General features: G+C 37.0%; 2 protein-coding genes across 8 annotated transcripts in view; one reads left to right on the forward strand and one right to left on the reverse strand.

Moving 5' to 3' along the window:
• The window catches only part of CUNH10orf143 (chromosome unknown C10orf143 homolog), a 25,378-nt gene extending 17,556 nt beyond the window's left edge, over positions 1–7,822 (reverse strand). For 3 of the 7 annotated variants that reach the window (XR_015794282.1, XR_015794283.1, XM_088131747.1), the window contains exon 1: positions 7,177–7,814. Coding sequence is in view for 3 of the 7 variants with exons in the window: in XM_088131747.1 (XP_087987873.1) it covers positions 7,177–7,242 (66 nt within the window). In the remaining 4 variants the exon portion in view is untranslated. Of the gene's footprint in view, positions 1–5,374; positions 7,033–7,176 lie in introns of those variants that run through there. The other 4 variants (XR_015794284.1, XR_015794285.1, XM_088131748.1 and 1 more) reach the window with 3 other exon arrangements.
• A 12,748-nt stretch (positions 7,823–20,570) lies between these two features.
• GLRX3 (glutaredoxin 3) lies at positions 20,571–48,052 on the forward strand. Its single transcript, XM_088131969.1, has 11 exons — positions 20,571–20,728; positions 24,718–24,826; positions 31,413–31,487; positions 32,007–32,208; positions 35,222–35,394; positions 35,489–35,550; positions 37,477–37,534; positions 38,578–38,630; positions 45,099–45,138; positions 45,222–45,314; positions 47,786–48,052. Exons 1-11 carry the CDS (start codon positions 20,646–20,648, stop codon positions 47,834–47,836), a joined length of 999 nt encoding a protein of 332 aa, XP_087988095.1. The 5' UTR covers positions 20,571–20,645; the 3' UTR covers positions 47,837–48,052.
• Positions 48,053–72,089: the final 24,037 nt, after the last annotated feature.

Genomic DNA, 72,089 nt, shown 5'->3' on the forward strand with positions numbered 1-72,089 from the left:
GCAGTCAGCAGCCTACAGCTTCTTACCTGGGAATTCCAACCCTTTTTGTAATATCCAACAAGATCTTCTCTCTTTTCTTCCCTGAGAACATCTCTGCCCTTTTAAAATCTAATTTTGTTCTCCCCTTCCCTTTTCTCCATCCTTTCCTCCTTCTTTTTGACTCTGTTGGGAGGGGGAAGGAATGTGTATGTGTAAACTTGTGCATTTCTGTGTTTGAGAGTGGTCTGAGTGTGATTTGTTTTACAAACAGGCTTCCTTTGTATATACAATTAATTTTAGTCAGTAGTTATTAATTCAATGCACACACACACATTCCTAACCCTGCTTATTTTTAGAGTGTAACTTCTAGCAGGTATATATGCCCACACATATATGTATATACACATGTACAAATGTGTCATCACATCTGGCCGAGTGGTGTCCAGAATTGGTTTTAGATGCAGTTTCCAATCCTAGGTTGGCAAGATGGGGAAACTGGGGTTTGCAGAAGATTATGTTTTCACCTTTCTTTTCCTTTATTAAAGGAACTCTCTTAGATTCAAGGGTATTTTCTTTTTGGATAACAGATATTTGGAAAGGAATAGAAAATAGAAAGAAAAGCATTACATTGTATAACAGATTTTGGTATCAAAATAATGTATTCTGATTTCTGTAGTTTTCTATTTTATAATCATTGTCATAAGCATGTTGTCTTCCAAGAACAAGTAGCTTTGTCTACAACCTATGCTTCCACTCAAAGCAGCAGCATCTTTCTAACAGTAAATTTGGGTAACTGAGCATCTATCAGTTTGGAATGCGGGCACCTCAAAATAAGATTTTTTTAATATGTATTGCTATATGCAAAAAATTTATAGAGAAAGCATGTAAAAGAAAGGAGCTTTTCACAAAGACCTGTGCTTAATGATTCCTAGGACTTATGGCATATTGAAAGTAATCCAGTGAAATAATGATGTGAGGATCAGCGGGGAGGTGGTAAAATTGAGGGGGGATGCGGTAGGAATAGGGGTAAAGCTGACCATGAGGTCCATAAAATCCTATCTACACTAACACCTGAACTGAACCTTTTTAGACCTTTATAATGGAATAAATTGTTTGAGTAGGATGCAAGAGAAAAAAGTCCCCCCCCCTCTATTCTCTTGAAGTCTTCCTGTATCTTTCTCTTTAACCTCTGAAAATGGCTTCAGGGCTCCTGTCTCAGGTTGACTGGACACTAGAATAGCAACACTTCATTTTGTGAAGGATACACCTTCATAGAAATCAAGTTCAAAAATCTGAATATAAACAAAAATGAAATGAAATGAAATAGAATCCTGTTAGGTTAAAACAAAGTGGATGAATACAAGAAGAATATCCAAGGGAAAAAGGCTGAAGCATGACTACTGTTGAAAATGAATCAAGATACATCTAGAGGAAGTGAATCAGAAACAAAATATGTATTATAGTAGGAGTGTACAAAATGTAATAATAAAAATCTGAGAAGACCCTCTGAAGACAGGCTGCTTTCCATCGGGAAAACATCCATCTCCTTTGTTCCTGGAGAATTTGTCCTTTATTAAAAGCTATAGCAGGCAAGTACAAGCAGCATAACTAGCAAGATGCATGAAAGGACAGATAAAAGAGAAAACTGATTTACTGCTATGCATTAGAAGAAATTTTCTCTTATCAAAAATAAAACCAGGCTATTGCTTTGGGTCTAAGGCACTTATGATCAGAGACAGGAATTTAGCATACAGAGTAGCTGGTTATGAATGCTACACTAATGCAAGCAGAACCTGTAGAGGTTTCTATAGAGACTCCCAAATTATTCTGATATTTGAAGGCATCAGAAACATCTCAAGGAACCGCAAAAACAGACCTGTATAGAATTCTGATTGTGGAGACTGCATTAATAACTCATACCTAGCATGTCCATAGCAAGGCCCAATGGGTCAGATAGCTTTAGAGACCTTCACATTGAATTTCATAAAAATGGTGCATAAATGTGCCAAACTCATTCTTCTGCAGTCTAAAAGTCCAAATATATTAGGAAGAATGTCTGCTATTGAGCAAAGTTTAAGTTAATTACGATAGCATCTCATATATTTATGGTGTGTGTGTATATACACATATATGCACATACATATATATACATATATACATATACACACACACACACACACACACACATATATATTTTGAACAGGCAATGCATTTTTGCTTTATTGTATGTAATGAGCAGATGAATAAAACCTGGATATTCCATGAGGATTCTGCATGAAGCTTCATGAAATGTATAGCATGAACACACAGAGTAACAATTTAACATTTTGAAACATACGCTTTAGGTAATATTCTGCAGCTTTAAATTATTACATATAAGCACATTTAGTATTATTATCCCTCTTGCTTTAATATTCAGCCTACAGCCTCACATGCTGTTTTGTCCAATGTTTCAATGTGAACAGAATTTAGGATAACTATTGTGGTTTTCCTGCTGAGCAAGGTTAAATAGCCTGTGATTCTTCTATATGTTGTTCGACTTGAACTTCTATCACCATCAGCTACAGCAAGCATGGCCACTAATTTCAGACAGGTGCTATTATCTAACAATGAGTGGTCTTTTCAGAGTCCTCCTCTACGAAAGTATGCAATTTTCATTTTAAATGCAGCACCAGCCATTTTCCCATATATAATACAAGGAAGTATGATGCAGCATGAAGTTTCAGGATAAGATACCCACCAAGGACAAACCACAGGCCAAAGAATGAGTGAGTGTAGCAAGAATGAAGATTGTTGGACTAAGTTGATTTTCACTAGGTAAAACAAGTATCTGTAAACTTCCAATTTCTCATTTTGGGTCACTTCAACCATAATCAATAGAAATTTGGGACTAAGTGCACAATTGAGTTAAATCCAAGAATATATAATAAAGGAAATTTAACTCTATTTGCTTCAAAAGAATGGCAATCGTTTTATCCCAGATAGTTTGCCTTAACTGGAATGTGTAGCATGATTTTTCTAACGAGTCAGTCCTGTAGTATTTACTGAAGCTGTATTATGGATTTCACACACCAAAGTATTATTTCAAACAATAACAATGATGCAACTATGACATTACAGTTTTCTATAATTAATTTTAATTGTATATAAAAATACAGTTTTATTGTAACTTACTGCAAAAATAAACACGGAAAAGATTATTTGGTATTGTTTACTCTTCTTATGTCTCACTTAAATTTCACCTCTGCAAGGGCACTGAGATTCAATAATAGGTAGCTTAGAACATCTCAGTCATGTATCCTTCTTTAAACTCCAGGCAATGCCTTATATAGCTGCATACAATGGAGCACATGCTGAAGTTCAATACTCAGTTATTGATAACTGCTGACGGATACTCTGTAGTCTTGTGTTATTTGTGGAAACCTTCAAAAATACCTATTTTCTTTGACCGCTTGATCCTTTTGGAATATGGTTTGATTCAAGGGGTAGGCTAGGCTAGGTAACTTACGCTTGTCGACTGGCATGGCTGCATGATCATTTGGCTGGGAGCACTTTCTTAGCTAAGTATATCAGTGGGATAAAAATTAAAGGAGACGCCAATTACCATCTCTGATCTCAAAAGCTGCAGATAAGACCAATCACCCCTTAAGGGTGATATTAAAACTCACTCCACTGAATATAAAGCATTAAAGTAGATGGCCTTTAGACAGACAAGGAAAATGAGGATGGCATTAGCTTACATTATTCTGATCAACCCCGCCAACAAATCCAATCCTCTGTAGAAATGCTATTAGTGTCAGCCCTCCCCCCCAAAAAAGGGGAGAGGAGGGAAAAGGCTTTGTGTAAAGTCCCTGAAGGAAAAGAAGCAACTAATGTCATTAATGTGTTAACAGCCTCTGGTCACTTAACAGAGTAGTTTTAATAGGCTCTAGAGGGGAAACGTGTCCAGCCCTTTTCAGCCAAAGGGTAGGTTAGAGCTGTGTGTGGGTTTTGAAGATAGTGGGTTAAATTCCTGAGGGATTTGCCTGCCTTGTTATATATTTGCAAATGTACTTTTAATAAAGCAAATGATGGCTAACTACAATTAAGTACCAAAGGTGGCTCTTTTAACAAGCACATGCCATTGCACTGATAGGTTTAATTACACTATAAAGCTCACTGGAAAACACTTCAGGAAAAAGATATAGGGGCATCACAGTTTGCAACATTAGCATATAACAAGTCACTAGTGATTTCAGTTTCCTGTCATAAGTTTGCTGCTGCATTTGAATTCTGAATTACATTTCAAGTCTCTTAAAAATAGATTTTCCCGTAACACGCCCCCCCCATTACAAATCTCTTGACAAGAGCTTTTTTTACATACTACAAAAATACTATGAAATTGCTAAAGAACTGGGCTCAGCATTGTTTAATTATTAACACTAGAGGGCTAAAATAAAAGGTAATATGGAACAACTGAATTCATAGGAATGTGAAACCAAGTTTTATTTTAAAATATAAAATGATATTTTTAGGTAGACATATATTTGCTTACAAAACACATGATGGCCAACTGCTATTGACTTTTAAGGGGTGCCATTTAGGACAGTCCTTACTGTACTGTATTTTTCCCCCTAGCTATGAGGAAGAACACACTAGCATAAGAAAGAATGCAATGAATATTGTTACGTAGGAGTGTAGAATTCCAGTTCCTCTGTCTTCTAGATACCTTTGTAGATTCTTCTGCCTGTCTTCACCTCCTGTAATGGTTTGTGGAAATGACCCTACCTAGTTTTCCAGGGACTAAAAAAAGAGGAAGGGAGAAATACTTTCAATCTTGCAAGATTGATGTCAGCCTTGTGAGGTAGTCCAGGCAAAAAGCACACCCAGATGAGCTAATCCTACTTTATTGTAAGGTTACATTAACAGAATCTTGCAAGACAGAAAGTATTTCTCCCCTCTTCTCTTTTTAGTCCCCAGAAAACTAGAGAGGGTCCCTTCTGAAACGCTTCCCATGTTTTTCCCCCACCTGCAGATTGATCTGCCTCTTATCAGACTGTTGCCTAGGCTGCAGATTTTTTTTCCTGTCTCTCAAAGTCATTCCCACAAACCATTACATCTCCCACCACCCAGTTCTCAAAATAAGAGAGGAAGATGATTTCATAGTTTAATGCTTCAAATTCCAAGCAAAAATCTTAGGTGCCCAGCTACCTGGATATTTTTCAAGCCCCAGGCAATGTTTTTAAGTGCACACAATCCATCCTGCCTCTCCCCATCCTTTTAACTTTCTACCCAATCCTACTACCTCTGAACCAGCAGAGTTATGCCAGTAGCATCTGCCGCGTAAATTTATAACTGAGTGATGATTTCTGACATTTATGTATATACAAGCTGCTACATCTTTCTCCATTCTCACCTCCATGACAGCTCATGAAATTTCCTTGTCAGAATCTGCTATTTTCTTGCAAGAGTGGCACGGCCTGATGGATGAGAGGACCCTCTAGGAAGGGAAGGTGATGTAGAATCATTTGAAGATTTTGAAGAAGCACTAAAAGTATCTGTCAGAGATACTTTAGGTCTACAAATACTAGAACTGGTCCATGAGGCTGAAGTTTATGGCCCAGACCTGAGTTTTAAAATAATTGCTTTGGAATTTACAAGGGCCAAAAGAAAAAGCTTGGAGCAGAACTTAGGATGCACTCTTACTGATCTTTGATTTTCAGACAGCTATTATTAGCTTTCATGATTAAAGTCCAAGAAATGCCATTATTTCTTTTTAGTAGCAACTTTTACACAATGCATTCCCCCCCCCTTTTTTTTTAGCAACTCTTCTTCCCAAGCAGAGAGAAAATGAAAGATTAGGCATGTTTTCCCAATGTGGTGCTGTCCAGATGTGGTGGGCTACAATTCACAACATTCTCTGCCAGTTGGCTTGGGATTCTAGGAGCTATACCCCAATGCATCTGGAAAACATGAAGCTGGAGTGGAGAAAGCTGTACTGTATTAACAGGTTTAATTAAAGTCTGCACTTGTCCTACTTGTTGCCAAACACTCTGTGAGGCAATTCTGGTCCCCATGGCTAGTGGTCACTGTGATTTTGGCAGCCCAGATCTGGTAGCCCCACTCAAAATGCCAAATTGTACATAGTCCTCATGCTACAGCCAGGAAATTTGAGTAGCCCAAAATGACTTGCTTCCTTTTCAATCAACAAGAATCCCAAAGCTGATCTCGCAGTCCACTTCAAGTAAAATCATGTATTATTTTAATTATAATTTATTGGTTTGCATTGGACTACCAAAATTCTCAAGCCAAGCTCATCGATTTCCAGACTGAGGCTCAAATTGGGGATCAGAAGACCTCTGAGGAAACCCACTGCCACATCGTGATATGTTTTGGAGTGCAAGATCGACCTCTCCCAACACCTGCTGCTCTCCTGCCAATCTAGAGGAAAAACTCGGGGGCAAAAGGGGTAAGAAAGCAACCATAACACTCTTCCTGCTCTGCGCCCCTAAGCTTTTTCCGCTTCTTCTTAATCCTTTCACAGATCATTTGCAATCGAAGGGCGCGGACGTATTTAAAACAGAGAAAATGAAACGAAGCCTACGTAAAACCCTCCCAAGAAACAGCAGTCGGCCCCACGGGTGTCCGTTATGGACCCACGGACAAGTCGGGAGAAGAGAAAAGGCTGAAATATTCCAGCTGGCCAGATCTGCAAGCCAGGCACACTGTTATTTCCGATAAGACCAATTTAAGGTATTGCGTGATGTACTATGACTTTAAAAACGAGTGCATGGAAAGAAGAGGAGGAAGAGAAGTTAACTTGCTAAGAGCATCGCGGCACTCTTCTTAAATCCCACCCCAGCTACAAGTTTGGATTAAAGGAGGAAGCGAGGGGTCCCCCCCCATGAATTTTATTTCCTTCTTCCCATTATACTCCTCTCTCCGCGGTTCTTTCCTCTTCCTCTCCTGCTGGAACCGCTGGGCCTTCAGCAACATTTAGGAGGGCAACGTAAAGTATTGCTGGTTTGCTTTCAGCACGACCGGTCCTCCAGCCAGTTTGCAAAAGTGCGCAGGCGAGGGAAGGCAACGCGGCTGAAAGGACGGGTCGTAGCCTCGGCGGACCCGACAGCGCATGCTCGTGTCACCGCCTGCCAGGCCCGCCGGCCGGCCGGGGCCCTGGCGCGCGCAGTCCCAGGACGCCGAGCGGGGTGGACTTACGCGTTCGGGCTCAGGGGCGCAGAACTCCTCCGGCCACCTTCGCCGCCGCTCCTCCAGCAAGTTCATGGGCGCCCGGTCCAGGCGGTCGGTTCACCTCTGTCAGCGCTAAAGTCGCTGGGCCGCTTCTCAAGGGACTGCACTCCCGGCACTCCGCCCACTCCTCTCGGTGTCCAATCCTCTTAATTTAGCCGTGGAAGGCGAGGGCTCCGACGCCCGCGCCTTTTACCGAGAATGGCAAGGCCCGTTCGGCAGCCCAGAGCTCTGCCTGGTGCAGTTCCGCAACGCCCAGATGTAACGGTGTTAGAAGTCCAGGACGTAACTCGGAGCCGCTCCAAGAAGTGGCGAGGCGCGCGCCGGATACCTCTGGAGCTGTCGCCAGTTCTAAAGGAAAATTCTGGTTCATGCGTCCCGCTAAAGCATGGTTTGCCTAACCGCGGCTTTAACCCATGGCTGGCTTCACACCATGCAAAGCGTAGTGGCGTTCTTTGTTTTGGTTTTAGTGTCTGCTGTCCTCAGTTGGGATGAGCTGAAACGTTATTTTCTTCAGCCTGGGGCATTCCAGAAAGCTTCAACTATACACAGTTTTCTGTATCTCTTACTGTTTAGGGTTCATCTGGATTTTTGCATGTCAGGTCATGTAGCCCTATTAGACCATATTCCCCATACATCTTAGACAACACAACCTTTGGCTCCAGATTAGAGAATGATTGTTGTATAAGGAACGCCCATGAGAAACAAGAAAGGGCTAATGAGGGCAAAGGAGTGAGCCTTGGAAGTTCTTATCAGTTGTTACAAGTAAAGCTGTTGATAAGGGGCTCCTGAGGCATAGATGGGCTGGTTTCACCCAAGGTGTGAGGCTAACAGGTGATCAGCTTGTTTGTGGCACATTGTTTAATGCATATGCACATAATGGTTAATTCAGTAAACCATTGTTGGTTACCCATGGAATAGCATATTGTATAAACCCAACCGTACCATTTAGTACAGTAGACGACCTGTTGTTTATTGGTCACACATGGCCCATAGGTGGAAAAAGGGAAATTTGAAGAGGACCTGATGACTTTTCCTGGGGGCTAGCTGATCAACTGGCCAGTAGGGTACAGATTGTACAGATTAATAGTTTCCTTTATATACATACATACATATATATAATTTTGATTAAGATTTTTGATTATAATAGTAAAATCTAATACAAACTAAACTTAAGAGAATAGGAAGAAGAAAAAAGAAAAGTAAGAATATAATAAAGAGAAAAGAAATACATAAAGAAATAATTTCCAACCTTCATAACAAGTATAAACAAATTTAGTGACTCTTTATCCCCTCTAAGGTTACAAACATTTATCTCTTCATCCCATATCCCATCTCTTATCTCTAAAAAAATGCATAAAACATCATCTTTTCAGTTCTGGTATCAGCAGAAAGTGCATAAAGAGTTGCCAGATGTAACAACATATCTTGATCAAATAAATCAATTTATATTCCTTTTACCTCTAACAGACTTAATCTTTAGTTTGTTCAAATATTGTCATAGGACTTGATTTCTCTTCATTTCTTCTTTGTCCCATTGCACAGAGTTCTTCAAGGCCTTAACAAGCCTCTTTTGTAAATTCAATACGAAAAAATTATCCAGGTCACTCTTGGTTTGTCATTTGTATTTCCTTTTTAAATTTTAAAACCTCAGCCAGTTTCTTTTGTAGATCCAGTGAAGTGTCCTTTTCTAAGTCATTATCTTTGCCTGTCAGTTTTAAATACACTTTTGCTACCATCTCTATCTTGTCAGATAGAATTTATTCTACATCTGACATTTCTTCAATATTATCTTTTGGACAGAATCTATCCATAGAAGCAGACACCATTACTGACACTGTTGATATTGTGGCTGCTATTTTCTGATTCCATTCTTCAAAAGTCTCCTTCAATATTTTCATTGTTATGGTTTGCAACGTTTTACAGGCTTGTAAATCTTTCCTGTATCTAAAAACTTTAGTCCCCTCTAGTGTCCAGTTTTTGAAATCATGAAATTGCTTATCTTTGTTGTATCTTATAAAAACCAAAACAGAATCTATTTCCCACAAGAAGCTGTTTGTTCTTTAAAATTAATTCCAAAATATTATTGTAAAAGTTTTAATATTCCAATTTTATCTGGACCCTTAGCCCATTTATAACTTTCTAAGATCAACATCTTACTTTTTGCTATTTATTTCAGACTCTTTAAATTCTTAAGCTTATGATTAAAATATTATTTTGTTCAGGATTGAAGGCAGACTCACCCTGCATTTTCAAACTTGTTCTGAAGGTCTCTAATAGCTTAGAAGTAGTTAATGAGCAATTTCCGAAGGTGATTAGAAAGTGAGGTTTGAGAACTTAGTGTCCTTTAAAAGTCTCCACCATGGTTGCAAGCAAGATGACTTATCCCATCGTCTCCCAGCACTCAAACCCATGGAAAACCACTTTCTGGTCTCTTTACGAGGAGCAGCCATCCAGAGCGCATATGGGCAATCTCCCGTCCAATCCTTATCTGGAGAGGTTCCAAGGAACCAATCTACTCACTGGTTCCTTGGTCTTTGCCTCGATCATTGGCTCCACTTTCCCAGATCCATCTTCAATTCGCTATACCTTCCCTGGAAGTCCAGATTAATAGTTTCCAAGTGCCATTGACATTAGCAAATAAGACTGCTAACCCTAACCCTTTCCCTTCCTAATAACCCTGTTTGGAAGATTAGCTGAACCCACTTATCTTCCAGGGAATGTCCCATTTGACATCCAGAGAAAAAGGAAAATTCTTAAAATTGTTCTGTAACCCTCCTGCTAGATCAGAAGGTGGTCAATTGCTATGGTCAAAAGCTCCCAACTCAGTATCTTACAGGGCACAAGCGGGGGGGGGGGGGGGGGGAGGGGAAAAATGATTTAAGGATGCTAACAATAAAATAATTGGATGCAATCTAAAATATAATTCCTAATCTAGTACAGAGAAATAAGACTTTCTTTACTTTACTACAGCATAGTAAAACAAAGATTAAACAATACAACATTCCTAGATAAATGTTTTTACCAGTCTTTTTAGTGGTACCTGTTTCCTGAAAAAGATATTTCCTTTGTCTGAATTATTCCTGGAGTTCCTGAGATTTCAGTAAGTTAATTATAAAACTGATGAGAAGATAGACAGAATCCAGTTCTCTTCCAAGCCTTGGCCTACAGCTTATTCATTCATAATCTCCTACTCAAAATCATAAATGCAAGTAGAGGTGCTGAAAGAAGCAGAAAACCTTCTTACATCATTTTTCTTACATGAATCTCACTTGGTGACTAATGCGGCTCTCAAAGCCAAAAAGATTTTTTGGGTAATTCCTGTAGGAACTTTGAAGGATACTGCATGGTGGTACAATTCTGCAATTTTGAAATTTGGATACTATCCTAAGATAATTCTTCAATTCCTTTCCACCACAAGGAAGAAATTAATGTTCTTTTCCCCATAAATTATGAGTGTCAGAAACCTTTAAGAATCATCTCTCCTCATACAGATAAGGGTTTTCCAGAAAGCTTTAAATAGAAAAATGTTCTGGAAAATTTCCCTATGTAGGTAAGTATGATTTCATTTAGAATATTCATTTCAATATCTAGAGCTTATGCAAGAATTTGAGGTACATTATTTGATGTTGAAAAAAAAATCTAATCTATTTTATGAGGTTCCCATTATATATTCAGAGAAACTAAAAGCTTTAATGCATGGAGAAAAATAATCTTTATTGGAATGCTAGAAACAGCATTGGGCAATAAACAATAACATATTGTACAAATCTGAAACTGCCAAATTTGCCAGAAATTGAACATTTTCTGCAGAAAATGTTCAATTTCTGGCAGATTTGGCAACTGACCCTGGAACATTTACAGCGCACACTTTTGTTCTCCCCATTTCATTTTCATCTAATCTTGACTATTTCATTCCCTTTCTACACCCCAATTCCCCGCTGGATGCCTGTAAACATACTGAAGCTAGATGTCTAAAACATTGTAGCAAGCCCTAATTTTGTCATGAAAGGCAGGAATGATCTTGGGGACATGGACACTTGTTGTCTTTTAATATGAAGAAAAAAATACTCTGGAGCACAGAAAATCCATTTATGAATATTATGAATTGTTAGGTTAAACAGCAGCAAATTACATCTGAACGTCCCATTCATTTTGTAGATGTTGAATATCTTGCTACTACCTGTAGTTCCACATCTGCTTGTGCTACATGTATATACCTGCTATTGCTTCTGTGTCATGCAGCATTCTACCAATACGCAGATCAGCAGCACTGGCTGTAGGTCTCAGCTCTAATCAGCAGTAATGTTTAGATAACATCTCTTGTAGTTTTCAGCTTTTCTGCACAAACTAGAATGCAAGGTAGGATGGTTATTTCAAGGGCTGTAATTTTAAAAAAGAGATACTTGTATTATACTTATTCCTATGGTCCTGCCTTCCTTCCTTCCTTCCTGCCTGCCTGCCTGCCTGCCTTTCTTCCTGCCTTCCTTCTTATCACAATGGAGAAGAAAACTATGATTTGCAGGTAGAATAATTTAGAATTCTGATTTGTTAGGAAGAGAATCTGCTCAGTAGACATCATTTGAGTTGTTACGGTTTTCTCTACAAACATTTTCTAAGCCACATTAGTTTAGTTGTATTACACTATAGTTCCACCAGGTTCAGGACAGGGGAGACTTCATGATATTAAAAAGGATTGAGGAAGGGTATAAAAGCTTAAGGGACTGCACTGAAATAAACATTTTAAGTACTAAAGCAATCGCCATCCGTGTCTTACAGAAAAGTATCATTGCTCAAATTATTAAACACACGGCTGTATGCATAAAGTCCAGGAATATTAGATTCCAGCCTTAGCTTTTGGGCAAAAGTATTAGATTTTTTTTGTTAGATAGCATTAGGAGCCAAGAATGGAGCAGGTGTCTGCTCTAACTCAGTATAAGGCACCTGTATATGTTAATACAGAGTCGACTCTTAGCAACCATACAGATAGATTTTCTCCATGATGATCTATCCCTAACCTGATCTTTCAGGTCTTCTAGTGGTGCACTCATCACCACTGTAACTGAGTCTGTCCATCTTGCTGGTGGTCATCTTCTCTTTCCTTCCACTATTCCCAGCATTAAAGCCTTCTCCAGAGAGATAGGTCTTCACATAATATGGCTGAAATAGGATAATTTGAGCCTGGTCATTTGTGCCTCAATTGAGTACTCATGGTTTTGTTTGATGATCCATTTGTTTGTTTTCTTGGCTGGTATTCTCAGGAGTGTTCTACAACACCAAAGTTCAAAGCCATCGATACTCTTCCTATCCTGCTTCTTCAAGGTCCAACTTTCACTTCCATACAGTGTCACAGGGAATACCATGGCTTGCACAATTCTGATCTTTGTAGGTATAAACACATCACGGCATTTGAATATTTTGTCCAAGGCCTTCATGGCTGCTCTACCAAGTACTAGTCTGCAGCATATTTCTTGACTGTTGCTTCCTTTACTCTTGATGGTTGATCCTAAAAGGCAGAAGCTATTCACCACTTTGATACCTTCATTGTCAATGTTAAATAGTTGACTAAAGTAAAGGCATATTTTACAGAAGGGACTAGGAACATATGTCTCAAAAACGCATGTTAGCTTTGCTTTTCTCAATAGAAGGCTCCTGTCTCCCTGGGAAAGAGTTCCAGACGTCTCTTTATAAAGCAGAGACAAGCTATGTGCAGAGAAGCCCCAAATAATCTTTTGTGATTCATGCAAACTGAATTAAGTTGATAGCAAAGTAGATTTTGTTGTCTGTTCTTTCTGCAATTCTTATCGGTTTGTTATAAGAACATAAGAACATAAGCAGTACCCTTCTGGATTAGAGCCCTGTGTCATGTAGTCAATCATTGTCTGTTCTCAAAATGGCCAACCAACTGCACAAGAAAGCCTACTAGCCATATTTCCTAAAGAAAGGTACCACATCATCCCATTGGATCAAACCATGGCACTTAAAACAAAGACTATGGCTAAATTATGTTAGGAAATTCATTCATGCGTATCACTCACTCCCCCAGCACCTGGTTTTAAGGAATAGTGCTTCCAAATAAACAATACTCATTCAGCTATTATGTTTGACAACTGTTGAGATATCCTACCCTCCAAATTTCTTCACAGGTACATATAAACTGTGTAGATATTAGCAACATGTACCCAGGAGTTCTTTCCAGTTATGGTTGTACTTGGTCTATTTTTCTATCAGATTGGCTGTGAATCCCAAACTTAGTGAAAAATTGTGAAGTTGTGAAATTCCTCAATTCTAGAAAAACATTATTACATGAGGGTAATTTGGAAATAAGGACAGATTCTTGAGATGCATTCCTATAGTCCTATCTGCTATCAGTAGTGTAACTCAGCCTTCTCCAACTGGATTTTAGTCCTGTGTTGGAATACAGTTCCTAGAATATATTTGGAGGATACACTCACATGTACTCCAGAGTAAATCCATTGCATTTAGCTTATCTTACACTTAGGTAGGTATCTGCACAAGGATTCTTGGCCAATGTAGATAAGCAAGATGAGAATTTAATTTTAGTAAGATGCAATATCTATGGTTCTTATTTTATATTGACATAATTATTTCTAAAATGTTATTGTAATGGGGTGCTTACTTAGAAGTGCATTCTAAATTAGTTCTGTCATTCTTCTATAGTGTAACCTTATTCTGCATTAAATAATATCTACAGAATAGGTTGTCATAGAGATTTTATGTAGTTTATTTAAAAACACTTTTCTGATGAATGACCAAAGACAGTACTATAGGAATGCTCAGGGAAAACCTGTGTTTTCATAATGTAATGATATTGTTCAGTCTTAGAGATGATCTCTTATTATCATATATTTACCTTTGATTATATGTAATATCAGTGAATCAAAGTGTGACAATAGTCACCCAGGGTCAAATATTTTGGTTTGAGTGTGATTATTAAGCTCCGGACGTCAGAGGCACTGTTTCCCAGACTGGCATTTATTACAAGACTGAAGATTACTGTTTACTCCAGTACAGCCCTCTTACTTTAGCTCTTGATTCTCCAATACAATCTGGGGGGAGGGGGGCAGATTCTCCTGCACAATGTGTTTCTAGTTTAGCTCAATCTAGTAAGATTTTTTTTTTCATTTTGATAATTAAAATTTTGTTGTACAATTTACCATAATGGTGCTTAATTCCTACACTGAAAAGTTGAGATTTACTGATCATATTGGTGTAGCAACCTAATTAAGGTTGATGGGGTAATTCTTGAGTATGAAGCTAGTGAGTCAACCCATAATAACCAAGCCCAGTTCTTTGCCAATACAGAATATTACATAACACATAGATAGGAAATGGGACAATCCAACTCTTTTAGAATCATAAAATAATTGAGCTGGAAGGGACATTTAGGCCATCAAGTCCAACCTCCTGCTTAGCAAATTTCTATTATAAAAACAAAACTGATTTTGCTGAAGAAAAACACATTTAACAATACATTCTCTATTTCAAATCTGAATGATGGATTCAGTTAGCACTGAGATTCCTTACTAGATATGCTGACAATCTGACCAGTACTATGGATTTTCCAAAGCACATTTGCTTTTCCAAAAACAAACAATGTGAGAAGTTTGGCCAGACTAAGTTTGGCTAAAAATATTTAAAGCTTACTTCAACCCACCTCCTCCCCCCTGCAGCCCCTCCCCTCCCAATTGCTTATAATAAGAATGAAAGCTTTAACAGTGAGAGTTGCTCATCTTTAGAGGCTGTTAATGCCACCTACAGACAAAGAGCTATCTTTACAACTCTGACTTGTAGGAAGATTCATTTCTATGTTAAGAGCTTAATTAACTTTGTTAGTTTAAAAGAAAAAAAAATGAAATGGTTAGAATGCCTCTTTCTTAACAAGTTTAAAAAGTCCAAGGATTTAGGAATAGAAGGTATGAGCATTTTTGCTACTTGCTATCTAGATAAGCTTGTTTCTGAAGTTCATTCGTCTTCTTTTGTTCTTGATAGCTTCTTGGTGTCTAACATACATATGTGCATTTTTAATTTGGGGGGGAGGCAACTGAAGCTCTGGGAAAAGAGTCATGACGTGTATATTGTGCAGTAATTTCTTGTACTGAGCCCCTCCCCATTACACTTCATAAAACCAAGACTTTTAAGAAAAAAGGTCTTTGCAGGTCACCGAATTGCAGACATGATAACTCAGTTCCCCCCCCCCCCCCAAACTGGAAACAAAGGAGAAATGTGTTTTATCTAAAAATATGGTGATTTGCTACTAAATTTCAGTGAAAAAGAAAAGAAAAAAACCCCACCAAACCTCAGGTGGCTGCTGAAAGGGAATTGGGCTACTTCTGACTTGCAGATTGCCCAACCATCTTATGAAACCATCTTATGAAACCTTGCTTAATCTGGTCCTAGAACACCTGAAGGAAATTGCAAGAAAGCCAGAACAAAATGGAATGGAAAATGGTGCCTTCTGGCCTCTTCAACTTTCTGCAATATTATTTGACTCTTATATGTTAAAACAAAGTATGGAAGGCTAAGCGTTGAAAAGAAATAACTCTTTGTTTGGGTTCTTTTGTACTAGAGAAGAGAAATGTAGAAGTCTGAAATGAGATTCCTGGCATTTGCAGACATAATAGAAATTATTTACAGACATGCATATCTGTGCCTTGTCTTTCAAATTGTGTCTCAAACATGAGGGCTTATTTTTAAAGAATATAAAACAAAGGAACAATTAAAGGTTTCCTTAACATACCCTGAAGGTCTGGGTGATACCTTCTGTAGAGAAACTCACCTGGCACTTATACTACAGTCCTTTTTGTCCCTGTGTAATCTCCCAGGTATTTAAAAATAATTTCCAAAGCTGTTTTACAACTAGTTTTACTGTCATGTTTTGATGTGCTGCAATGTTATTGACAGCTATGATTGCACTGTTTACTGTTTTACTTTTAACAGATTTTGAACTTACTTGCCAAGAAAATAGTGTGTGGCATTGTATAGAATAGAATAATAGTACATAACAAACAAAAAAACAAATTTGAGTCTGCTTGACTCAAATATGAATTTTACGGAAGTAAGCTTGTTTTTCAGACATTCAGAATCCTGTTTTTATTAACAAATAGAAAAGTGGTATTCTGATCTTAAATACAGGCATGCCATTCACTTTATTTGAATTTCCTTCCAAATAAGTGAACTAAGGACTGCAAATGTTTCATAGTTTTGCCCAGTGTTAGATATTCATCACAGTGCAATTTCATTGTAAGAATGCAATACAAACCAAGTGTCAAGGAAATAGGTTAAACTACAACAACTTAGGTAAATAGAACATGGCATTTGTAATCCTTTCATTGCATTCCAGCATTTGCTGCCTTTCAAGGCACAGTCTCAAAAACAAATTTGAGCTAGTGGTAAAATGTGGGATCATTCATTTGCCCCTATCCAGTTATAATCTCTGTGGTGTTTGGGAAAATATTACACCCGCTTCCAATTCGTAAAAGGCTTTACATATGCATGTATGTACTCACACATAGACACACGCAAGCTCCCTAATGCAATCAATATATATTAAACAGCATTAATGGTCCCAACAGTCCTACAATTTCCCAGATCCAGAAGACAGTATGTTAGTAGAAAAAGGTGGGTGGTAAGTGGTTTTAAAGTATTTCTTGTAGACATTTGGTTAAGTGTTCATGTATTTTATTATACAGCAATAGAGAAGTAAAATTAATGTATAGAATTTAACCTCATGTCTGCAGTGTTTTAATTTTAACTCTGTTGTGTATTTTCTCTTGACCTCAAACATTTTGTATGATTTAAAAAAGATGAGTGCTTTGTCCACCGTGATGACTTTCATTTTGTATGAGGGAGGCAGTTTTAAGGCCAAAGCGCTTAAAGAAGTAAATCCTATTTTCCACCTTCAGATAAAAATTGTGGTTTCAGAGGGAATATCAAATTCTGTTTAGCAGTTAATTTTTAATGGGTGAATTTCTCCTGTGAATACAGCAAAATAAAAACCGAGTTTGTCAGAGAGATCTTTCATCCAATTCATTCTCCCCCTTCCCTGTTTCTTTAATGTGGAATCCCTATAAATAATTTGCAGTCTTACACGTCTTGTGCTATTACAGATGAGATAAATTCTGATGATGCACTCAACAACCATAAGGCTAAGAATAGTTAAAAGTGACTTATCTTAGGGACTCCACTTCCCATTATATTCTGGCTATGGAATAAGGCTGCAGATGATGGGGGCCGTGTGCTCTGCAAGGTATTGTATACTTCTTAACATGGATTCTGTAATCAGTTTTCTTTAACTTGAGGTAAGTGCACCTGCACATCTGGAAACGCTGCTTTGTGTGCTGCTGCCCCATCCGTTTCCTTGGGGCTTGTATTGGCTGAGTAGTTGGAGGATTATACTGTCTGGGAGGCTTGCCAGATTAATTTGGCCTGCTGCCTGTTGTTCAATCTGGAGCCACTGAAGCCCTCGGTTTCTCTGGGACCTTGCTGCCAGATATTCCATATGGGATGCCCAGAAATATAGCCTAACATTAGGGAGATTTAGTTCTCCCATGTCTCCATGGGCCCATACATTTTTAATGACAATTCTTGTTTTTTGCCTACCAAATGAACCTTAAAAAGGTCTTGTGGAGCTTATTAAAGTGTGAGGTTTTAAATTCTCTGAAACAGTTGTAGTTGATATAAGAGACTAAGGAGGGTATTTATTTTAGGAAGCTGTATTCTTTCCATAATTGGTGCAGAGAAATTCATCCACCTATCCAGATGATCCTTAACATTTGGTGGCATCAGGTTTGTGCTTGGTGGTTGAATGGCCTCATTAGCATCTTGAAACTAGAAGAAGGACATGTAGCCTAATAACTTAAGTGGTTTGATCAGGGATGTTGTGTACTAAAACATGAAAGCATGTCTGCAAGACACTGAAGTCCTATCTTGTTGCTTTGACATAAATCCTGCCGTTTCTTCAGGGCAAGTTAAATACAGTACAGCATAAGCAAGCCGCACAAACTTGCAGAATCACCCACACAACCAGCGGTCAGTTATAAATTCAGTAGTCGGACTTCATCATTTCTAGAACACAGGAGCTCTCATTCTTCCTGCAGTCAGATGGGCATCTCGTCTGAAGTTGCTTTGCATAAAATAAAGAATGGGGTGGGAACGATCAAGCAACTGCAGTTGGAATCTGTGTTAGAATCTCTGGTTTCCTGCTGCTAACAGCTGCTCCCTCTTGTTTTTATGCAGCAATTTCATTCCAATAATTTTTTTCATGCAAAACACGTATGAATATTAAACATTACTGGCCACAATTTGGGTTTTTTTTTGTTTGTTTAGCTTGCTGGATGAAGTCAGCTAGTGTGATTTGTAAGCCATGGTTTATAGCTTAGCATGTGTGAGCACAGCCGGTTGTGGTTTATTTAGGAAGCTATGCCTTTAGTGCAATGTGAGAATTAAGTGCAATGTGTAGCTTCAAAAACTAGTTTGATTATTTGCATGCGTGTAGAACTACGCATGCAGCATTTTTCTTGATATATTTATTGGTTTTATTTAAATGGGTCTTTTGCTAAGCTTCCATGGATTTAAGGAAAACCACTAGATACCTCCAGCCACAAAAAAGTAATATGCATAGAAACAAGTTAGATTAACTGATTTAATTGCTATATGCAAGTAACTGACCCTCTTGATCAGTTACTATTCCAGAGTTAATGATTTCTTTTTTTGTGGGCAGCAACAAAGGTGAAAGGTGTATATGTATCTGTACATGTAGAATCATAATCTGCTTACCAGAAAGCAGTGGGCTGGATCCAGACTTAATCATATTTAGACTAGACTCTCTGAAATAATACAGTTTATATTACTCATGAGTAACTTGGATATTGAGCTTTTAAATAGTTTCTTATATATTTTTATTATTGCTGTGAACTGCCCAGAGTTTTGGTAAAGATGAGTCATGTAAGTTTCTTAAATAGATAAAAATAAACATAAGTCCTATTGCTTTCAGTAAATCTATGCAAAGTATATCTGTGTCTGAATACTTCCTACGATTATGTAGCCAGAATCAGGATATTTTACACAATAACCAGAGTCAACAGCTGTGGGCAATTGGTAAATTAGTTTCTGGCCTTGTTGACAAACATCTCTGTTAAAGGAAGGGAAACAGATTCCCTTGAACCTTGTAGTTTTCATAGTGTTATGCTGCTTTACTATCAGATGGCTACTAGGAAGAAAATCCCTCTGTATTCAGCGGGATTTATTTCCATGTGTAGACAATTGTAGACTTAGTGATTTTTACATTATATTTTTTAGTTTACGTTATTTCTGAATAAACTTAAGTAGTATTAGGGTGCATTTTACATCAAATATAATAAATACAGTGTGGAAAAATACAACTTGATTACACATAGATCGTTGTATAAAATTTGCTGATTAACTATCAATAAATTAATCCAAAATTTGGTACATACACAATTCAAGGTATCCAATTATATAACAGTAATAAAACATTGGATGGTTTCATTAGAATGGTTAGGGTGCACTCCAGAAAGATTAAATAATTCTAAAGTGAACAGAAATCTTAAAGATTCTTAGGTATAATCCAGAACACATTGATTCCTTGAAAAAAACATGGAAAGTTGAATGTTTGAAATGTGGTTAATAATAATAATGTATTAAATGTATATGCCACCTGACTCCCAATGACTCTGGGTGGTGTATAAATTTAATAAATTATTATTAATTAAATTGTAATGGTTGAATGGTTAATTCCTAACACAGAATGACCAGGACTAGAAAAACGTAGGAAATGTTTGTGCAGAACGATTAGTATATTGGCATTTATGGATTTATTTATATCCATCGTTTTCTTAGGAAGCTTTAAGATGGTGCACGTGGGGATCTCGCCTCATTTTTTTCTTCACAGCAACTCGGTTTGTTAACCTGACAACTTGCTCAAAGCCACCCAGGGAACCCCCGGAGATCCACACACCCCCGTGCGGAAATACGGCACCCAGAAAAACACTTTGCTTTATTTATTTATTTTTAAACAGTTTGAAGCACTCTTTAAACTGGCTCAAAGCGCTGCTCGTGCCATCGCTCACAGCGCGGAGCTCCGGCGCCGGGCTTCCGAATTCTGCCTCCATTCATCGCACGGGATTAGAATCGCCACCTCTGAGAAACCTGTGAGCGTAACTCTCGCGCTGCCCGGAACCCACGCAAACACTCATTCCAAGGCGGTAGAACTCTCAGGCGAAGCCACCTGTCTCCCGATCCGCATGCGCGAGATTTCAGCGGCCATTCTCGAGGCCGGAACGGACTTCGGAGGGGCGGCGCATGCGTGGTGAAAGAGCGTCAAGAAGGGGATAGGCTGGGAGAGCGCACCTCCCCGCCTTCTCCGCCCTTCCGCGGCGCGGAGATCAACAGCAGCGATGGCGGCCGAGGGAGGAGCGGGAACCCTATTAGAAGCGGCATCCTCGGCCCAATTCCAGGATTTGCTGCAGCGGCCGGACAGGTGGGTACCCAGCTGCCGTTGTCGCGGTTCTGATGCTCCATTCGAGTTTGTTTGGGGCGGGGAAGGGAAAGGAGCCACCATGCCAAGCATCGGCTGCCCCCGGACCGGTCCTCCTGGTCCTTCTGCGGAGATGGAAGCCCAGCTGATGGGTGTGTGTTACTCCCGTATGGGTGTGCCTCGAATTTCAACTTTCATTGAGTCACTCGTGGGAAGGCCTGACGTTGGAGTTCAGCTCCCATTATCCCCAGCCACCCTTTGGCTAAAGATTGTACTGGCTGTGGAATAGAAGGTCTAAGGCAGGGGTCCCCAAAGGGGTCGGTATTGAAGGGTCGATCGGACTATCCAAGGGGTCAATGTTATCATCATCATCATCATTTGTAGCAGTATTAGTTAAACTAGTATTTATTATTTTCATATAATGTTTGGGAGTTGATGAACAAGCTGAAGCTTTATGAAGGGGTTGATGTGCTGAAGAGCTTGGGGACCCCTGGTCTAAGGTATTTGCAGCGGCATGAATTAGGAAAGTTTACCTGAGAGTAAGTAGGTCAGTAAGTTGAATTTATTCACAGAAAAGGCCACCCTCTGTTTTCTGGCAGAGATGGTACAAGTGGATTCATTTCTTGGCACACACACCCCTTAATTGTAGCGTGCAGTCTTATTAATTTGACACGGGAGCAGAAGATGCCCCATGCTTCTTTCCTCCTCACTGCAAATATAAATGTGGTAGTAGTCATGGGGTTGTTTTATGAAACCCAATGTCAAACTCCTCACTGTTGGTCCCATTGTAATTGCATTCAGCATCTTGTCTGTAAACAATTATGAAATAAAGGAAAAGGTTTCTGTGAATATACGGAGAATGGCTTTTGGTCTTAGAATTGCAATTGACGTGTGGGGCAGATGAAATTACAAATCAGCCATGAGACCTGGCACTCTTTAAATATCACATTCATCTCTCTTCCTCCCTCTCCCCCCAGGTTCATTTTAGAATGAATGGGTTCTTTGGGGGTGAAGATGGTGTTCAACAGAGCAACATCTTAGAAGGTTGAGAGAGAGGTAAAAGGCCTTGTAAGTGGTCCTATTGGCTGGGCCCAAAAACAGTGGAGGCCAACCCATCTGGAGAATACTCAGATGGGTGAGGCTGAACGGATGAGAGATTTGTGACAAATATGTTAGTGGCTAAGTCAAGTCCACAGATTTCAGTGAAATCAGGTCTGGATTCTACCTATTAAAAATACAGTATGTTGATAGGTTGCTTACTCTCTGTTCTCTAATTTTAGAACTTTTCTGATAAAACTCTGGTCCTTTGGCATAATGTTTGCTACATAGGTTGAAAGCAAAGAGAAAGGTATGCTAAGAACTCTCCCTAAGGATTATCCAGTAATTAAAGTGGATCTCTGATCCTTAAATTCCTGCTTTAACGCTATTTACCATTAATAAATAGGTGAATCCAGTGTTAGGGATGCATTGGGGCACATAGTTCTTTAGTTTCTTATATGTGTTCTTTAATTCTTTTTCACTGAAAGTCAAATGATTTAAGCAAAAATTTGGTTTGCTGCTCCAGTTTCATCTTGTTCCTTGTCATCTTCATGACTGAGTTAAACTAGGAAGGGAATGCATGAACTGTGTGTATTATATGTTATTCCTGTAGAGCTAGTTTTTGTGCTGAGCAAGGAGGTATTAAAATCCTGACCTTGCTGAATGTAGAGTTTGGCTCCAAGGAGTCTTGCAACCTACGAATATGTATAGAATTATATTAGGACATAGAGATCTCCTTCACATTTTAGGAGGTGGGAGTGAAAGCACAAAGGTTTATCTAGATGGGAAAGAAAGAATTTTGCCAGTGACTCAGCAGCAAAAAGCTTTAGCCAAGCTGTATTAATAATGGCTGGTGTGGGTCTTCCAGGCTGTGTGGCCGCGTTCTGGAAGTTTTGTTTCCTAACGTTTCGCCAGCACCTGTGACCAGCATCTTCAGAGTGCAGGAGCACAGACAGGAGCACAGACAGGGGCACAGAGAGAACTGCTCCTGTCTGTGCTCCTGCACTCTGAAGATGCCGGTCACAGGTGCTGGCGAAATGTTAGGAAACAAAACTTCCAGAACACGGCCACACAGCCCGGAAGACCCACACCAGCCATCGTATGCCGGCCGTGAAAGCCTTCGACAACACATTGTATTAATAGTGGTTTTTCTTACATATTGCTGCAATACAGTTTTAAGAAATAGGTACAAATCCATTTTAGTTAGGGTAATTCTAGGTGAAAGTATAAGTAATACAGTCCATTCAGTGAAGCTACAATTTGAAATGAAGTGCAAATATGTGTGGGAAAGATTTAGGAATTTTTTGTTGCATATTATCCACTGAAGTATCTCCCCAAAGTTGGAAAACATATATAAAAAAATAAAATAAACCAAATGCATTTAATCAAAAAATGAAGTGCAACTTTTTAATAGTAATTTTATTAAAAATTATAACTACAATGATAGAAAACTAATACAAACTTAAAAGAAAGAATAATAAAAAATAGAAGATACAGAAAAGAAAAAGAAATAGGAAAAATAGGAAAAAAAAAGAATATAGTAAAGACAGAGAAAATGAAGAAAGAAATGACTTCTACCTTCATCACAATAAGTATAAACAATTTTAGTAACTTGTCACCTTCTCTTAAAATACAACAAATGATCTCTTTTTCTCCTATCCTGTCTCTTATCTATAAACAAATCCTTAAAACCTCCTCGTTTCAGTCCTGATCAGCAAAAGTCCAGTAAGGGTTATCAGAGATAACACTATCTATTTTAACCTTGATCAAATAAATCAACTTTATATTTCTTCCTTGTACTTTTAACAATCTTGATCTTTAGTCCCTAAAGATCTAGAACTTGATTTGTTCTAGAACTTGATTTCTTTTCATTTTTTCTTTGTCCCTTCTCACAAAATTCTCCAAAACTTTAACAAGCATCTTTTGTAAATTCAATATAGGAAAATTTTCCAGGTCACTCTCTTGCTTTGTTATTTGTATGTCCCTCATAATTATTAGCCGGTTTCTTTTGTGTGTCTAGTGTAGCATCTTTTTCCGTATCATTCTTGTCATTTTTTTAAATACACTTTCAGATCAGTCTCAGTCTTATCCGCTAAAACTTGTTCCTCTTCCATAACATTTTTTAAACATAGTCAATCTATAGAGGCAGATACTCTTAAAATTAACTTCTGGGTCCATTGTTCAAAAATATCCTTCAATATGTGCAATGTTAAAATATTTTGCTCCATTTTGTATTAGTAAGTCAAATTTATCTTCTTTAATTGTAGTCTTTAGTTCCTTCTAGTTCCCTTTAGTGTCCAACCTTCAAAGTTCCATCCTATCATTTTTTTTTTTTAAGAATTCAAAACAAACATTTTTGGCAGCTCTTCCTTCTGCCAATGGCATGTGGAGCCATCTTTCAGTTCGCCATTTCTTCCCCAGAAGCCCAAAAAGTCAATTGCAACTTTTAAAAGAAAGTTTCTGTCATTTCCTAGCTTTCTGTACAGAATGTTTTTAACTACAACTGAGCGAGTGGGGTAGGGTACCAACAGTTATGTGGGAAGTAAACTAATACTTTCAACTTTTGTAACTTCTGTGGTTATACAGAGTATGGCTGGATTGGAAGTCTTTGATATTCAACTTCCCACTGAGGAGCAGCTGTCAGGGTCTATTCTTTAGCAGCAGTAAACTGGATGTGAAGGGAATGACAATGAATGTGAGATGAATTTGGATCAGCCTTGAGTAGAATCAGGAGGCAGGCTGTAGGGAATATAGGGACTGGTAATATATCTTGTCAAAATCTTGGTCCATTGCTACTGTCTATTTTGACTGACAGTGGTTCTCCAACAACTTAGACAAAGAGGAGTTTTTTTCAGTGACTGTTTGCCAAATTCTTACACCATGCCTCTAGTTGCTTTTTATATTTCTCTGGTCTGCACAAATATCTGACTATGTGTTTCCTTTTCTTATTGCAGGTCTTTAGTGGTGGTTCATTTTTGGGCCCCATGGGCTCCTCAGTGCATTCAGATGAATAATGTCATGGCTGAACTAGCAAAAGAGCATCCACAGGTTTTGTTTGTGAAAGTAAGTCAATATATGTGTGATTGCTGACTTTGTACACACAGGGGAAACGGGAGAACAAAACAAAATGTCCAGCTAATCCAGATTGCTTAAAAATGTGAATTGGAGCAAGTGAGTTTTGCTCAACCTTGCAATTACTGCTTCCCTATCTGCATTGGTGAGATATCAAATACTTTCTTTAGTAAAAGTGAATATCTTCTATTACCTTTAAACCAAAATAAGCTTTTTAAAATGTGGATATAAAAAATATTTTAAAAATATTTAAAATGTTTGGCCATGCAAAAAATGGTGCCGCACAGAATTTATTTATAAACATCAGTGGGGATTGGATTGTGTCAGTAGTCACAGTAAAAGAGACTCTTCCAAACATTGTTGTCATGCTTTATTTTTAATAGCTCTTATATGGCTATAGTCTTACAAGCAAGCACAACAGGCTAGAGATTACACTTGAAATAAATACAGTATCTGACTCTTTGACGTCTTGAAATTTAATTAGAATTGTAGTATTTTTCATTCTTTTTTTTACTTAAGCTAACAGTTTTTCAGAGTAACAATTCCAGTTTTCAACATAAAATCCTATTGGAAATGTAGTTAAATCCCAAGGATTTTGAAATTAAGATAGTATACAATAAGCCCTTGATTTAACAAACTAATGGGAGGAAGGGATGAATATCAGATAAAAGGCAAATGGGGTGATACACACATATAAAATGTACATAATATGCTTAAAAGTACATGATGTGTGTTAATTGTCTGAACTGAATTGCCAGAGAACAGACTTTGTCTGTTGCTTAGGGTGAAGTCTATTATTGTCTGAAATGCAGATTTTGTCTGTTATATCCAAAATCTGCTGAATTGAGGCCTGTAAAAGGCTTTATTGTAGTGTCATTTTTAAATAATAAAATAATTATTATTTGATTTATCATATGATGCTGCTGATTAAGCAGATCTCTCTTTTTAATGCAGTTCAGATGACTAACATGCCTGCCTCTTTAAATTATTTATATTAATCCACGGTATCATTATCTGCCATCCACAGTATTATGATCTCTATACTAGGTATGGGAGTATTTACAGTTCCCAGTAAGATGTTTCGAATAGTCGAGGAAACATAAGTCCACTGTAATTGTAATCATGTATATCTGACTGCTGTAATATGTATACTTGCTGGCAGTTAGTGTAGAAATGCAAAATAGATGGAAATTTTGAAGTGACAAGAAAAGAAATTTATTTAAAAGAAAAAAGTTGGTGTAAACTGAAATATACATGATACCTAATTTAAAAAAAAATACTTTATGGAAATTAACTTTCCTTAATACTTTATAAAATATGTTATTTATAACATGGTTTGTTTCGTGTATAAGATTGAAAAACCATATATTAATAGTTAAATGAATTGATTGAATTTATTTAAAATTTAATTAAAAATAAAGCTTTTCTGCATATTTGCTTCTTTAGGAAAAATGGGGAGACAAAAAATTAAAGTCAGAAACTGAAGAAATTACCAACACTATAGAGAAATAAACTTAAATGTTTCTGCTTTATTTCTCACTATATCAATAAGAAAATGCTGTGGGGAATGACTAAGGCTTAGAATACACATTTTGCCACATGACGTTTTGTCTAAATAAGTCTCAATTTTTGCATATTAAGTATCTATCAGCATCACTGTCACTATCATCTATCTATCTATCACCTATGCTATCACTATCGGCAGTTTGTTACTTTTGAATCTTTATTTTTATAACATTTTTATGGACTTCAGAAAACTTGAGTGTTTTTATATCTTAACCTTTTCATGTATCATTTAAAATAGGAATGTTCTTTTTTTCAAAGGTAGAAGAAAACATTTTTTTTCTTGTTTTCATAATTATTTTTCTGGGAACTCACATATCTAAGTCAGTCCCTATGAGCCTATTTTGTCTTTTTATTAGACGTGTATATTCTTGTAAGCAATAATGTTGATACCTGAGATAATGCCAGTGTAGAAACAATGAAACTGAAGTCTAAAGCTGAAAAACCACAATGTCAAACCAAAACACTTAGCCACTTGTAGAGTGCTGTTTGAGTTCCAGTCTATTGAGAAAGGGAGACTGGATAATTCTGAGGATAATCTAGGATAATTTCTAATAATAGACAGTCCTGTCACAATTAACACAGAGGTTTTCTCTGATCTTTCCTACTGTTTTTTTGATCATTATAAACCAAGCATTGAAAACTAAAATTAAAAAAGCTTATTTAAGAGAATGCTTATTTTTAATTTCCAGTTATATTAATATCCATATCTAGGGTAGTAGTAAGGGCATAATTTTCAGTTTTATGTGAGGAATTTTTGTTATGAATAGTAATGAGAACTACAGTACAAAAAATGAAGTACAAACTTAAAGTCAGCAGTATCTTGCTTATAGATTACATGTCAAAGATGATATTTGTTTGGATTTAAAAGCTCTGAGTAAGTTCCATTCTTACACTCATGGTAAATTCTTGAAATCAATGGGACATTAGTTATAATTTAGTATATTGTAACTAAGCATAGCTTAAAAATTATTGAAATATCAGTTCCATTTATGTTCTTTTATTTTCAATAGAACTTAACACTCAAATATAATATTACAACTTTCTCTGATGGCCAAGAATAATGAAAGGAGTTAGATTTTATATACATGCCATTATATGTACACACACAGGCTTGAGATTATAGGTAATGCTCCCTTGACAACCACAATTGGGACTGGCAACTTCATTGCTAAGCGACAAGTCGTTAAGTAAAACATCACGTGACTGTGTCCAACTTACTACATCAGTTCTGCAGTCGTTAAGTGGCTGCGAAGGTCACAAATGGCAATCACATGACCATGGGAATGCTGCAACGGCCGTAAGTTTGAGGGCCGGTTGTAAATCTTTTTCAGTGCCATCGTAAGTTCAAACGGTCGCTGAATGAGGCAGTTATTAACCAAGGACTACTTGTATATTTGAAAGTTTGTATGCTCCATTGTGATGTGAATATCTTCAAAGAATATTTCCAGTTACATCAGTCTTCCAGGTAGTTACAATCTTTGGGGGCAGTCTCCTCGTTAATGTTGTTTACAGAGTGCTGTTTAATAATGATCGGTAGCTATTGTTCCATGGAATAATATCCACTCTACATTACGTCAGACCCACTTGCTGAAGTGTTTTAGATGTATTTTTAAAATGTACCATTTTAGGTTGACCATCCCTAGTTTTTAACTCTCCCTCATATTTTTTTTTACTTTATTTTATTAGAGGTGTAAACTGCTTTGAAATTCTTTTTAATGAGAAGTAGGATACAGATTTTTTAATGAATAAATTAGTTTTTTTGTAATTCAGTATAGTGTTTCACCAAATAGTGTTGGTACTGATGAATAAGTATGAAACAAGTTATACCATAATACTTGTATTATTTGTTGAGTTATGCAGCATTAGATTACTATCAGTAACATAGTTATAATAGTAAAATTACATTAGTCTGCAAGTCTGTTAATGTATTGCCTGAAGTCACATTAATTATAAAGTTAATTGGTTCTTATATCAGTGGTAGTGATTAACAAAAATGGATGAGCTTTTAAATGAACTTTGATGAGGATGGAGGAGACATAAAAGAGTTGAGCAGTCTCCAGAATTCTCTTTGATGTGCAAGCTTTCCTTATAGAGGAAGATAATGTAAAATGTAAATATCATTCCTGAAATCTTAAATAAAACGAGAAGAATCAGGAAGCCTAAGTTGTGAAATTTAAGAATTAAAGGCTATAATGAATTCTGTGCATTCATAGTTAAATGTGGTAATAATATTATGTGGTAATAGAGTATTACAGGTAGTTCTCACTTAATGACTCTGATTGGGACTGGCAACTCCACCGCTATGCAAAGCGGTCGCTAAGTGGGAAATCACGTGACCACAACTCTGCTTTCTGGCTGGAAAGAGACAAGACTACTGTACTCAGTTTGACATCTTTGGCTTCTGTTTGCCTCCGAACCATTCCTCTGCCCTTTGGAATGCTTGAGTGCCTGGTTACTGTCTTTTACACATTAAAAGCATTGCTGTCACACAGGCAGCCTGGGGCTTGGAACTGCAGATACACTATACATAACAGCGTACTCTCTTGAAATCGTTTCCTCTCCAATCTCTCTTCTCTGTGGGTGGGGGAAAGCAAGCAATTTTGGTAGGCAATCTTTCCTTTGCCTGACTCTTCCCCTCTCCTCACAGAACAGAGAGATTGGAGAGGAAGGGATTGCAAGAGAGTAAGCTGTTTGCTCTTCTACACATCAAAAGCAGTGCAGTCACACCACCAGCCTGGGGCTGGGAACCACAGGCATGCTATGCAAACAGTTTACAGTACTCTCTTGAAGTCTCTTCCTCTCCACACTCTCCATTCTGCAGGGGGAGAAGTAAAGCAAGCAATTTCTGTAGGCAATCTGTCCTTTGCCTGACCCTTTCCTGCTGCCAGCACAACTGTATTGCTTTCCATGTGTGCTTACTCTCTTGCAATCCCTTCCTCTCCGATCTCTGTGCTCCCCAAGGGGCGGGGGGAGAAAAAAATCGCAGGTCAGGCACAGGGCAATGCGTATTACATAACTGAGGGATGCTGCAAAGGTTGTATATGGTCATAAATTGGCCGTAAAGTTATTTTTTCAGCACCTTCGTAACTTCAAATGGTCGCTACAAAAACAAGTGGTTGGTAAGCAAGGACTCCCTGTATGCATTTAAGTCCCATCTAGATTAGTCCTGAGGGTGATACATTTTATTCAAAATGCAAATAGTGGGTGGAAAACAAGGTAAGTGGCAATCCTATTAGAGACTAGTTCCAAATGAGAACTGTCAGTCCAATCTGATGCATTCAAAATATGTAGTAAAAAATTATGTAGATTGTATGATCTTCAATACAGTCTTAGACATACTTAATGGAGAGTAAGGTCCACTGGACATAGTGCAGTTTTTCTTCTCAAGTAAATTAAGCTTATGCTCTGCATGAAAAACTGCAGACAAAGAACGAGACAAGCTTACAGGAAGAGTGAAATTATTTAGTATTGTAACATTTTGACAATTGTGCTCCATTACCATGGTCCCTTCATATATCTAACAGATGTAACATTTCCTATTATTAATCTTATAGAGAGGTGCAAAATTTATCCTTTAAACCCCCATGTAGGCCCCAAAGCATTTTCCCTACTTGGTCACCATCCTAATGTGCAGACATCAACTCCCAGAGTTCTCAGCTAGTCCTATGGTAGCCAGAGAATTTTAGGAGTTGGTCCTCAGATTTGGAGGGGAACAAGTTTGAGGAAAGCTACCCTAAACCATTATGTATCTAGAGTTACATATTAACTAATTTTTCATAATTAATGGTTTTTACAATGATACTTTGAACATAGCTGTTGAATGCTCACATCAATATTTATAGTTATGGAATTTTTATTGCTTAGTGAAAGCTAGCAGCATTACTTCTATTTATTAACTTGCACCTTCACGCCAATGTCTGTATCTTAAATGTTTACTATATATAGTTTTAGACTGTTTTATTATTCAAGTAAGTCATTCAGATTTGTAGTTTTGATCTTCTATATTATGTGTGTATTATGCAAAAAGTCTTTGTTTAAACATCTTTATTTGCCACTTCCAGAAAAATATTTGAATCCTTTAACCAACCTAGCACTCTCAAAATATGTTGAACTTCAAAACATCTGGTTGGTAGTAGATTGGAGAAAATCTCTTACTATGGTCAAATAATCAATTTGGGGGTATCCAAATTTTAAGCCTAAAAGTCACCAACTCTTATGATGTTTGTTATAATATATTTATATTGCACATAACAAACATAATTTGATTGTACAATTAAAGCATTAATGTCTCTTACACTTGCTTATCTTCCCTCTTCAAATTGTTTAGCCTTCTCATTGATAATTTCCAAGTATGCAAGATTACATCAGGACTTTGGTTTGGAAATGGAAGCCTCTGTGCAAATTACATTTTTTTGCAGTTTCATATTTGATTATCAATTTCTGTTGTCAACTTAGTAATGTGCTAATATCTAATGGTCTTTCACGAGTTAAAAACTAAAATGTACCAGGCATCAATAGTTTATTGAAGAAATACTCCTTTTTTGCTTCATAATTTGCAGAAGGCTGGAAATGTCAGTCATGATGTACTGCCTCTTGAAATTAGTCAATAGAGCAAACAGCAAGAATTGCTGTGGGCAGAAAATAAGCACTGTAATCATGACATAACTGGGGTCAGTGATTTATGGATTTCAATATAGTAGTAGCTGCATATGATTGAAAATTTACTAGGTCACTAGTGCACCACGAATTTTATTCACAGCCTCTAGGCATCTTTTGAAATGTGCAACAAAATAAAAACCTCTGAACCTGTTTTGACACGGCAGGCTCAGTGGATGACAAGCCTGCCCTGTGAGTTTCATTTAAATGCAAATGTGTCACAAACTTTTGCACTGAAATCCTTTTTAAACATTTAACATGACTAAAAGAACAGTGTAGACAAGATCAGCCAGTGCAATATAAACTATAAATAAGCTTTTGGAAATAAAATCATATTTCCTTCTTTTTTTAAAAGCTGGAAGCTGAAGCAGTTCCAGAAGTATCTGAAAAATATGAAATTTCTTCTGTTCCAACATTCTTGTTTTTTAAGGTAAACTTATTTTATCTTTCTTGAATATATGCTTTGGAGGAGAATACATTATTTCCAGTACCGGTAAGATAAATGTTGGGGTAATATTTGATTTATAAAAAAATAAGTTAAGATCTTCATGATTAAGTTATATAGAATTCCTGTTTTTTAATAAATCAAATATTACTCCAGAAGGTATTCATAAGGAACTGCATTTCAGTTGTTGTACTGTTAAATAACCATGTGAAAATCAAATTGATAACTTAGTTACTAGGTAATTTTAGAAGCTGTGTTTTAACAATTTAGATTATCATGCCCACTGAGGAGCTTATTAACTTACTATGCTTTGTGAGTGTGTTTACTTCTTCTGTTTTATTAGTCCTGTTGAAATGAGGTTTACATCAGCTGCCATATTTGAATTTCTCTTGGAGCTTTTCATACAACAGTATGATTTTTTTTTATATGGTGAGGTGATAGCTTTTAGAAATGTGTTTTTGTGGCCCTTGCAGATTGATCAGAACTGCTGTTGTCTATTGACAGAATTCCCAGAAAATTGACCGATTGGATGGTGCTCATGCACCAGAACTGACCAAAAAAGTTCAGCGTCACGCATCTAGTTTGACTCTTTCATCTGGTTCTGCTGATAATGAAAAAGAGGACCTTAATTCACGACTCAAGAAACTGATTAATGCTGCACCTTGCATGTTGTTTATGAAGGGAACGCCTCATGAACCTCGTTGTGGTAAGAATTATTTTGAATATTTGTGTAGTGGGACAATTTATTATACGATTTATGTTACAGGTTTGGTTTTGTTTTTAGCATCTGATCTCTGAATGCTCAGGACTGATCAGGACTCTTTTTAGCAGCACTGCTAAACCTTTTGTCCTGGGTGCTAAATAGTGGATGACACACTTGTCTTGGTGCAGCTTCCTTTCAAGGTTTCCTTGAAAGGCTTTAACTGCAGCTATGCTATACCCAGGTCTGGTTTTCTGGGCTCAGGATATTCAGGAATTGTTGTTAGATTAAGAATACTGCAGATCATTTTGGATAGAAAGGGGAAGAGGGAAGGAGATACAGAGGTTAAGTCCTATATGGAGTATATGGGGAAGAGATATATAGAAATCCTTGCTTACAGTTTGTGGTGTGACTTTTGGTAGATTGAAACTCTTTCAACATTGGCAGGGAAAGGTGAATAGAATATAATTTCTCCACTCTTTCCTAAACTCACATAAAGGAAAGCTTCAAACTTAAAGTAGAATAGCATTTCAAGTGTGGAAGATAGGCAAAGGTTTGAAGTAATTGCTTTCGCATATATAACATGGATCAATGAGGTGCGCAGCTTGGTTGCCGAGGAGAAGAAAACTTCATCCACTTCAGGCTAACACCTGTATCCTATAAGTTAGTACTCTCTCTGATGTTCTCTGTCTTCAAAATGGGAGGGTTGGTGGTAGAGATACTTGAACATTTGAGAATCATTGAGCTACATTTATATCTAAAGGAGTATAAAAGATTCCAAGTTCGTTTATAAATACCTATATAGCACCTGTATAGTTTTTGAGTAATATCTATCAGTGACAAAAATGGACCTCCTGTAATAATAATAATTATTGTAATAATAGATTCATTCTTTAAGCAGATCATTGTTTTGGTAATGAACCAAACTTTGAATCTAATTATTATCGTTTCCCTTCTCTTTACTCATTTTCTTGTTTCTATCTTTACTCATTAACCTCTATCTCAAAAAATTTCTATCTTAATTAATTTGCTGTGTATTGGCTTGATGTAAACACTCTACTATATGAATTGTTTCTTACAGAGAAGTGTATGTGTAAGATGGAGCGCTTCATTGAGTTGAGTGAAGTATTATATTGAATTTAGTGTAATACTGATTGATAAGGGATGTCACTTATTCTAGAACAGCAAGGACCTGAACATAAATGGATTTCAGGAAGAGATGGGTTTTAGCTGAACTGTGCTACTGCTGCGTCTATCCATAAACCTCATGCAAATTTATAACAACAACAAATTATCTATAATTTGGCCCATATTTCCCCAGGAAGCTCACAAAAATAGTTATGAGTGTATATTATAAAGTTCCCTAGATTGCCTTATACTGTAAGCACTGTATAACTGTGCTTGCAGAACAGGAGATCAACTGCACAGTATTACTTGTGCTAAAGTTCCTAACAGATTGTGTCCAGGCTAATTTCCATAAGAAGGACAATGGTTTGTCAGTTGCAACTGAGTGTAATTGAATTATTGGAAGCAGCAATCCTTGTTACGTCTGGTATTTCATCACTGCCTATATAAAATCTGTTTACAATAATGTTAAATTATGTCTGTCCCTTTGGGTCTGAGCTTATAGGTGTTTTGCTTGCTGACCTCATTAGTATTATACAGTGATTATACATAGCTTTCTATCTCTTCCAGTGTGGCATTCCTGTTATGCAGCCTTGGTCTGTATGTTCTTACATGTACACTTCAGACATGCTTTCATTAGCTTTTATATTGCTCAGATTGTATTGGTTTTAAAAAGTCAAGTATTTTGTTATGGGAATAAAGTAGTGTTGGTACTTTACCTTAAGCATAACATTTTCAGTCTGCTACTTTAACCCTTAAAAATAAAATCCCACCAATCAATCTTTTTGTCTGTTTATAGTTGCCTACAGCTAAAATAAAGGGTTCGTTCTCTTTCTCTAGAAGCCTCTTACAGTAGAAATGAATTAATATATTGGTAGCATAATAACCATCAGCAATCACCCCATAGCTGTTTACTAATGAACTCCCAGATGAATGGGGGAAGGGAGGGGGATCAGGATCCTTGTTTCACTCGAGGCAGTACAAGAACTTAATGCTTCAGTTGTGTGAAGAAAAGCAACGTATACATCATATAAATAAATACTGTTTGCTCTTGGCTCAAAATGCAGATTATGAAAACCTCAAGCTACAGCACAAAACAAAAGTAATGGGCAAATTTGCCAGATAGAAATCTTGTACAGGTTCTTTAGAATGTGCACTTATTTTAAAACTGTCATAACACATCTGGTGTCTTAGAACTTTTTGTAAATTGGCCAATATTTTTCATATACCACACAAAGCTATGCACACATGGCTGTGTGCAACACATATAGACACATAAGGAAGCTTTCTATTTTGTAAGAACATTTAAATACAGTGGACAAGAGATTATATGGGTTGTTGATGTATAATTCATAGATGTTCCGTTTTGTAGGTAGTTTTATTACTCTTATATAAATGGAGTTGATAGTAAAATAATCTGTTTCATACTCTAGTATAAATATCAAATAGCTTTGTATCACAGTTGCACAGTTGGCAGTAAGGAGAAGGGTAAGTGATCCTATTTCACTGTGCCTTTCTCCTGTTTCCTCCACCTCTTGGGTGCTGCTTAATTTTAAACCTTGAATTATTAGAATGTTTTGTTAACTGACAAAATTAAGCCAGAATTCTCTGGTTGATGTGAACCATGAAATCTCCATTAATGTGAATATATTTTCAGTGATGGCCCACAGTTGGGGAGGAGGAAAGTTGTCAGGGATTGATAGTGATACCTGGAATAAAGTTATGAACAATGTTTATAAACTGTTATACATTTATTGTGCATGAACCACATAAACTAAGTCTTCTAATTGTTGCTTTTATAATTTCATTCTGTGGGAGACTTCCCTTGGTTAAAGATAGATATAGCCTCATTAAAAATTGTGCTTTTTTTCTTTTTGTCTCCCCCATCTTCCAGGTTTCAGCAGACAAATGGTAGAAATTCTTAACAAACATAACATTGTGTTTAGCAGCTTTGATATATTTTCTGATGAAGAAGTACGCCAGGGTCTAAAAACGTATTCCAACTGGCCTACTTATCCACAGTTATATGTAACTGGAGAGCTTATAGGTGGATTGGATATTGTTAAGGTTAGAAAATAAAATTATCTGTTTCTTTTTTAAAAAATCTAACTTTAAAAAAAGTCTGTTATGAATACAAAGACTGTTCATTATTGTATTTTAGGAGCTTGAGGCTTCAGGAGAATTGGATACGGTCTGCCCTAAGGCACACAAATTGGAGGACAGGTATGATGTATTTTGTTTTCGGTTTATTATCAAGAAGAAGAAAGGGTATATTCCATGACTGAATTTAATAGTTGTCCGGTTTAAAGTTATTAAATAAGTGATGGAAGGAAACCTGCACAACAGAGTGTATTATATGTGCATCAGCATCTCTTTTTTCCTTTTAGTGTCTTTCAGCCTGATTTCTTTTTTTCTATACCTACTCTAGCATAAGAATATGCAGTGCTCCTCTAGAAAATGATGATTGCCAAATCAGATTAGTCCCAACCAGCATGGCTAATAGTCAGGGATGGAAAAAAATGTTGTCTTATCATCATTGGAAAACTGATAGGTGGTTATTCCCTACACTAATGGCTTAAGGAGAATTGATGTTCAGTTCTTTCATCTATCACATATATACAAGCACTATAATTTTATAAAATTCATTACTCTTTCAGTTCCTCAAACCAGCATAACTTACATAAAAATGATTATGCAAAACATTTCCAGATAAAAACAGTCTTATCCCAGAATGTTCTGTTCTGAGGTTTTGACGGGCTTCTGATCTTACTGGATCTTGGAATGAGCTGTTCCAGTCTTTGTTTAGAAGTCAGAAAAGTGGATTTTGAGGTTGGAATATTTCTAGCAAGTTTGTAATTGTGTTGTAATACAGGTGGTCCTCAATGTCGATTTGTTTAGTGACTGTTCAAAGTTACAACGGTGCTGAAGGGACTTACAACTGATTCTCACACTTACAATCGTCACAGCACCCCTGCAGTCATGTACTCGTGATCTGGGCGCGTGGCAACCAGCTCACACTTACAACGGTTTCAGCGTCCCAGGATCACATGATCACCATTTGCGACCTTCCCAGCCAGCTTTCGGCAAGCAAAATCAATGGGGAGCCATGTGATTCACTTAATGACCACTGCAAAAAAGGTTGTAAAATTGGGCATGACTCACTTAACAAATTTTCCAGTCCCCATTGTGGTTGTTAAACAAGGACTACCTGTACTTCTTGTAAGATTGAAACTGATATTCTGGGGTGGGAATGTTTTAACTTCATCTCCAGCTCTCAGCTGTGGAAGTTCCCTTTGCTTTATAACTTTGTACATATTCCTAGGCACAGATTTTCTGAGGTTTTACTGTTACCTCATTACCCTTTGTATATTAACAATACTCATTGTTAAAATACCGTCACAGAGCTAAAAGTCTTAATGCCTTGTTAATTAAAATAGCTTTACTGAGGTAGAGAGCAGAAGAAAAACATTATTTATGGGATATATTTGAGTACTCATGATTAAGTTCAGAAACTGAATAAAGTTGACAAAAATGGTTTCAAGACTCTAGAGCATCAGCGCAATTCTTTGGTATTATTTTGAAGTAATTCCTACTATGTTCAGTGGAGATTAAGTGCTACGATTCCAGGTGGAATTGTAAGAAAAGAAGTTAATGCTTGAAAATCCATTGCTAACTTTAGAATTTTGTGCCTTTGTTACTGAAGTAGGTGCTTTGAAAGGGTGGGATTAACCACATCTGTCTTTATATTAAGTTTTGTTTCCCACTTTTGGGAATACATCTTACATTTTCTTTTTTGTTAAAAATTATTATAAATTCATGAGAATAATTGAAACTTACTACTTCTGTTGTACGCTACATTAATCTCTCTTATTTGCAAAAACATCGAGCATACTAAGTATTACTCTTTAATGTATTTAGAATGTAAATCAGTAGTTGGGAAACTGCCAGTTTTAGAGAAAGCCTCTTTAAATTCATGTATAGAAAAGTATTGTTAGAAAAATAATTTTAAAAGCCATATCTTGTTATGGAGAAAAAAGGCAAACATGAAATTGTTGAAAGTATAGTTACACACTTCAATTAAAATCTGTTTTTGATCGATATTCTCCTACAAACTAATGCTCAGGTTTTATCAATATTTTCCTTTTCTAGACTCAAAGAGTTAATAAACAAGGCTCCTGTGATGCTGTTCATGAAAGGGAATAAACAGGTAAGACTTGTAGGAGTGTTTTAGTCTGATGATCCTTGCAGCTTATTAAAATAATGCATTAGCTGTTCCCAACTTTATGACTTCTAGATACAATAAAACTACAATGTCAGAATGCATGGTTTTGTATAAGAATTCTAGGAACTGCAGTCCCAGACCATAAGGAAAAGTCAGCTGGAAAATGTGCATGAAAGGTTGGGAGCATGAAAATATCTATTTCTAAAACTGAAGTATAATTCTAGGTCTTTTTGGCTAGAGAACTACCTAAATACAGATTTAAACACATATTTTCAGCCATTCTTCAAGGGGAAGGAGCCCCTGAAGTATAGCTTTTGAAGAGTTCACTAGCAGAATTGGAGGTAGTTCTAAATACTGACTTTATATATAGGTTGTCCTTGTTTAGCTACCATTTGCAGTTACAACGGTGATGAAAACGTAACTTCTCGACCAGTCCTCGTATTTAGAACCTTTGCATGTCTGTAAAGCAGAGAAAAGCTGAAGTAAGATCATAAGCACAGTTGCAGTTTCACTTAGCAACCGCTTCACTTAACCAAGTTGACAGTCCCAATTGTGGTTGTTAAAGACTACCTGTAGTCATGCATTCATGTGTGCCTAGGCACATAGATATATAGAAAGTTCACAATGGACTAGATTGCATATTTGATGAACTAGTATAAGTATCAGTCATTCTGGGGAAAAAAAGTCCTGTGGTTGTATGAAATGAGCTTAGGTTTTGGTGTTAGATGTTGAAGTCAAATGTATTAATCAGGATTTTCTGACATGTTAATTTTTGGAATGTCTTGTTTTTTGTTGCTTATTTATAATAGCCTGTTCCAACCTGTTGCCTTCTAGATGAGTTGGACTATGGGAGTTAAAGTAATTATGTGAGTGGTAATCCACTATCTCTGGAGGGTATCAGGTTGGAAAATGCGGACATCCAGAGACTATCTTAATATTTTCTAATCAGTTCGTCACAATTTTAAAATTAATACATATGGTGTGTTTAATCTAGTAGAAAAGAATGTTTTGTATGTTTACTATTTTAGATGGCAAAGTGTGGATTCAGCAAGCAGATTATAGAAATTCTAAATAATACTGGGTATGTAACTAATTTATTATCTTAAAACACATATTTTGTTAAATATGTTAGCGTATTACTTTCTTGCTACATACCTGAAGTAAACTAAAAGCATTATAAAGATTAACAAGCTAAGGAGCAGCAGTTATGCCTTAGCTTTTTAACCTTTATAGTGCTTTCTTCTTTTCAATATCCATGAATTCTCTGATTGTATCTTTTGTTGTCTACTGTGCACTCTTCCTCATATATGGAAAGCTCCTTCCATCTCCTTCCTCCTTCCTATTGGTATCATACTTAATAAGTAAATAGAGGAAGAACTTTTCACCAGATTTGGTGCTTTTTTTGGCTCTCCATTCATCAATTCTGTTGGTTCTCTCAGTGCCAAGCTGCTGAACAATTTCTATGACTCAAGAGCTCTAAGTGGGTCATCTCTGTAGTCAGCTATATGACTAGAACGCTAACCTTGTTAACTACATGGGCAGAATGATAGGTAGTGGTGATTGGAATTGATCCATATGTTGAAATTAGTTTGCTTATTTGGATTGCATAGCATATCGTTACTTGAAATCCTCCACATATTTTGTAGTTTTAAGTCCCATAATTTTCAGCCAGTGGTTGGGATTTCTGGATTTTATTTTATTTTTTAAATAACATACGGAAGACATCATGTTGGAGAATGAGAAACCTGTCCTGTTGTTTTCCTTTTTCTGTTTTAGGGTATTTCAATAATACAGTGGGGCAAAAAAGTATTTAGTCAGCCACCAATTGTGCAAGTTCTCCCACTTAAAAAGATGAGAGAGGCCTGTAATTTTCATCATAGGTATACCTCAACTATGAGAGACAAAATGAGAAAAAAAATCCAGAAAATCACATTGTCTGATTTTTAAAGAATTTATTTGCAAATCATGATGGAAAATAAGTATTTGGTCACCTACAAACAAGCAAGATGTCTGGCTCTCACAGACCTGTAACTACTTCTTTAAGAGGCTCCTCTGTCCTCCACTCGTTACCTGTAGTAATGGCACCTGTTTGACCTTGTTATCAGTATAAAAGACACCTGTCCACAACCTCAAACAGCCACACTCCAAACTCCACTATGGCCAAGACCAAAGAGCTGTTGAAGGACACCAGAAACAAAACTGTAGAACTGCACCAGGCTGGGAAGACTGAATCTGCAATAGGCAAGCAGCTTGGTGTGAAGAAATCAACTGTGGGAGCAATAATTAGAAAATGGAAGACATACAAGACCACTGATAATCTCCCTTGATCTGGGGCTCCATGCAAGATCTCACCCTGTGGGGTCAAAATGATCACAAGAACGGTGAGCAAAAATCCCAGAACCACATGGGGGGACCTAGTGAATGACCTGCAGAGAGCTGGGACCAAAGTAACAAAGGCTACCATCAGTAACACACTATGCCGCCAGGGACTCAAATCCTGCAGTGCCAGACATGTCCCCCTGCTTAAGCCAGTACATGTCCGGGCCCGTCTGAAGTGTGCTAGAGAGCATTTGGATGATCCAAAAGAGGATTGGGAGAATGTCATATGGTCAGATGAAACCAAAGTAGAACATTTTGGTCTAAACTCAACTCGTTGTGTTTGGAGGAGAGAGAATGCTGAGTTGCATCCAAAGAACACCATACCTACTGTGAAGCATGGGGGTGGAAACATCATGCTTTGGGGCTGTTTTTCTGCAAAGGGACCAGGACGACTGATCCGTGTAAAGGAAAGAATGAATGGGGCCATGTATTGTGAGATTTTGAGCGAACACCTCCTTCCATCAGCAAGGGCATTGAAGATGAAACGTGGCTGGGTCTTTCAGCATGACAATGATCCCAAACACACCGCCTGGGCAACGAAGGAGTGGCTTCGTAAGAAGCATTTCAAGGTCCTGGAGTGGCCTAGCCAGCCTCCAGATCTCAACCCCATGGAAAACCTTTGGAGGGAGTTGAAAGTCTGTGTTGCCCAGCGACAGCCCCAAAACATCACTGCTCTAGAGGAGATCTGCATGGAGGAATGGGCCAAAATACCAGCAACAGTGTGTGAAAACCTTGTGAAAACCTTGTGAAGACTTACAGAAAACGTTTGACCTCTGTCATTGCCAACAAAGGATATATAACAAAGTATTGAGATGAACTTTTGATATTGACCAAATACTTATTTTCCACCATGATTTGCAAATAAATTCTTTAAAAATCAGACAATGTGATTTTCTGGATTTTTTTCCCCATTTTGTCTCTCATAGTTGAGGTATACCTATGATGAAAATTACAGGCCTCTCTTGAGGGTGGAGCTGGCGTCGCGGCGATACGGCGGGCGATCCTGGGCTCCCAGGATCGCAGCCGATATCTCCTCCCCCGGACGGTCCCGATGGACCTAAGCCGTCCTGTAGAGATGGCGATCGCAAAGGGCGCGTCCCGCGGATCTCAGGGACGCCGCAAGTCCCAGATTGATCCCGGGAGAAGCTCTTGAAGCCGGCGGAGGAGAGCCAGCCAAAATGGCTGCGAAAGCCGGGACAGCTCCAAAGGAAGAAGGAAGAGAGGGGTGTCTACTGGGTGAGATGGACTCTTATTATTCAACTATTCTTAGAGAACACCTTAAGTAACTTAAAGAGATTTTTAAAAGTGAAGAAAAGTGGATTAAGCGGCGAGATTGAGCCTTATAAAAAAAAGGGGGGAAATTTTTTTTTTCTTTTCAACTTTCCCTTTTTAGTGGAATTGGCAAGATGTTTTTCTCTTAAAAAAATATATTTTTAACTGGATTGGCTTTTTCTTTTTAATACTCAATAACTCTTTATCTTAAGCCTTTTTTTTGACTAAGATTTCTTTATTGTTATAAGAAATTTATACTTTTTGATTTTGAAATGGGGAAAGTGGAGTTAAGAGAAAGTAAATGAAAGAAAGTTGCACTGCCATCTAGAGGCTCGACATAGTGCCTTTTTTCTTCCATTGTGACGCATGCTCAAGGACCCTGGGCTTTCTAAAAAGATAGTGGGATGTGCATGTTTATACAGGTGCCATCCGTAACTATAAACAACAAAGTGGAGTTGAAAGCGATTTTGAAAATATCAAGATGGAAAGTTTGAGCTAGTCACGAGAGTCCTGATTAGTGGCAGTAGCTCTTCTTTCTGCTAGAAGCTCTGCTTTGCTCTCCATTCCCCCCTCAGTTGGATTTTTTTAAAGAGATTTAGTCTTTCCCCTCCTCTCCTTTTTTTTTCTCCTCTTGCTTTTTTTTTTTTTTCTTATTTTTGGCAAGAACAAAGATAAAGAATCCTTTGACTCAATGAAGGTTTATCAAGATAATAAACTATACAAGAAACACAATGCAGAAAAAGATCTTTAAACTATTGAGGATGACTATAAAAAACTGGAAGAAGAGCTGCAGAAATTCCCGCAAAAAAAAAGAAAAAAAGATATTAAAGCTAAAATGGACTTAATTAAACATAAAACGGGATCAATGGAAAAGGAAGAAATAGTACGAGAAATCAGAAACATTAAACAGAATTATTGTGAGGCTTATAAACTGAGAATTAAAAGGGTTAATCAACTGATAAATGAAGAGGGACAGACTTGTTCTTGGCACTGAGGGTGAGAAAAAGATTATACAAGATTATAATGGAAAATCGTACTAAGAGAATGCACAAAAAGAAGAAGTAAAACAATATTGAAAGAAACTACTTCAGATGTTTAAAGAAAAAACGAGGGGAATACAACAATGATGGAACTGACAGAAGCTTCAAAAAGCAGAATGTTTGAAAGGACATTTATTATTGCTTTCTCTTATCCAATAATATAGAAAAAGGAATAAACAGCTAGATATTTTGGGATATTGAATGAAAAGGGTGAACTCAAAATTATGCAAGCGCTGGAATAAAGTATAAATCTGAGATATATAGTTAAAAATTGTATTTGATTGTAAATGTTTTAAGAGATTAGACTAAAATTTATACATGGTTGAATATAGTAACATATAGATTTTAAACTAGAGACATTTTTGTTGAAACATGTAGTGAAGAATCTGGTTAGAATTGTAATTCGGTTAGAACTGTAACTGATATTGTAACTGATACTGGTTAGAACTGTAACTTTTAAGAATTGGAAAAATTAAAAAGTACTTATGCAGGAGGAAGTTATTGAAAATTATGAAATGTGTAGAGATGAGTTAAATTGAGATTTGAAATTAGAGTAAGAAGATAAGTAATTTTATATGACACAGGATTTGTTTTTATTAATGATTGGATGAGAAAATATAGTAATGTAATGGATTAGGAAATTTTATAATAGAAATTTGATATTAATTATTATATATATACACATATAATCGATAGATGAAAATGTATTACTAATCCTATTGAAAGTTAAAATTTCTTGTAATAAATGATTCTATAGATTAGCTATGAATGATTAATAATTGTTAATTGATAAGTATACAAGTATATTTTGAATAGATGATATGAGAATTTAAGATTATGAAAGGGGCACCAACGAGTTGGTAACTGGTTGACACACGGTATAAAATGGAAGATGCTTTTTTTTATGCCTTTTTATGTTTTTGTTTGTTCATGTATGTTTTGTGTGTGTGGTAAAAATAAAAAAAGAAAAAAAAAAGAAAATTACAGGCCTCTCTCATCTTTTTAAGTGGGAGAACTTGCACAATTGGTGGCTGACTAAATACTTTTTTGCCCCACTGTATATATGTTACTGTAACATAAATATTGTTTTGCTGTTTTGAGCTAAGACGGAATGAATTGAATTGTAGAGTTAAAAGGATTCGGACCAACCCTTGGTTTAGTGAGGGAATCTGAATTAAAGTATCCTTGACAGATGGCTCTCTAGCTTCTCCTTGAACAAATCCAGTGAAGGGGAACTCACGAAATCTTTATCAACTGATTAATTGCTCATTTGTTCTTGCTATTAAGCTTTTTTCCTTATGTTCAACTGGAATCTTTCTCTAACTTGACTGTTATACTAAGGACTGTGCTATGCTTTGGGACAATAGAGAACAGATTTGTATTGCTCTCTTGGAGATACCTGAAAAATATCCTTTTTGCCTTTTTCTGCACTTACTCTGGTTTCTCCAAACCGTTCTTAAAATATGATGTCCGTAACTTGACACAGTATTTAAATTGAGGTCTTTCCAATGCAGAATAAAATGGGACTTTTGCTTCTCATGATTTGGAAACAGTATTTCTATTGAAGTACATAAATTTGACTTTTGTCTTTGAGCAGCCATATCACACTACTGATTGATAGTCGTCAGCTTGTGATGAATTACAATGCCAATATCATTTTCTTACTCTATACTACCAAGACAGATATCTGTCATCCTATATGTGAGCATTCTGATTTGTTTTTCCCTTGTTGCATCCTGTGAAGAACTTTGAATTTGAATTCAGTTTAATTCTGTTCTCTTCTCCAGTCCATCAAGATTATTTTGAATCTAATATCTGTATTAGATTAACTACTCAATCTTGTGTAACCCTCAGATTTTATAAGCATTTTGTTCTGTTCATCCAAGTCATGAATCACAGTGCTGAAGAGTACAGGATCCTTGTGATACTCTGTTCAGTATCTCAGTCCTGGTTGATGAGGATCACTGATTTTTACAGTTTCAGTCCAGCTGTACGTCAAACTAATAAATAAGCCACCCAGACAATTTTTATCTAGTTTATAAAATAAAATCCCATAGTATATTTTGTCAAATTCTTTGATGAAGTTGAGTTGTCAACAAGCTATGTCAGGAGTTAAGACCCATACTTGGTGGAGTTCATCTCTCAGCAGATGGTGCAGTCATTACAATTCTCCATTGTTACAATGTTATACTCCTTTCAAAGTTTTGGAATTTGCTTTTGAAAAGCATCATTCATGTCTTCTCAGAATTCTGTGCATGTGCGGATATTTTTAACATCCATTCAACTCTTCATTTTCTAATATCTTAGTCTTTTTCAACAAGTTATATCCTACAGTTACTCTACTCCAGTCCTGTGAATTGCCCTACCAGGTCTCCATTATAGCTAGTAAATCGTATTAGTCTTTCTGAAATAAGAGCTCAAGGTCATCTCCTACAGAGGAGATACCAATACAGTGTGAAGACCATAAACTTTCACTCAGCCAATGTTCCTTATGTTTTTCCACATAAGGAAAAAAGCTTAATAGCAAGAACAAATGAGCAATTAATCAGTTGATAAAGATTTCGTGAGTTCCCCTTCACTGATGTCTCACTGAAAGGTTTAATAGATCTCAGTTTAGTTACTCTCTCACTTGCCCTTATAGTGCATAGCTCCTTATATCAAGTTCTTATGTTTGGGTTTCCATCTCCAACATCCTTATGGTTCACTTTAAATCCCCTCGATCAAATTCAGTATGCTTTGATTATACGTTCTAATCACCCTTCCTCCCTTCCTTGGTAGGCTACCTTTCAAATCTGTATTGCTATTTATTTCTAGGTGAAATAATAAATCTCAATGTCTTTTTTGGGTTTTTTTTTTAGTGTTGATTATGAGACTTTTGACATACTGGAGAATGAAGAGGTATGTTGTTCATTTGCAATTCTCTTATTACTAAGTTTAGAAAATCTATAATGTGTAACATTAATTAAGATTACATTTCCTAGGTGCGGCAAGGATTAAAGAAGTATTCAAACTGGCCAACCTACCCACAGCTGTATGTGAAAGGTGAACTTGTTGGAGGTCTAGATATTGTTAAGGTGAGAAAATAATTATTGAGAAGTTTATGAACATTTCATTAAAAAAAAATGGATCCCTGGGTTATCCATTTTGATACTTAGTCTACTGTGTTCATATTTATGATTTCTTTGTTATGTCAACACTTCTTCAAAGTGTTGTTTTACTGTTCCTAAAAATTTGGGTCCAGGATTACAGTTAAAATCGATGGAAATGCCTTTATCACACTTTATCAGGGCCATAGTGTTATTGGTTAGTGTGAAAGTATACTCAGATTATGGAACATGTACCTTATGAGATGATTTTACTTCTCCTCATTCAATAATTGTCACCTGATCTGTTCTTTATTCTTACAACATTTGATGGGCCAGACTGGTGGTTTTTCTTTTTCAGATATGATGGATTACCTTAATAGAATTTTATATACTGATTATTTTATACCGTTACTGATTTTGATTTTAATTTTAATTGTGTGCTGCTCCAATAAATACATTAAAGCTGCCTGTCTTTTCTTAGCCTTCCAACCTGAAAAAAAGGTGCAGCTGCTTTAATGAGTAGCAAAGAAATGTCCAAATGCAAGGTCTAGGGCATTTTATCCACATCATTTTTGAAGCATACACCATCTTAATGCATACTAGAAAGTCAGGCTGTAGGTTTTAAAAATAATTATTCCTTCACTGACCAGCTGTCTATAGTTTGATCTACTTCTGCAGTACCTCTGTTACCGTTATACAGACTTCTTATAGTTTGTTATTCAAGCCAATCTTCTTTTTGTAGCCATGATTTAGCTGATGTCTAGCTGATTCTTATATACCAGTACATAAAGCATTAATTTGCACAAGTTTATTTCTGGTCCTTTTTATATTTGAAATATGATTTTTTTTGTAATCATTAGCTTGATATATTACTGAAAAAAATATTAAATCTTCATTGTATGGTTATACTAATAGATAAGATAGCAGTGAAATGCTGTTTCTTGACATCAGTTAGGTATTTGTTCTAAGAACTATCTCCTCTTACTCCCATGGGTGGATTTAAAGATATCATTTGGATTTTAGCTTTAGTCTTTGACATTATTTTTTTCTGGAACGATATGATGTTTTTCCTAGCAAAGTGTCACATTTCTGGAAAAGAAGGTAAGATTTTATTGTGTACTTTTAAAAAATGCCCCTGAAGGAAAAAAAAATAGATCTGTATTTCTCGCTCCATCTTCTGATATTTGTGTGTGTGCACAACGAAACAAGCATTGACTTCTAAACCTAAATTGTCCTGGGTCTATTCTTGTCTTCAGTGTTTTATAGCCAATATCAAAGCACTGTATCTCCTGGGAAGGTAGAATCAATAAGTCTCATTAGTTTTTTAAAATAGGTTTATGTTACTTAGCTCATGTAGTTATTTTTTTAAAACAAATATTCAGCAGTGTACTGCATTCAAAGATTATACACTGTATGGTTTTAAAGAATATAAGATTTTCTCACTTTCTTTGCATGTAACTCCTATTAAATTTCCTTACATGACATGGTACTGTATGTTCTGGGGCCATTGGAATCAAGACAGATCAAATGATACAGTTCACATTTTAATCATTTTGAAAATCTATTGGAAAGCATTTTTCATTGACAGTAACATTTTACACACACACACACATACACACACACATATTTAGCAATGTCCAATAAAAGTTCCTTTTCTGCAGGCAGACTCCTCTGACTTCTTTTTGGGTTGATTTTAAAAATTCATCTCTAATAATTGCATTTGTTAAAATTATAACTAGGGCTTGAAATATTCCAAAAACAGTTGTTCCACATCGTTACCTTTTTTTCCAGCCCTAGAACATTTAGTAAGTTTCTTTATTTTCATCAGCATGGAAACTTCTCAGTATGTTACAAGCTAGTTGTAGGCTTTGAACGCACAACTTTTTGGGGAAGTCACTGCCTGTTTGCTCTGAATTGTTCTTGCAACCAAAGATACAATAAAATATGATTAAGTGTTTTGTGTACTCAGGGACACAAAAAAGCATGCCTATGACACTCCCTTTCCCAGAAAGCATGCTATGATGCTCTCCCTGCTTTCTAGGGAAACAGGAACAGGAACAATACAACTGTAGAATGTATTCCAAACATGAAGAAAATTCCAGGTCCATTTGTTGGGTGCTTGTGGTGTGGTGGTAATAAATTCTAATGCTTAAGTCCCAGAGAACTGCTACTATTAAGAATATGTGGTACTGGGTTTAGATGATGAAATCTTACCTGGTATAAGGCAAGATTCATATCTGAGGTTAGGAAGACTCCATGAGGCTGCCCCAGATAAGATGTTTTGGTTGCAGTACTGGCAAGTCCATGTATGACAGATGTCTAGGCTAGTTTAGTAGATACACAATTAATGAAAATAATAGCTATAGGGACTGGGCTTCATGCATCCAACCTGCTGGTTTGCTAGAGTTTCTATAGTCATATTAGTCTCTGAATGTTTTCTCCTCCCTTTTTGTTTCCAGGAACTAAATGAATCTGGTGAGTTGTCATCTATTCTGAAAGGAGAAAATTGATGCAAATGAAATACATTAACGAAGACAACTGAAATACAAAAAATATTATTGACATTTGCACTGGAACAGGTCATGATGGAAAAAACAGAACGTAATTTCTGACTTCCTTCTCATACTTTATCAGGCCATGGTAGAGGTATATGTAAATGTAGATTTTCATACAGTTGTAAAGTTATGAACATCTTCAAACCGAATTAAAATTGAAGTTCAAAAATGTGTCTGAGTACTTCAGTTTTTCCTTCCATTCACACAGTGTAACTGGTGGATCTGCTCACAGTAAGCACCACTATAGGCATTGAACTTTCTGATGTTGTGATCTGACACATGTGATAATGTAAGACACCTTTATAGTGGTCCAGTCAGATTCAAGAATGAGGACTCCATCCAATCAGAACTGATGTTATGTGAGCCATAGGTTTTTGGCCATATTTTAAGTAGTACCTAAAAGGGGTGCAGTATAGCAGACTTAGGGGCTTTTCCTTACCTTCATTGATTGGTAAAGTCTATCTGTTACTAAATTGTATGTTTGTGTATTCATATTCTACCAAGCCTTTTGGTTGTAATTTCTGTAGTTATTTAGATTAAAATGTATGAAAACTTATCTATACAGCTGAAACAACTTGAATAAAATAGCAATAGAGAATAGAATTCCCTCTTAATAGCAGACAGGTGCTGAGTGCCAGTAGTAACATTGGTATGATTTAGGGTAATACTAAATTCTAGATAAATTCTAGATTACTAAAATAAGATAAAAAGGTTAAAAACAAGCCCATGTGCTTCCAAAGGGATGTAAGCAATGATGGTAGTGCAGCAAGAAACCACAGTTTCTAGAGCAGAATATTTTGTCAGCATATTCCAGCTGCCTTCTGTGATCTTCAAGAGAATGGTCAAATATCCATTAAATTGCAGAAAAAGGCTAGAATTTAAGCCTGGGTGGGTGGGTGGGTAGGTAGGTAGGTGGAGGGAGGTTCTGATTGCTGTAAATCGTACTAGGCATATCTGCTGTTGTAATTGGCTTCCTTCTTGCCTGCAGTAAAATGTCTGCCCAAGCTAAGTTGTATATGAGAGCCTGCTGCCAAATAAGCTGTGGTGCTGGCCTGAAATGTAACACTGAAAGCTTGATGGGTACCTTTGAATATTGAATATCAGCTGCAAAAGAAAATGGGAAGCCAGAGGAGTACAGGAGTACTTCGGTTAGACTGCTACATTTTTGCACATTCTTCTGGTATTGGACATATTAAGGATTTGCAGAACACATAATGCCACTTATTTACTCTCCAGCACTTACATACTGTCTGCTTGCCACACTATAGGCATTGCACAGTCAATCGAAGAACTCTATTAAACTCCCCATATTAAAACATAACAAGCAGGAACAAGATCTGAAAAAATTAAAGTAGGAAGTTGAAACAATCCTGCATCCCCAGTGATCAGTCGGGTCTAAAGCTTGCTGGAAGAGCTGCATCTTTACTGCTTTCTTGGAAATAGGAAAAGGCATAGTAGTGAATCTGTCTTCAGTGTATTCCAGAAAGCTAAGCTGCCAGTAAGGAGGTCTGATTTGGGCCTTCCACCCCACATATCCTTTGGGTCAAGGGGATCCGTAGCAACATTTACCTGTGGCGTGGATAGGATAGGCAGACTGTACTTTTAGGAGATGGTCCCCAAAACACCCTAACCCCAAGCTCTAAGGTTTTATCTGCAGTACGTGTAGTCTATGTATTATATTGTTGAATTGACTCTTATCTCTGAACAGGTGGGAATCCACATTCTGTACCCACTGCAGTTTGAGTCAAGGACAGCCCTAGTGGAGTGCATTACAGTAATCCAATCCTGAAGTAATAGAGTTACCATCGTTAAGTCCTCCAAATGGAGCTGCAGCTGTTCATGGCTTGTGAATGTTAAATGCAATAGAATCTCAAGAACTTTAAAATTATAAATATCATTGTATTGAAACAATATAATAAGATTTCTAACAATATAATAAAAGGGAAAGAGAAAAGAAAAAGCATTTTGCTATGATTCAGTTTCAACTTGTTCCATCCCATCTAGTCCCTTACTGCCTCCAGGCATTTGGCAAGGATCTCTACTGCATCTCCTGCTTGGTTCTGTGGGGAGAAATACATCTGGATATCATCTATATATTGATGATAACTCACCCCAAGCCAACAGATGATCTCACCCAATACATTGGTTTCCTATAAATGTTAACATGGGGGAGAGAACTAGCCCTGAGGTATCCCATGTCAGAGTAGTCACAAGCTCAAATGCTCCTCTGCATCTCTTGACTGGAACTGACCACTCAGGAAAGAGTGGAACCATTGCAATAGAATTATCCCAATTCCCAATTGTTGTAGGCAATCCAGAAGGATATCAGAATAAATTGTATTAAATGCTACTGAGAGAGCTAATGAGGCCAAGAGACCTGTGCTCCCTCTACCCAGGTCCTAATTAAAGTTATCCACAAGAGCAATTAATATAGTTTCACTCCAAGGTCTTGGTCTAAAATCTGATTAATAAGAATCCAGGTGATCCACTTTATCCAGAATCCTTGGTAGCTGCAGTTCCATCACATTCTTTCAAATCTTTCTAAAAAAAAGTGGAAGATGTCTAATAATTTGGATTTTAAGATGGCATCTTCAGTCAGGTGCATATTACCTCCTTTAAGGCCGATGGTAATTTCTTCTTTAGGCATTAATGACCTCCTGAACCTAATCATCCCCTCATCTTTGGCTGCCCAAGAAGCCAAGGGAATCAAGGATCCAGCCTACAGGTGGATAACTCATAATGCAAAGAATCCATTCTACTTCTGAGTGTACAAGGTCAAAGAATCCCAGGTCATCTCACAAGTAATCCCAGTTCCCTTGTTTTGTCTAATCAGGGTAACTGGTATCTCCAAATATGACCTATTTTATCCACAAGATGTCTAGCAAATCAGTCACAGCAGACTAATAACAGCCATCCCCAATAATTTGCAGCTTAAGTAAAACAGCATTGCTGGATGATGTTCTGCCAATGCAATATGGGCAGAGAAATACTTTTTGCTGTGCTTATCATCAGAATGGTGGTCCAAACCTGAGCTCATAGGTGGGGCTGGCCGTATTGTTTGTCTTCTGCTACTGGTGCTTCAACCCTTTTTTTTCCTGCTCCTGGAGCTGCTTGGTAAACCTTAGTCGTCCAGGATCCGCTGTCATGATGAGGCTGCTTGAGGGCATTCCTTTTTAATGGTTTTTTTGCCTTCTTATTCCAGAAGTCAACAAGACTCATGGCACAGCTGCCAGCCATATCATTAGGAAAATCACCAAGTACCCCTCTCCTGGAAACAGCAGATCCATGAAGTGTCTGGGATGGACCATCTTATTCAACCCCCTAACCTTGTGACCTCAAGATAAATAGGCCAACATACACTAGATCTAATTATCATCTCAGAACAGTTGGAATGTGATCTGAACCTGGAGGACTTGTCATCATCTTTTGCCATGGTCAGATCATAGTTTTCATGCATACCATGAATTCCTAGGCTATCTCTGACCCGCCTCCCAGGATATGGACATCAAAGTCTCCTAAGATAACAATAAGGAAGAATCCAGATACTAACACCATGATGGTAACTAGGATCTCAGAAAAAGATGCTGTTTAGCAGTTCGTGGCAATACACCAGCAGAATTCCTAGTTTGTCCCTACAGCAGAAGCTCAGATAAAGACACTTGCATTTAGCCACCTGGGGAGCAGGATCCCTGATCATGTCTACATCTTACATAGGTTTATTGCCATTTCCTTTGCTCAATTGCTCTAACTAACTTTATTTTTTGGTTGGACTTAGGATAAAATCTTGTAACATATCTAATCTTCCTGGTCCTTAAGTGCATTGAAATAACTTTTTGTTGTTAAAATGCCAACTAAGATTCTTATAAATTTGAGTGAATTTAACTAAATTTGCAGTTTGGACAAAAGCATTTGTCAACAAGTTTTCTCTGCCTTTTGAATAAGGAACTAGCAATTCATTTTCATATTTTAGGCTAGAATACTCATTAGCTTCAGGCAAATTGGACGTCTACCCTTCTATATTCTCCCAGCATATATGGAATTCCTTTGTTTTGATTTATTTCTCTCTCCATTATCCAATTTTCAAAAGTATTGTTTTGGTTGCTGTGTTCCATGCACTATATCTTCTCTCTGCAAGAAAAATACCATATTAAAAGGAAGCAAATATTAACCCATTCCCCCTACCCCTGCCAAAGGTAACAATAGTACCTCTCTGACCATTTGAAATTCTCTTTAGGAGCTCATGACATGCATTCCTTGTCCTGGGTTTTTTAACTTTGACCTTTGTCGCAGAGGTCTTTAGCCTTAGGAAATGTGGCTTATTTTAAAAACAGAGCTAATGTTTCATTCTCCTTTGTTCTATCAAGTCAGACCTTTGATCTTAAGCTCCAATTTAATAATGATTATATTGTGATAAGTCCACCTGAATTTTTGAAGTATTTGGATTTATTTTTAATATTGGGCTTCCCAATCAGAAAAATTTGATATGCTTTACATATTTTACCCATTCCAGTATAGTTTGATGTTTGGAACATTCTGGGCCTGCTTGTTTCTGTTCTAACATTTTTTAAATCCCTTTTTTGCTTAGTCTCCTTGTCTAATTGAACAGCTAACTTGGCTGTTTCCTTAAAAAGTAGAGTCACCAGTGCCTTGTTAACAATATGTTTGTTATATCATTGCATCTAACTTAATTTTACTTAGACTGGAAAATAGCCAAGTTGACTTTAGCTACAATGGAATATGTTGTATCAGGAGATTCTGAAAGAACATTTTTTAAAACCGGCTAGAAAATAGGGCGGAACTGAATTTAGATTAGAATGGCAAGGAAACCCCAGCTCTGCAAATTAAAGCAGCTGCCTTGATATTTACTTGGTTACTTTGAACTCCTCTGAACTTTAATTACAATTTAATATGTGGAAAAATATTAATTTAATGGAATCCTCTGAGTTCTGTAATGAAATTATTTACCTAATCAGTACATAAATGCAAAACTCCTGAATAAATATGAACAGTCTCGCCCATTTTGCATTCATCAGCTCATCTACCACAGCTCTAGGCTTCCTCCAAAATATAAAGTGTTACTCCCAATATCAAAAGGTTTGTCCCTTGCATTGCTAAAGAATTATGAAGTAGTGGAAGATGGATTCTTTTGACCATAAATGAAGGAACATGTCTTAGCTTGAATATTCAGATACCACAGCTAACATCTCTCTTCCATGGCAATTTTTGGGAATCCATATTGGCAGTGTTGTTCCACAAAACTTGTATTTTTTGCTTCAAGCAGAGATCTCCTTTATTGCTCTTTAGCCCATGTTAACAGTTAAGCTATTGGACTAAAATTAGGAAGACCCAGGTCCAAGTCTACCTCCAGACATGAAAATTCTGTCATACACTCTCAGCTCAACCTACTTCAACCTTGTAGTTCTGTGGAACATTGGAAAATGGAGTTGTACAAAGGCCATCTTGATATCTTAGAAGAAAAGTGGGATGTCAATCCCCCCCCCAATTTTGTATTTATCTTATAATGTATTTGTTAAAAGGTTTAACGGAACAGAATGAATAACTACATTAAAAAAAGAAGATAGAAACATAGTAGATAAGAATAAGACATCAGTAAATATGGTGGGGAGCTTTTACAATGGCTTTGTTGAGCTTCATGCAAGGATGGACTTTGGCCGCTGACTATGATTATTTTAGTTTTAGAATAGTTATTGATGGTTTTATATGTTTTATATTGGTTTTAAACTTGTTTTTTTATTGTATTGCTGTTTTTAACTGTTGTGAGCCACCCAGAGTCACTTAGCTGAGATTGGCAGCCATACAAATTGAATTAATAATAATAATAATAATAATAATAATAATAATAATAGTTTACAATGATCTTAAAATGTAAACTTTATTATTTCATTCATTAATTAAATGTCTAGAACTAAGGTCATTATGTCATCTTAAAAAATAACTAGAAATCTCTATAAAACTGTAAGCATATTAATATTAATATCACCACTATTTGTCATTATTCCAAAGATAGATGCACATAACCATTTAAAAGGAACAAGGAAATAAAAATTGAAAAAAAAAATCAGCAAACACAATATTGGGAAACTACATAGTTTTAAATTCCCTCCCATTGTACCCAACTGATCACAATATTTTTAAACAAGTGGGACAAAAATCTAACATACAAACAAATAAAAATACTAAGCAACGTGGAGCCTGCCTTTCTTAGTTGGAAGATAATTAAGTTAAGGTTTTATCCTTATGTCTTAATGGAGCTAGTATTACTTCTAGATGTTTAATTCCTTTAATTCTGTATGTGGCCTGCATTTTTTGGGTGCAAATTAGTAACTTTTATTTGTAGCTATTTACAACAGAGAAGGGAAACTGGTGTCCCTGAAGAACTGCAGAACTACAGATCCCAACTTCCTTTGACAGCATGGCAAAAAATGAAGAATGCTAGGAGTTTAGTTCCAGGAACATCTGGCAGCCCATCTCTGAGTGGCAACTATTTTTAATTTTTAAGTATTGCTTAGCCAGTATGAAGTTATGCTTTTTTTCCACAAGAGGGAGCAGCCTACCGTCTTTCCAAAAGTACCATGAAAATAACTACGTGGCTGCCTCAATAATTTTCACCACAGGATGTCATCCTAGGACAATTCATGCATTAAGCACACTTTGTGTGCTAAGACGGTATTTTTGCTTGAAGGCTTGAGATCTTCACTTTGACACTTCATGGCTCATCGCTAAGAAAAAGCTAATGCAAAGGTGATGCTTACCGAAATTGACTGCACATTAGTTGTTTCCTCCAGGACAGATACATTTCTTGATCCAGGTTTTCCAATTGCATTGCAGCATTTCTCACCCTCCCCACCCTTCTTTTTGTAAAGATCTAATTTGCACTGTTTTTTCCTATTTTTCTTCGGTGGACTGCATTGTTACATTTAATACTGAAGCTGAACAATTATAAAATGATTGTCAATGGTTATCTTAACAAACTTTAAAGGTTTGTTATTGAATCACCAACATTAATAAGTGGTCTGTGAAGCAGTTGGCATCTCTGCCATTTTTGCTGGAATGCTTTCTCCTCCAACCTTTCCAAAAAACAGCATAAATTCTGGTACAAAATGTGGAGTCACAAGTATATGTTGGGTGGCCGTAGAATGAATGAATGAATGAATGAATGAATGAATGAATGAATGAATGAATGAATGAATGAAACTGATCTATCTCAGATGACAAGATTTTAAGTTACATTGGTTCTTTGTACCTTTGCTATTATATAACTTTGTTCATTCTCCATGATTGTTCTTAGCCTGGGCACTTGCCTTTCCTTAATGGGTTTCAAGTTTTCAAAAGGGCAACTGTGCTAATACGTTTTAAGAAACAAAGCATTCCAACTTCTTTTGCTCTGATGGTTGCGCTTGGGGAAGTAGTACAGCACAGTTGCTGGCTATTTACTTCTGCTTTTGCCATGTGGGATTGCAGTGAAGATTAAATAGTGCTGCGTAAGTATTTTGTGGAAGCACACTGAAAAATATGCTTCTGGGTAAGGAGCTGCAAAACATCTCAGCCACACTAAAGGACATTATAGCAAAAGGCCATTGATCTTCAGTTGATCACACACACACACTTATGAAAAATGTGTGCAGCCAATGAAACTGCCTTTTGTCCCCCCCAAGGATGATATAAGTTAAAGCTCCATAGCAAAGGTCCAGGGTCCTTCTCATCAGAATGAGCTGAAAAGCCACCCAAAAGAGTAAACCCAGTTAACACTTTTGAAGTCATTATGTAAGGCACATGACTCTCTAAGGAGCTCTCAACAATTAAAACCAGAGTCTAAAATTAACTAATTCCACCACTGGTCTTCCATATAATCACTACTTCACTGAGGACAGGAACAGAATTCTTGCAATTCAAGATGGAGCTCTTTCATTCTGATCATATGTAGTTTGTGCGGTGAAAGAAGTAGCCTTAAAGCTTGGGCATAAGAAGTTCTAACAGGCAGCTTCATATCTTTTGTTGTAGCAAAGACATTTAATAGTCCTGTACAGCATGGGATTTATCACAGAGCTTCAAGTCACAGGTCAGAGAACTGAGGTGGATGGAACAGTCTACCAGATACTGTCTGCAGCATGCTTCAAGGAATTCATAAGGCTTTGAGTAACCTTAATGCTGTTTAAACAGGAATGATGCTTACATTATCTATCATTTGTAAAACAGAAATATCAATAATAATGAGCCTGACATGAGAACTGTTTATGGATGTTCTCTTCTTCCTTGTTCATAGTGTTGATTTTAGAGAACTGAAGTGTTCACCATGAGTAGAAAAACCTAGTTTGCATGGCCATGCAAACAGCCTGGTGAAATTATAGAAGTGCAAATAAAATATTAGAAAGCCAGTTTGGTGTAGTGGTTAAGGCATCAGGCTAGAAAATGGGAGACCGTGAGTTCTAGTTTTGCCTTAGGCACAAAGCCAGCTGGGTAACTTTGGGCCAGTCACTCTCTCTCTCTGCCCTGGGAAGCAAGCAATGGCAAACCACTTCCAAAACACCTTGCCAAGAAAACTGCAGGAACTTGTCCAGGCAGTCACCAGAAGTCAAAAACTGATTCGAAGGTACAAAATAAATAAAATAGAAATGAAATATTATATCAGATACTCTTTCTTCATGAAAAGACATATCACACTACCAAACACTAGAAATCTCTTGTAATTTAGTTTCACAAGAGTTAGCTGTACTTCTTTGGAACAACATAAAATTGCTCTAGCACTATAGTGTGGGCTTAAGTTCTAGTTCCCAGAACAGGTCTTCTAAGAAATGGCTAGCTATAAACATTTTGAAAATTAATCCTTTCTTATTCATTATTAAAAGCTAACTGTTCAGTACTAAGTAATAATTGTATAAGCAGCTCCCAGAGTTCATAATATGCTAAAGAAAGAGAGGTAAGTGCCACTGAAAAGGTGTGATCTTGGTAACATCTGCTTTCATGATTTATCCATTTATTTATTGGGTTTGTCAACTCAACAGTAATCTTTCACATGTGGTTTCTCTTTAAAAAATATATCAACAATTCAGGACTTTGAGCAAACTTCTATCTCTACTGAGGGGATCCATTGCTCTCTGATTGATTGCAGTCTGTGGTTTGGTACCTATTTATAGATTTTAATAGAAGCACTCTCTTCATCTTTTAGCAGAATAATTCAATCTGTTAGACATGCAAGTAACAAAATGCTATAAGGAAAGGGGAAAGTAGGCAGAATTTGGAGTGCAATGGAACAGTAATTGGCATTAAGTGGAAAGGACCACCACTTAATAGTTAAGCACACACTTATGGAAGATAGATAAAAGAGGTTTCAGAGTCAGTTCCTGAGCTCTCTAATTAGTATTATTTCCTGGAGCACCTGGCGGATCCTACCATTGATCCGTGGGGCTGACTTCCTCGTGTTAACCTTGGTGGTGGAACCATAAGGTTACTTTGTAAATCAGCATGACTATTAATGAGAGAAGCTTGGAGGTGGCCTCCTGCAAGACCTGGAGAGCCACAACTTCTCCTTTCATGTTGCAAATTATTAACATTAATACGATGCAAAGGGTATTCACTACACAGCATTGTTTAAAACAGATCATTGCCAATTTTAATAATGTATCCCAATGCTTGCTAAATCATAATTTGGTGGGGAACATTGAGAACCGACTGCACAAACAGAAAGCTCCTTTTGTACTTAAAACTTTCTTTCCTTGAAATGGATATTTTTAGCTTGAAGAACATGATGAATGCTTCCCTTTTTAGAAGTTACTGTGAGGCTGCAGTGAGGTGGCCAGCTATTGTTTCTTAATTTTTCAAGTTTTGAAGTCCTCTCAAGTAATTCCTGCAAGGAGGCATAGGCTGTGTGGTTGGTAATGAGCCATTTACAAACTATCATCCTGGTAGATAAAAGGCAAATGGGAGCTGCAACAAAACACTGGAGTAGGAGATGCTGCTAGGCGGGATTTCAATAATTCCATTCCATTCCACTGCATTTTCTTTTTCCATTTATTTTCCAATCCCATAATCATAAATCTTTGGCCACTTTGCACACAGAGTTAGTCTTGATTCTACCCTACAACTTAGGGTATGCTTTCCTTTATATGTATATATTTTTCTTTTATGAGTCAGGGTTTGCTGACTCTTCTCTTTTGTGAATGCTGATGTGCTGTTTGCCTACATATGCATCAGCACTCACATTTAATAATCAGTATTAGTGGGAATGATTTGTGCACCATTCAGCATTAGTGGTTTGGTTATAACCAGCATATTATAATGTTCTAGTTCTTATTCTTTTATATTAAATGGGGGAAAAAAACCCAACAACAAAAAACTAACTCATTTACCTAAAGGGATAGATTAGATTGTCAACTTCACTGACATTGTGCCAAGTGTTCTGTTGGTTCTAATTTAAGACTAACTGGTAGTAATAAACTGTGATAATGGGGTGGGCATAGTTATTTGTCCCTAATATATTATCACCATTTAATTGCTTTTGATACAAGCATTACTATGCACAAGGGGGTATTGCCTCTCAGCTGTCATATGGCACTGGGTGGCAAAAAAACCCAGTTGCTTTGCCTGACATTAAAAATGGATGACGTTTATAGCAAGTATTCTAAAGTTGCTCACTCAGCTTACACTGAGTTCAGAATAAATATGAGCAAGTTTGGATGGAGTTTTCTATCCTTTAGTCTCAGCTGTACACACACACACAGAGACACAGAGAGAGAGAGAGAGAGAGAGATTTAGGAAAGGAATATGGTTTCCCCCAGTGCCTTGTGATAGTTGGTATTAGGAGTTACTCTTGTAGATGGATAATGCCACAGTCATACTCTGCCCCCCAAAAATACGTAGCATAAAATGTATACCATCAAGAGCCAGTGGATAGACAGGGTATGGTCAGAAAAGTTAAGATATTGGTTTTGGTGCACATAAAAATCAGGGGGAGCTTTGATCACGCTACATTTGGCCACCATCTTAACTTTTTTTACTATACCCAGTGGAGAGACCTGAGTAAGAGCTATCTATGATACTTACAGAGTATCCAAATATGTATTAATAGTGATAATTTCTGCAGCACAAATCCCTTTACTGTGCTCTTCATAAAACAAACTTGATGGGATAGGATGTTACAATTCGTATTTATGCAGGAGGAGTTCTGGGAGCTGGTAGGAGAATCTGTCAGTTTCAGTTTCTCACACATTCTCACTTTTCCATTAATAAATTCAGTTGTTTCAATTGTTGTACTAGTTTGAGACATGCTTTTAAGAACTTGCAGTCCATTTTGAGTATCTTTCTGTGTGCATATGTATTTTTGTTAGTACATTTTTGTAATAATCTGTTTCTATTTCCTCCACCTTTATCTGTTTGTTTTTAAAATTTAAGCCGATGATTTTTAAAGAATTTGAACTGGATTGGAAACTTCAGTGTAAATATCAAAGAAATTTCATAGAATGATGTTTGGTTTGTTCATGGATTCGATTCATAAATCCAAAATTAGAGAAGGGTACATTCAGATGTGAAGTAAATGAATTTGTCTTCTATCTTTATCTTGAAGTTGTAGTTCCAGCATTTCTTAAGGAGATCAGGATGGAAAGATTGTCCTGAATAATTAGCACTGTCTAATTTTAAGCTGCCAACATTGGTATTCAAGGAATTCTTTCCATGACCATCAGCCTTCTAGAGCAGTGTGTCTCAACCTTGGCAACTTTAAGATGTGTGGACTTCAATTCCCAGAATTCTGGGAGCTGGTCCACACATCTTAAAGTTGCCAAGGTTGAGACACGCTGCTCTAGACCTTTGTAGCAAATTAAAGAAATATAATGTTTTTCTTTAAAAGACAGAGATGGGAGTGGGCAGGGAACCCACTGACATCATCCTAAACTGCCTTGCCATAAGTAGTTGCAGTGGAGAAGAGTTGCTACTCTACAATGCATCTAGCTAAAATAAATGGTATGTGGGCAGAAATAGCTCACCATGAAAGATTAAGATTTTAAGAGTTAAGTTAGGCTCCTGTTGACTATGCACATTTGTCATTGCCTTCTTTCAGGGTGTTTTTCAACTTCTGAATCTAGCCTACCACCTTGGCATTCTGTGTTTGCTTTCCCATCCATGACTAATGAGGCCTACATTTGCTCGACTTCCAAGGCCAGAAGCTGTTGAACTGCCTGCCAATTTGGAAGGACTTTGGGTAGTGAGCCTCTGTTTTCTTTCTTTCTTTCTTTCTTTCTTTCTTTCTTTCTTTCTTTCTTTCTTTCTTTCTTTCTTTCTTTCTTTCTTTCTTTTTCTTTTTCTACAAGTTCACCAGTGGAATGGTGAAGGGGAGCGCTACTTTTTCCTCCACCTCCCCCGCACAATCCAGACAGAACACCTGAGAAGCCGAAGCTCAAGAATGGATTGAAATCTAGATAGCAAGTTTGTACATTCATTCATTCATCATATTTATATACAGTAGTTCTTAAGTTGGCTTCATTTCTATCCAGTTTATGCACAGGAGTCAAGCAGCTGGAAGTTATAGTGTGAAAAAGCCCTGTGACTAAGGGAGCATCTTAAAATGTCCCAGTGAAAATGACTTCTTTACAGAGACTCATACCTGTGTCTCTTCAGTAGTTTCATGTACTTATAGACACTCAGATTTTTTTCTAGAGAGAAAAGAAACTTAAAAAGCAGAAGTGGTGGGGAAAGAGTGACAGCTATGTTCAAATGGCTGAAAAGACTTTAACAAACGGCCATTGCATGGCAGATTGAGCCATCCTGAACTCTGGGCCATTGGCACACAGAGTTAAATATATTGATGGATTGAGAGTAACGCTGGCTTATATGTATCCTGAGAACACCTCACAATTGTCCTTTGGCCACCTGTTCTTCAGAGTCTCACCTTAAAGAAAGACTCCTCTGAGCAAAGTAGCCCTAAAACAACAAATAGCAATTGTCTCTGTATTGAGTTACCATTATTCCTGTGTGAGTACTAACATCTCTTTCCCCTTTTGGAAAGTTAAAATGTCCTTGCGTTTAAGAGAACCCTTTGTATTTTTTTTTAATGTCTTTTATATAGAATATAGAAAAATGAAAGATAGTAAGATTTCCTAAATAGATTTCTACCTTGCCTGCTTTACTAGGTTTTCCTAATACAGTATTTTGAGGCATAGGGGAAATACTTCAGCGAGTGTTTAAGTTGACATTGCCTCAATATGCTGATCAGAACCTGTCAAAAACTGTAATAATATTCTAACCAGCTGATGCAGCAATCAGTCAAGGATTGTTAACAAGGCCAATGGGCTAATCTCTTGGGCTGTTTAAGCATTCAGAAAACTGACTGGTATAAGTGCTGAAGTAATGAATCCCTTTTAGGCTTACATTTTAGTTTTTGTGGGAGGTAGGGAGGACCATCAGACCATTTACCATTCCAAAATGAGCCTTTAGAAAAAATTATTTCTAAGCTGGAGAGAATTCTAAGGGCTGATGTTTTATCTTTCTATATATATAGAAAGCAATATTGTTATTGTTATTGTTATTTTCAATAGGCTGATAAAAGAGTCCCCCATTGCAGGGAGATGGGCGGGGATAAGTCTATGTATAGATAAAAAATAAATAAATAAAAAAGGATATAATATCTAATACAGAACCAGCTTTGTGAATATATGTTATGGACATGAATATTTCAAACCATCTACTTACATTTTCCCAAATTAAGAAATTAAGATAAGTATATTTCCAGATATTGTCCTGACTATTCATTTAGATTTTCACTGGATATTCTATTTTCTGCCTTCAGAAATGACAGAGTAGTATTGCCCAAAGTAGGAATACAAAGCTTGCTGCAATCTCTTTTTAAATCCTCATCTCCATCCACCTACTCAGGTACAGCAATAAGGTTTCCATGATGTCAGTGGAAGATTTTCAAATTGGTTGATTGGAGAGAAAGGAGGTCTTAGATGATGAGGAAAGGATTGAGCCTTCCTCATATTTATTAATTTGTTGGAGTTATATCCCACATTTTCTCCAGGACAAAAGTTGCACAAGGCAACACACATAGTGCTCTATTCTACAATTTTTCCCCACATGTAGAGAGGAAAGAAGATGACCTTGACAGAAATATGCAAGAACCTAAGGAAAGGGGGCTAAAATATTTCTAAGCCCTCTTTGGTTCTCACATATTTCCATCAAGGTCATCTTCCTTCCTCTCTATACCACAACACCTAACCTGGAAAGTAGGTTGGGCTAAGAAACAGTGATGGCTTCAAAGAATTTCCATTACTATTGGTGTACTTGGACCAGGATCTGTTTGGTTCTAATCCACCATCTTAACTATGTTGGATGCCCAAATCACTCCCTACAACTGGGCTTCACAAATGGTTCACTTGGCATCACCGGGCATTTCATAAAATCTTAATGGGAGGGGAAAACAAAAAGGAGAGACAGGGAAAGAAAAAAGTGAGTAAGGAAGACAAGAATGAAGGAATTGGAGGGTTATGAATGAGTGTCTAAGTAAAAGAAAGTCAGTCAGCGAGGTGACTAGCCACATCTGCTAAAGGATATAGAAAGCTGTTTCACCCTTATTTGACTGGAAAGATTTCTACAGGGTTTCAAGCAGGAGTTTCTCCAGTCCTACCTAAGAAAGTCAGGAACTGAACCTGAAACATTTAGTATGCAAAGCCAGTGTTCTCCTACTGAATGTATAGCCCCACTCAGGGATGAGATGTAGACCCTGGAAAGTTTCCTGTGAGACAAATGAAGCTTGTGAGTTTGGGCAAGGAATATTCTTCACCACAGGGGTGCACTGACTGGTATAATTTCTCCAGAATTTTAGGCTTCTGAGGACTTAACAATGTCAGAGATTAACTTGAGATGTTTTGATTTCTCTTTATCTCTAGCTTCCCCAATAATGTCTTATTAAAAACAGATACGACCGCTACTACTAATAATTTTATATGTACAGAATGTGCTTTTTCACCGATTAACAGTCCTTTCCCAACAAATGGCTAAAGAAGGCACTGCATTCTATATAATGGTATCTTATCTCAGGACCACCCTTTCCCACCAAAACTTCTATTGGGCATTTTTGCTTTCCCAGGTGCCTGATGAAGTTTTTATTTTCCTGGGGTTTCATTATTGCTGTTGTGTGATGTTGCTTTGGCTGTTGGTACAGGTTGGTGTTTTTTGGGTTTTTTTACTAGTTCTGGGCAAAGGATTTATATATATATATATATATATATATATATATATATATATATCCTTTATATATATCGTCTACCAATTCTCATTCATATTTATGAAAAAAAAATGCTTTCAAAGGAAAAAAATAATTAAAAAACCATTTTTATTCCTGGGTTATGAGGTGGCCAAGGGGACTGTGTGTTTTCATTTGTAAAGATCTCTCTTACCTCTGGGTATGCCTCATGGATGGCTGGGGAATTCTGGGGAATGAAGTCCACTCATTTTAAAGTTGCTAAAGTTGAGAAACACTGATCTAGATTGTTGCCACCACAGTTATTGCCTTCAACTTGAATGCAGTGCCACCGCCTTTTTCTCCCCCTCACCAGGGACCTTTGTTATATGACAAAGGCCATAAGGACATTGACTTCCCCTTTCCTTTATTTAGAAGACACAAGGATATCTTAAGCCCTGTACAGTAACTGGTAGTCAGTCTTCAGAAGCCTTATCCATATACTGGCACCAAAAATGTCTGCTTAAAATAGTATTTAGATTATTAGGAACACATACCAGCAAAGAAAAGTATGGTTAGGTGTCAGGCTTAGAGAAAAAAGATTAAGATACAAGGGTAAACTAAAGAACAATGGGTTGGCCAATCCAAAATAAGACTGAGCCTTGGAGAAAATAGCTTTGTAAGGAATTCAGCACATCAGAAATAAAATATCTAATGATTCTCTTTTGATTGCTTATTGCCTCTAGAAGTCTGCATGCATTGGATTTTGAATCCTGGAAGATTACATTCTGCATCCCGGAGTGGCCCTGAAGTCTTTCTTTGACTAACAGTCAGCTCTGCTACTGAGAAGGTAAAAAGAACAAAATGCATCCAGCAAACTTTCCTCTTTCTGTTTAACCTTGGGGAAAGACCTTCATCTTAGTAGAGGCAGAGAAAACCAGGTCCCAGGCCAACTCGGAGTATGCTGCTGATCCAATGGGATGCATACACAAATAGAGGTACCAATTGCAATTGTTATCTCTCGAATGGGCTACAGCCTCACTGGCTTTTCACATTTCAATCAAATCCTAAGGAAAAATCATGACTGGATTCCTTCCTTTGGACGTTTTCAGCAGTGGCTCTACTGTCAGTATAAGGGGAAAGTTTTGGCGATATTGGGAAAGCCTGTCCATCCAAATTCTCTGCATAAAAATCAGATTGATAATTTCAAGAGGCCAGTTGTGCTCAGCTTTATTTTTTATTGCTGTGCTTTTTTTTAGCTTTATTTATTTAAGAATTTAGGAAAAAAACAATAGCAAAAAGCAATATAACAATTATGTAAGATATATTTATAAGGTTTTATACAGCATAGTTGTATCGCTGTGTTAGTGATTTACTAATTTTCATTGCCTTGGGCGTAGTTGTAGAAAGTGAGTTATAAAAAGTATATGTTTAAAATATCAAGTAGCTTATTGTAATAAATTAGTTATTTATACATGGCACCACAGAAGATAGTGCTAGGGAGTGCTTTTGTTTTTAACTTTTTGTTTAGTGGATAGAGCCAGATTACTGTTAACTTCATAGGAAAAACAAGAGATCCTTTCCTGAATCATATCCTATCTTTCATCCTATGACTTTCCTTGAACTTCCTTCCACTCTGCAGAAGCTTTATGGCTTTATTTTGTTGTAGTGATACAGCTTAATGGAGATGAGTGCTACAAAACTATATCTGAATTCTGCTAGAGTGAATTACCTAGACAAGAGAGGAATGCCCCAGACAAAAACTGTCTGAATATCTAGTGTGAACTTGAAACCTTTGGCATAAGAGAGATTTCAACTTAGCAAATGAGGTCTCCTTCTCAAAGCCTCTGGTGACAACTCCTTTTTCTACACTTTTGCAAAAAGGCTACTTCTGCCATGTCTAGGTTAAGCTAAAATGACTAATATCTAAGAGGTATCCTTGAAAATGATGATGCAAAGCTAAATCTTGCCCACAATATATTTTCAAAGGTTTTCAGATGAAGGGAATGAGTACAATGACTAAGGGGATTTCTGCAAGCTTTCAGCCAGCATCCCAAAATTCAGAATCCAGGAATCGTTCTCTCTATTTTATAATGTAGCTTGTGTCCCTTTTCAGGAAAGCCTAAGACCTTAAACTGGAGATCTGGGGATCTGTTTCATCCTCCATTCCTGAAATTATGAATAAAGAAGTATATTGATTCAGTTTAACAATCAGCTAGGTATCAACACAGGAATTAAGAAAGATAACCCTATGCCAAAACTCTATTCTTTCTCCCAAGGTCTAGATATGTCAATGGAAGTCTATATTCCTTGGGCTCACTTTTAACAGAAAAGCTGTTAGATAAACCATAGACTTGTGGAAATGTCAAAACATTATAAACTTTGTCTCAAAGGGACAAATGACAGCATTTCAACAGCGAATCTTGGGAAATTGCTATTTAGACTCCTACCAACAGCTGGCAGAAGATGGGCACCATACCTTTTTAGGGTCTCTGCAGTTCTAAGTCAATTGCTGGGCCAGACTGAAGATGCCACTATGCATAAAACCTTCCATAATAGATGTGAATCTAATCAAGTAGAGCAATTGTTTGTAATTTCAGTCAATAAGAATTATGACACAGGATGTCTGTGGCAAATTGTAGCAATTTTCTGTTTCAGTTGTTCATCATGAGAATAATTCAGCTCTTATATAGCCACCAGGTGTAACAGCAAGTCAGCTCTTTAAACTTGGCAAACAGCAGTTTGCCCATTGAACAAATGAGAGATAGGTGGGTGGATGGAACCTCTAAGATTCTTATGTATCTCTTGAAGCATGATGAATATTTGTTGATTGCTATACACAGGGACCTCTATGTAACTCAATATTTTATCTGGAGGGTATTCACACACCAATGGACTGCTACAGGGGAATCCCAACTTTTTCTACCCGTAGATATTATTACGTTGACTACTCATAATTTTTCTCTCTTTTTAATCCTTTTGGGGGTGGGGGAGAACAGGACTATGCAATCCATGAAGTTTTCTGGACAATATTTTTCCCAAGTGGTTTGTCACTGCTTTCTTTTTAGGGCTGAGAGAGAGTGACTGGCTCAAAGTCACTCAGCTAGAGAATTCTCAAAAGAATAGATCTCAAAAAGATCACAAAGTCATTGGTTAAGACCAAAGCAAAGAGTCAGTGTCTGAATCTCTAATGGTATGTGGGAATTACCTTGGGTGACATGAGGAAGAGCCACAGCGAGACAACAGTGATACATGAAATTTGAGTCTGAAAGAGAAGGGGTGATGAAAGCATCTCAGAAGGGACCCTTCCTAGTTTTCAGGAAAGTAAAAGTGAGGGATGGGAGAGGTACTTTCAGACTTGCAAGATTCTGTTAATCTAACCTTACAATAAAGATAGAGCTAGTGCTCCTGGTTGTACTTCTTGTCTGGACTACCTCACAGGGCTAACAGAATCTCAGTATCCAAGACAGAGTGGAGACAAAGCAACTTGACTGTATCTTGGACTCCTATAAGGATTGTTGTAAAACCATTAAAATGTGGGTTTGTAGCAGAAGAGCTGAAATGGTAGAGTAGAAGGCTGGATGTCTCAAGCATCCCTTCTGAGACCCTACGTCTTCACATCCTGGCCCTGCTTCCTACTTTGGGGTAATGGCTTGGTAGTTCCTTGGCTACCATCTGTCTTCTGGGGAACCTTCCCCAATCCCTGTATGAAAAAGCGATGGGCTCTTCCAGCATCTGCTCTTTCTGACAATTAAAAATGTCTACAAGTAAAAAATGGAACGAATTTCAGTCATGCTAACCTTCTGGCCATCTATCATAAAGTGTGTGACTGGAACTTTCTTCCTTCTGTCACTGGAAAACAGATCAATCTCACTAGTGTTAAATGCAATAAATGTTATTTAAAAAGAAGATAAAACAAAATATAAAAGTCCTGAAAATTTACAAAAGAGAATGCAGTGTTCCATGCAGACCACAAAATATTGCTGGTCTGATACAAATTAATGTTTTCAACCTGTGATATGATGCAATTTAATATATAAACCACCAGAAAAATATAGATGAAATATTTATCTTTATATCTTACCTTATCTTACCTTATCTTACCTTATCTTACCTTATCTTATCTTATCTTATCTTATCTTATCTTATCTTATCTTATCTTATCTTATCTTATCTTAATATCTTCCTGCTCAGCCTGAAAAATGAGTAGAGGTTGAAATTGCATAGAATTCACTAGTTTGCATAGAGGAATAATAAGAACAACAATTAAACTTGATTAAACACCACAGAATAAAAAGAGAAGAACATTCTAACATAAATTCTGCCTAGAACATATACGTCTTTCTACAAAAATAGCAATTTTTTTTCCTTAAGCAAAGACCACTTGCTTCTTTTATCCCTTTTGCTGGAAATTAAAACTTTAAACTGAAGCTTAGCGGAACAGTGTTACTCATCCCTTTTCTTAGCTTTGGTCCAGCAACTTCTTCAGTTCTCTTCTCCAGTTCTGTCCCAAATGTAGAATGACCAAAAGCTTTTCCCTCTATACTGCAGGAGGAGGGCTGTGGTACCTCTCTGTATATGTGACAGAGAGCATCTGTCACTCATGAAGATGTGAATTCTATGTCTGGCAAGTAGCCTGGAGTCTTGTGAATGTCTGGTATGAGAGAGGGCTTAATTTTCGGGGGGAAAAAATCCTGCCACAGGCAGTAATTATTTAGGACAACCATTTATAACTGGCCACATTGTAAAGGAAAGGACCACAGAAGGTTCATTGTTGGAAATCCTAAAAAACAGTAGGTTTGTCTTGGCTTCATGCTAGCTCCTCCAAAGGAAATATAAGAATGGGCAGACCATCCCTTTTGTCACTGCCGTAGATTTTACATATTATTTTGCCTTATTAGAACACTAAAAAAATCTGTTACCATTCAAAACCTTTCCTAATATTCAGGATTTTGTATGCATTTTCCCCTATCACTAATTTTTTTTTTTTTTTGCCTTGGTATACATTGATTGTTTGATACCTCTTTCCAGATTGTGGGTTTTTTCTTTTTCTTTTGCTAATATATGAACAGGAAACGATGGAAGAAAGCTGGAATCCATCACTGTCTGCTTATGTTGCAGTGCAGTCTGCTCTGACGTTTGTACCAGTTTACTCTGGTTAAATCTATGGAGATGTCCTTTATATTCAACTGAGATCAGGTGGCTTTGCCCCTTTATTATGGCTGCTCACTAAATTAAGCTTTGGCTCTGCATAGTCATAAACTCCCCCCCCCCCCCCCCCAAAGACTGGGGAAATTAAAGGTCTTTATCAGGGCTACAGATAAGTCTTTGCTTGCTTGTTCCCCTTCAATACATTAGTCGGACTGTAAGGTTATAGATAATTCCAGTTTGTAATTAGAAAGTGATAATGACAAGAATGTTATTTTACATTGAACTCTGCTAAATATGAAGCTTTGAATAACATTAGACTTATTCTGGGTTCAGCATTTTATTTTGATTTTGGCTGACCTAAATAATTTGGTCATCTTACCATTCACCATCACTTTTAGATGGTTAATAAATTCATTGAAGAATGCCAGATCTAATCCTGGTCTATTCACCTTTTTTTCCTTACTGAACATTGACCATTTCTTTTCAGTTGATTTTGTCTCTCTTAATTTGTTCTTAAATCTGCAACAGAGTTTCTGTACTTCCACAATGCAGTAATTATTCAGGGCATCCCATGAGGGATGTTATCAAAAGTCTTTGAAGAAGCTGAATCAATAATCTATATATGCTTAATTTCAGACTTTTAAAGAGCAACACATTTTCCCATATCATTGTTTAGAATAATACTGCTTCCGGAATGGGTGAATAGAAGAGAAGATGAAAGTAGACAATCCAGCTGGATTTTGTGTGTTCATAAACAATATTGGATATGTACAATTGAATATCAACAGTCATGTATTTGCTGTAAGCTTTCAACCAGCTACAAAACCAGAGCCTTGTAGTATCTTAAAGGTGAGAAACTAATGACAGCATAAGCTTGAGTGGTTTAGTTATTGTGGCATAGAAATTAATTCTTTTTCCCGCATCCTGCTTTCAAGGTAATAATCACATGCCCTATAGTCCTGTGTTTATTTATTTATTTATTTTACTTAATGGCAACATTTTCATACAGCTTCCATAAATAAAAATCATCTAGGCAGTTCACAAATAAAAATTAAAACCAGGAGAGTTTATTCATACTTGACAGGTTTGAAGGTGCTGAGGATTTTTATGCAAAATATTTGTTATTAGATTGTCTATTTTATTTGGTTTTTTCCTTGATGATATATAATTCCTTGGGGATTATCTGTCTCTTCTTCCTTTAACTTTTGGGTCCATGCCATTTTTCTCAATTAAAATGATCTCTAACTTGGAATTACATTTTTTTTGTATTTGCTTCCTATGGGACAGATAGGAAATTTGACTAGAAAATTGGTACAGTCTCCCTCTCTCCATTCCCCCTCTTCTGGACAACTGGTATAGCCTTCCTTCCATTAACATCTCCTGAATAATATATAATTTATTCCTTGGTTAAAAAGGAAACAAAAGAAAGACAGATTTACTACTTTTATTTTCACTACATGGTATCTGTCTCCAAATTGTCTAGTAGTGGTGAACAGAATGATAACTAAAAAATCAATCCCTTGTTTCCACATTAGCAATTTAGGTTGGAATTGCCATTCTTTGTTCACTAATTATTTATGGAGATGTCAAGGAGCCAACCCACTCCATTCTGATGTAGTGTATTCAATCTCCCCCAACCCCCATTAGTTCAAACCTTGCTTGTAGTGATTTTTTTTTCTTTTTGCAATGGTATACAATGCAGCACTAGCCTGCTCAATGCTCTGAAGCTTTCCAGAACTACTGTGACTTGAATGAAAAGCTTTCTGTCTGCAAGTTCAGCAGATTTTGTCTCCTTTTCTTCAGCATAACTATGTCATTGGTAATGAATTCCCCCCTTGAAAAAAAACCTTTCAAAAGCTGCTTCATGTTATCTATTTGTTAAAGTGTGAATCTACTTTTCTGCTGAATGATGTTCATGTGGATGCTTTAATTATTGATTTCTTTCTTCCTTCTCCCCATGTCTTCATTTTTAGATAGCAAAAGTATGCTGCTTCTCAATATATAAAGGGGGAGAGAAAATAAATCAGGTGCACTCAAGGGACTACAGAAATCGAGTGCTTCAGCAGCTCTATAATAGAGAAACAATCAGTTGTATCTTGAAGTAGCATATTTGTGAATCTGCATTTTTTTAATGGAATATTTAAGCAAAGGGTGCTCCTATTGTCAAGAGTAAACTTTCAGAGTGAGATATCTGCATGTGATAGTGAAATTTATCAGCTAAGCCTGCATATTCTTGATTTGTGATAAATTTGTTAGGATTATATCTAGCTTTTCCTCTAGGAGCTCAAGGTAGCATTTTTTTTTCCTCCAAAACAATAACCCTAAAAGTGACTGACCCAAAATAATCCAGTGAGCTTCCATGGCTGAGAGGGGATTTGAACCTGGGTGCTCCCTATCCTGATCCAAAGCTAAAGTATATCATGCTGACTCTCCAGGTAGAATTTTTGGAGGGCATTTTCTCATAAGATTCTGCACCCATCTGAAGGCAACTCCAGACCTCCACATTTTCACAGTGTCCTATGTGTTGGACAGCTGAGCTGAGTTCCCTCAGTGTAAGAGGGAATACCATTTCAAACTGAGGATGGGCCATTTTTCCATTTGAAGAGTTTTGCCTCACTTGGCCTGGTCTGACCTGGAGCCTTCTAGAAGGTTTCATAGGCAACTTTACCGGCTAACCCAATCTTAATCCTTCCAATCAGCTCTTAACACATTCCCAAACCCTGTAAAACGTTTCCTAGATTATATAAAAAGTATTTCTCAACACACTGAAACTTTATCCTCCCACAGAGTTGTTTATCAGTTTACAATCCCTGTGAAAAATCCCTTTTTTTTTTCTTTTGTATCAACAGTATGGAGTGAATTCCTGCCCATAAACCTGGCTGAAGCTGTTGGGAAAGATGCCTGGCTGCAAAACTCTCCTGATGCTGATTTCAGTGAGAATTTATTTTCAGGAAGAGTGACATCTTGAGAGCAAGGCAGCTTTACTTTCATGCCAGCAACTCAGATTGTTTTGCAAAACAGCCAATCAACTCCCTGCAGCATGGGCTAAAAACATGAAGGAGTGGGGAAGCTAGAAATATATGTATATATAAAAAAGAAAGTACTGACTAGGTCATGCTGTTCCCTGTTTGTTCTCAGTGTTCCAAAATTGGCAGGAGAGATTTTGATTGCATAAGTGGTTGGCTTCAAAATGCTTTGGAAGGACTGGAGGGTAGAATCAGGATTGTGTTGAAAGTGTCCTCAATCATCCACATTTTCAGTTTTATACATTTGAAGTATCCCACTCCTTTAGACTATACATTATTTTAGTATGTTGCTAAAATAATGGGGCAGTATTGTTTTTCTTATTTTTCTTTACAGTAGAGTGCAAAAGTGTTTCTAAAAAATGTAAGAAGGGATGTGCGCTGAATTTGGCCAAATCTCACATCAAGCTGGGCTGGTTCAGGTACATTCCAGGGTGTTTCCAGGCAAAGCAGGCTTCCCCTGTGAAGTGACCAGAACAAAATCTAGACCTTTGTGAAGCCTTATGAGTGCTTTGGAAAACTGCTGAGGATGAGAAATTCACTTTTGATATGGAGCAGTCAAGATGAAGTAGTATCTTTGATAGGACCCTGGTGGGACACAAACAAAAGTTGGCACTGTTCAGAATCTGAAAGAAGAATACAAGTAATCTCTTCTCCTCAGTCAGGTTGTATCTCAGTCCCATATGGCAGCAGAAATAAATAGAAACGTTAATTGGCCAAGTGTGAGATCAACCATGGGAGGAAATATAATGTATGGGGTTGAGGAAGCAACTTCCATACTACTGCATCCTATTAATCCTGTTACTGATACCATCCCATTAATATGTGCAATAAAATTTCAGGG

This window comes from Python bivittatus, unplaced genomic scaffold (genome assembly GCF_059951505.1).
Source record: "Python bivittatus isolate LINGU-HERP-01145 unplaced genomic scaffold, Pbiv_v1 ctg000980_np1212, whole genome shotgun sequence".
NCBI classification, from domain to species: Eukaryota; Metazoa; Chordata; class Lepidosauria; order Squamata; family Pythonidae; genus Python; species Python bivittatus.

Coding starts and splice junctions, on each gene's coding strand:
- GLRX3 (XM_088131969.1), top strand. CDS start 20,646: ATGGCGGCCGAGGGAGGAGCGGGAACCCTATTAGAAGCGGCATCCTCG. Junction 32,209..35,221: donor GCCTCATGAACCTCGTTGTG/GTAAGAATTATT, acceptor CCCATCTTCCAG/GTTTCAGCAGACAAATGGTA. Junction 38,631..45,098: donor GAAATTCTAAATAATACTGG/GTATGTAACTAA, acceptor TTTTTTTTTTAG/TGTTGATTATGAGACTTTTG.